Source organism: Symphalangus syndactylus, chromosome X (assembly GCF_028878055.3).
Source record: "Symphalangus syndactylus isolate Jambi chromosome X, NHGRI_mSymSyn1-v2.1_pri, whole genome shotgun sequence".
Lineage (NCBI taxonomy): Eukaryota > Metazoa > Chordata > Mammalia > Primates > Hylobatidae > Symphalangus > Symphalangus syndactylus.
The window spans coordinates 152007513-152078994 of record NC_072447.2 but is presented as its reverse complement, the minus strand read 5'-3'; the positions used below and the strand labels follow the sequence as shown (position 1 = coordinate 152078994).

General features: G+C 45.0%; 1 protein-coding gene and 1 pseudogene across 4 annotated transcripts; one reads left to right on the top strand and one right to left on the bottom strand.

The window, feature by feature from the left end:
• Positions 1–480: 480 nt before the first annotated feature.
• Positions 481–3455, bottom strand: LOC134735988 (iduronate 2-sulfatase-like; annotated as a pseudogene).
• A 17877-nt stretch (positions 3456–21332) lies between these two features.
• Positions 21333–47922, top strand: IDS (iduronate 2-sulfatase). Of its 4 annotated transcripts, XM_055269465.2 has the most exons (9): positions 21340–21666; positions 22404–22540; positions 23211–23388; positions 25510–25598; positions 28222–28422; positions 30001–30171; positions 36237–36363; positions 39582–39755; positions 43460–47922. In XM_055269465.2, exons 1-9 carry the CDS (start codon positions 21564–21566, stop codon positions 43930–43932), a joined length of 1653 nt encoding a protein of 550 aa, XP_055125440.1. In that variant the 5' UTR covers positions 21340–21563; the 3' UTR covers positions 43933–47922. The 4 variants fall into 4 exon arrangements, with proteins under 4 accessions (XP_055125447.1, XP_055125440.1, XP_055125443.1 ...); XM_055269472.2 differs by lacking the exons at positions 39582–39755; positions 43460–47922 and adding an exon at positions 39367–39549 and having other exon boundaries at positions 21333–21666; XM_055269468.2 differs by lacking the exon at positions 39582–39755 and having other exon boundaries at positions 21347–21666.
• Positions 47923–71482: the final 23560 nt, after the last annotated feature.

Here is a 71482-nt window from a genome sequence, read left to right as displayed (position 1 = left end):
GCTAAGGAGAACGCACGCCTGTGTGGGCCCCAAGGATCCATCTTAAGATCAGGAGGAACAAGAGCCCAGTGACCTTGACAGGCAGCTCAGGCAGCCTGTTAAATCCCATGCCCAGAGGTTTCTGGCTCCTGCCCCAGAGGCCCAAGATGAGGATGTGGCAGCACAGGGAGGCCAAGGGAATGATGAACTCAAGGAGAGGTAGCCAGACCACCTGAGACACCTGTTGAAGTGCGCTTTCCTATGCTCAGACCTGCGAGCTCCTGAGACCAGGTGCAGAAACCAGATTACACTCATCTTTCTGACCTAATTCACAGAGTAGATAGCAGCCCCCACCTAAGCACAGCCCCCTCATTGGGCAATAAGTCTGCAACAGCAATGCTGGCCACATGGGAGGCCCTCAGGTGTCCTCACCCCACCCCTAGGTTTACTGACAGGTACCCTGCAGGGAAGAAGCGGGGAGCCCCAAGCTGGACTCCACCCAACACTGCCACCTCCCCAGCCTATGTCCTCCCTACCACCCGAGGAGCTGAAGGACCCAACAGCACACCCTCAGTGGTTTCTGAAAGGAAGCAAAGCTCTTTCTACCCTTTTTCACTTTGGGTGACAACATGTAGCTGGGTTGACAAGTCGGTTTTTTAGAAAGGAAGCACTGAATAGCGAGGGACTCGCTCAGCCAGAAGAGGGCTCTGCAAAGACAGCCCCATCCCCAGGATGGGAATGCTGGATTCAGACACCACAAACCAAGAGAACCCAGACTCTGGACATGGAGCAGTACCAGGGTGAAAGACTTTTCCCACCGACATGGTCACATAGCCATTCTCCTTGAAGTACTGGGGTATGGTGGAGAAGTTTCCAGCGTGCACCTTCCAGTAGAAGTTGAAGTTGTACAGGCGGGTGGTGTCAGGTCTCCTGCCAGTGAGGAAAGAAACGCGGCTCGGGGCGCACACTGCTTGCTGTTAGGGAGCAGAAGCAGAGGTAAGCATCGTCACAGTAAAACATGTCTGCCATCTCTTAGGTAACCAAGCAACCGCCCTCCTGAGGCCCCTAGCAAACAGCTGCATGGTAGCTGAGTCATGGAGAGCTCAAACCAGACACTGGGATTTGGGTGTCACCTAGGCAACAGACTGTTTCCGGGAGAGAAAAGGGAAGCAATCAGCCCCTGAAACCAGCAGATGCTCATCTCCTCCTACACAATGGCCTCCCCAGGCACACAGAGCGGCCAGTGTTGCTGGGGGCAGAGCCATGAGGGGGTTCAGGGAGCAGAGCCACCCTGGCGGGCTCTCATCTGAGGCCCAGTCTGCAGACCTGTGGGTGCCCTTCTGCAGCACCCCTTCCTTCTGAGCACCAGGCAAGTCCCCGTTCTGGGAGAAAGCTGGCCAGGGCTGCTGCGAGCACATTAGGGCCAGGGCGCACCTTCCACCCAAGGAGAAGGCCATCCTTGAAGGTCAAGCTTTCCCGTGAGTGGAAAACCAGATTTTCTCCACTACCATTTTCCAGACTATGCTTCCCTCTAACAAGATGTCCTGCACAATCTGCGCCATCTGACAATAGCTGAAGCTCCCCGCCCCCAACCCTCAGTGCACGAAGAAGCACACACCCACAGCTAGAGGTTCCCAGACATACCTGCGCAAAGGCATTCTGGAAGAGGAGGCTGTGGGATGCCAGTTGGTCAATGGGACCTTCACTAGTTCATCCCTGCAACTTGAAAGGATAGGACATGTGCTCTAGAAAATACCTGTAGCCAGCTACAGTGGCTCACGCCTGTAATCCTAGCACTGGGAGGCTGAGGCAGGTGGATCACTTGAGATCAGGAGTTTGAGACCAGCCTGATCAACATGGAGAAACCCCATCTCTACTAAAAATACAAAATTAGCTGGGTGTGGTGGCGCATGCATGTAATCCCAGCTACTCAGGAGGCTGAGGCAGGAGAACCACTTGAACCCAGGAGGCGGAGGTTGTGGTGAGCTGAGACTGCGCCATTGCACTCCAGCCTGGGCAATAAGAGTGAAACTCCGTTTAAAAAAAAAAAAAAGAAAAACCACCTGTAATAGAGTGAGGGAAGTAGAATTGGGAGGAAAGTGGAGTTGTTCTATGACAGTTGAATCAGACATCTCAGTCAGTCCCTGAGGGAGCTCTATGGTTGGGAAGATTCTACAGAGATGTTGCAAGTAGAGGCTGGAGTCCAGGTGTTGGTACTCTCCACCCTTCATTGACCCCTTGACTGATATTTGGAGAGAGACTTAAGTTATGTGCCATCATGAAGCAACACCTTTGGCAGGCAGTGGAATGATTACCTCCGCCATTAGGCTGGGCTGTGGAACGACCACAGCATCGACTACAGCCCATGCCTTGCAGGCCTCAGATGGGCTTGCTTCACACAGGATGCTCCCCTCATTTGGGAATAACTTCTCCAGGGTTTGGCTTGGCCCTTTTCCTAGGGAGGTGAACATGAGGCAAAGTAGTGGGACGGTGTATGGCCCGCATGACTACAGCTGGCTTTGAAGCCACAACTGATGCTCATGGTCTTCCTCATCTACTATCCATTCTAGAGTACCCTCAGTCTCAGCCACCATGTCTGCTGTTCTCCGTGACCTGGCTGGTCGAGTAACAGACCTTTATCCCTGAGGATTGGTTCTGAGCCCGTGGTCCCCATGCCCTTCTCAGACTGTGGAAATTGCATGTGTCCATTTACCATAAAAATTGGGCAAGGAATTATTAGGAGACATTCAAATGGATCACTTGGGTGCCAAATATATCCTTCCCTGTTCACAGTGTGTAAGAACAACCCTGCCTCCTCCTCATGATCAGAGCCAATACCCCTGACAGAATGGCTACTCTTCTTTACACCTGCTTAGTCCCACAGCCATAGCAGGAGGAATGAACCCAAGGTTCCCATGACTTGTAATTCAATTATCAGCCATGGCTCATAATTCAGTGGGACTCCTACTGTGTCTACTGGTGGAAGCATTTCCATTTGAATAGCCAGGATCCACTGTTCAATAAGGTAGCCACTAGCTGCATGTGCCTACCGAGTACTTGAAATGTACCTGGTGTGTCTGAAGAACTGAATTTTAATCTAAAATTCAGATAAAATAACTAATTTTATCTTAAATTTAAATAAATGAATTTGGCTAGTGGTGACTGTATTGTGGGGACAGGAAGCACAAATTCCCATGTGGATCACTAGGAGAGATAATAAGTGGGGTCATTCCACCCCTTGGTCCCCTGCTTCCAGACCCAAAGAGGCCTACATGGCATTGTGCTTCCTTCTTAGTGGTAGGAGGTGTGAGATACAATCATTTGCCTCTGACTTTGGAGGGGTGGTCCTAGCATGCCCCTGACCAGTAGCCCCTTAAATACTTCATTGATATGGCAGGCCTCTGAATCTTTGTAGGCTTAATCTACCACTCTCTGAAGGGCTTATGTCTTTCAAAGGCCTCTAAAATCTCTGCCATGTCTTGCTCATCCAGTTGTTAGCATGATGTCATTGATACAGTGGACTTTAGAACCTAAGTGGGGAGACACTGGTAAGTGACCAATTACTTCACCTGTGGTGTGCAAGCCAGCTCAGGAAGCCTCTACCATTGCTTTCATGTACTGGGAAAGCTATTTTTAGTGTGTAGACTTCATGCCAGATTTGCCCAGATCAGGGGCGGGATGCCCAGAGCTCCTGGTTATTGGAAGTGCTCTACCTTGAGTACAGAAATCCACAACAACTCACTCCCTTCTCCAAGGGGACCCTCACCCTGAGGAATTTAACTGGGCCTTGCTAACATGCCGGGAGAATGTCCCTGAGAAAAAGAGCAGTGAAGGTGCACATGAATTTCCTGTTGCATACCCACAGTGGGCCAGAAACAAGACCATTGGATTTTTACCTCGTACTTTTGATGTTTGGCAGCCATTGATTCTAGTTTGGGGGTGAAAGAGATGACACATGTATTGGAACCTTTCTTGGGGACTGCTAGTCTCAGGGACAAACTGCCAAAACTAAGCTAGGCAATGGTGGCCACAGCTATGGGATGGAGAGTGAGGGATAGGACATATAAGCTGACAGCTGGAGGCCCAGACACTGCCCATGTTAGGGTGGTTGGGGACAAAATAAGGAACCAGAGTGGGTGGAACAGGAGAAGTTCAGGGACTGTGCAGAAATAACCTATGGTTCCTCAGAGAGCTTACAAGGGAAGCTTCCCTTGAGCACCCAGATGTCAAAGAGATTGGCAGAGGCAGGAAGGACATGTTCCCAAGAAAAAAGTAACAGCACCTAACTTTGATTTCATGGAAGGTGGGAGTCCAGCTGTGAGTCAGAATAGGGAGACAGGCAGTGAACAGAGGACAGAATGATGACCTGCAGTGCTGAGAAACAGGCCTATCCATAACTTGGTCCTCAGTCCCTGACCCAGGGGAACACCAAGGATGCCATGGGGTGCAGGGAGGGCCAGAAGAGCTAAGTACCCACTTTTCTGCAAAAGGGCCCCTGCTCCAGGACAGGGCTGGGAGAAGATATATAGATGATCTCTACCCCCAGTCCTCCAACAAACACATCTGCCTCAAAACTGACATATTCTCAGCTGTTGGAAGCATCCAGGAAAGATAACACATGGCTCCATGTGCAGCTGTGGTGCCTGTGGGGCACTGGGGGTTATACCACCAAACAGAGCTTGGACAGTGTCCGGGGCTCCTATTCTTTTTGAAACTTTGTTAAAATATATATCATATAAAAGTCACCATCTTAACCGTTTTTAAGTGTCCAGTTCGGTGGCATTCAGTACCTTCACATAATTGTACAATTATTGCCCCATCAGCCCCTATTCTTTTTAAAAACATTAAACTTATATTAATATTTTAGATTTAGGAGGTACATGTGTGGGTTTGTTATAAGGGTGTATTGCATGATGCTGAGGTTTGGGGTTTGATTGAACCTGTCACCCAGGTAGTGAGCATAGTACCTAATAGGTAGTTTTTTAACCCACATCTCCCTCCCTCTCCTCTCTTGCGGTTCCCAGTGTCTGTTGTTCCCGTCTTTATGTCCATGTGTACCCAATGTTTAGCTCCCACTTACAAGCAAGAACATGTATCTGATCCTGCGTTAATTTGCTTAGGATAACGGCCTCCAGCTCCATCCTTGTTGCTGCAAAGGACATGATATCATCTTTTTATGGCTGTGAAGTACTGGTGATACAGATGCACCACATTTTCTTTATCCAGTCCACCGGTGATGGAACCTTAGGTTGATTCCATTTCTTTGCTATTGTGAATAGTGCTACAATGAACACACCAGTCCATGTGTCTTTTTGGTAGAACAATTTATTTCCTTTTGGGTATATATCCAGTAATGGGATTGCTGAGTTAAATGGTAGTTCTGTTTTAAGTTCTTTGAGAAATCTCCAACCTGCTTTTCACAGTGGCTGAACTAATTTACACTCCCACCAACAGTATATAAGTGTTTTCTTTTCTCCACAGCCTCACCAGCATCTGCTGTGTTTTGACTTTTTAATAATAGCCATTCTAACTGGTGTGAGATGGTATCTCATTGTGGTTTTGATCTGCGTTTCTCAGGTGTGATGTTGAGCATTTTATCATGTTTGTTGGCTGCTTGTATGTCGTCTTTTGAGAAGCGTCTGTTCATGTCCTTTTCCTGGGTTTTAATGGGGTAGTTTTTAACTTGTTGATTTTAGTTCCTTGTAGATTCTGGATATTAGACATTTTTGGATGCATAGTTTGTAAGTATTTTCTCTTGTTCTGTAGGTTGTCTGTTTACTCTGTTGATCGTTTCTTTTGCTGTGCAGAAACTCTTTAGTTTAACTAGGTCCCACTTGTCAATTTTTGTTTGTGTTGCAATTGCTTTTGAGGACTTAGTCATGAATTCTCTGCCAAGTCCGATGTCCAGAATTTTCTTCTAGGATTTTTGTAGTTTTAGGTCTTACATTTAAATCTTTAATCATCTTGAGTTAATTTTTGTATATGGTGATAGGTAAGGATCTAGTTTCATTCTTCTGCATATGGTTAGCCAGTTTTCCCAGAACCATTTATTGAATAGTAATTCCTTTCACTATTGCTTATTTTTGTTGACTTTGTCGAAGACTTTGTTGTAGGTGTGCTTCATTATTCCTGGGCTCTCTATTCTGTTCCATTGGTGTGTGTGTCTGTTTTTGTACTAGTACTATGCTGTTTTGGTTACTGTAGCCTTGTAGTATAGCGTGAAGTTGGATAATGTGTTGCTTCTGGCTTTATTCTTTTTGCTTAGGATTCTTTTGGCTATTTGGACTTTTTTTTTTTTTTTTTTTGGTTCCATACAAATTTTAGGCTAGTTTTATCTAATTCTGTGAAAAATGGCATTGGTATTTTGATAGGAATAATTTTGAATCGGTAGATTGTGGATATATGCATATTTTAATAATACTGATTCTTCCAATCTATGAGCATGGAATGATTTTTCATTTGTTTAAGTCATCTATAGTTTCTTTCAGCAGTGTTTTGGAGTTCTCCTTGGAGAGATTTTTCACCTCCTTGGTTAGATGTGTTCCTAGGTATTTTAACTTTTTGCGGCTATTATAAATGGGATTGTGTTCGTGATTTGGCTCCCAGCTCGAACATTTTTGGTGGATAAAAATGCTACTGATTTTTGTACATTGATTTTGTATGCTGAAACTTTACTGAAATCATTTTCAGTTCTAGGTGACTTTTGGCTGAGTCTTTAAGGTTTTCTAGGCATAGAATCATCTCATCAACAAAGAGAGACAATTTGACTTCTTTTCCTCTTTTTTTTTTTTTTTTTGAGATGGAGTCTCGCTCTCTCACCCAGGCTAGAGTGCAGTGGTGCGATCTTGGCTCACTGCAACCTCTGCCTCCCAGGTTCAAGCAATTCTCCTGCCTCAGCCTCCAGAGTAGCTGGGATTACAGGTGCCCGCCACCACACCCAGCTGATTTTTTGTATTTTTAGTAGTGATGGGATTTCGCCATGTTGGCTGGGGTAATCACGAACTCCTGATCTCAGGTGATCTGCCCGCCTCGGCATCCCAAAGTGCTGGGATTACAGGCATGAGTCACCGTGCCTGGCCCTTCCGGCCCTTCTTTTCCTAATTAGATGCCTTTTATTTCTTTATCTTGCCTGATCGCTGGCTAGGACTACCAGTACTATGTTGAATAGGAGTGGTGAGAGTGGGCGTCCTTGTCTTGTTCCAGTTCTTAAGGGGAATGCTTTCAGCTTTTGCCCATCATGAAGAGATGTTAGATTTTTATCAAAAGTTTTTTCTGCATCTGGTGAGATGATAATGGTTTTTGCTTTTACTTCTGTTTATGTGGTGAATCACAGTTATTGATTCGTATATGTGGAACCAATCTTGCATCCCAGGAATAACGCCTACTTGATTATGGGCAATTAACTTTTTGAAGTGCTGCTGGATTCAGTTTGCTAGTATTTTTTTTTTTTTTTTTTGAGGATATTTGTGTCTATGTTCATCAGGGATATTGGCTTGTAGTTTTCTTTTTCTTTTCTTTTTTTTTTTTTTTTTTTTTTTTTTTTTTTTTTTGCGACAGAGTCTTACTCTGTCGCCCAGGCTGGAGTGCAGTGGCGCAAGGTGCAATCTTGGCTCACTGCAACCTCTGCATCCTGGTTTCAGGTGATTATCATGCCTCAGCCTCAGCTGGGATTACAGGCATGAGCCATTGTGCCAGGCCTTCTTTTTTTTTCTTGTCATTACTTTGCCAGATTTTGGTATCAGGATGATGCTGGTTTTGTAGAATGAGTTAAAGAGGAATCTCAGTTTTTTGGAATAGTTTTAGTAGGATGAATACCAGCTCTGTTTTATGGATATCTGGTAGAATTTTGCTGTGAATCCATTTGGTCCAGGACTTTTTTTGTTGGTAGGTGTTTTTCTTTTTTGTTTGGTTTGTTTGTTTTGTGACAGGGTCTCGCTTTGTCACGCAGGCTGGAGTACAGTGGTGCAAATTCAGCTTACTGCAACCTCTGACCCACAGGCTCAAGCCATCCTCCCACTTCAGCCTCCCGAGTAGCTGGGACCACAGATGTACACCATAATGCCTGGCTATTTTTTTTTTTTTTTTGTCTATTTAGTAGAGACAGGGTCTCACTATGTTGCCCAGGCTGGTCATGAACTCCTGAGCTCAAGTTATCTGCCCGCCTCGGCCTCCCAAAGTTCTATAAGATTACAGGCGTGAGTCATTGTGCCCAGTCTTGTTGGCAGGTTTTTTTACATTACTAATTCAATTTTAGAACTTGTTATTGGTCTGTGTAGGCTTTTAATTTCTTCCTGATTTAATCTTGTGAGGTTGTGTTTTTCTAGGAATTTATCCATTTCATCTGTTCCTAGGAATTTATCCATTTTCTCTAGATTTTCTAGTTTGTGTTCATCGAGGTGTTCTTAATAATCTCTGAACAGCTGGGCACGGTGGGTCACACCTGTAATCCCAGCACTTTGCAACACTGAGGCAGGTGGATTGCTTGAGTTTGAGACCAGCCTGGGCAACATAGTGAGACCCTGTCTCTATTGAAAAAAAAAAAAGAATAGTCTCTGAGGATCTTTTGTATTTCTGTGGGTTATAATGTCACCTTTGTTATGTCTGATTGTACTTATTTGAATCTTTTCTTTTTTTGTTTGTTAATCTAGCTGGCAGACTATTAATCTTGTTTATCTTTTCAAATAATAAACTTTTTGTTTCATTGATTCTTTGTCTGGATTTTGAGCCTCAATTACATTTAGTTCTGTTCTGATTTTAGTTATTTCTTTTCTTCTAGCTTTGGGGTTAGTTTGTTCTTGTTTTTCTAGTTCCTCTAGCTGCAATATTAGATTGTTAATTTGAGATCTTTCTGTTTTCTTGATGTAAGCATTTAGTGCTATAAACGTTCCTCTTAACACTGCTTTTGCTGCAGCCCAGAGATTTTGGTATGTTGTATCTCTGTTTTCATTTATTTAAAGTAATTTTTTTGATTTCTGCTTTAATTTTGTTTTTTACACAAAAGTCATTCAGGAGCAAGTTTGGTTTCCAGGTAATTGTGTGGTTTTGAGAGTTTCTCTTGGTGTTGATTTCTATTTTTGTTTCACTGTGGTCCAAGAATCTGCTTCATATGATTTCGGCTTTTTTGAATGTATTGAGACTTGCTTTATGGATGATCATGTGATTAATCTTAGAGTATGTACAGATGAAAAAATAGATATTCTATGGTTGTTGGGTAGAGTATTCTGTAGATGTCTATTAGATCCAATTGTTTGTGTCAGATTTAAGTCCAGAATTTCTTTGTTAGTTTTCTGCCTCAATGATCTGTCCAATGCTGTCAGTCAGGTGTCGAACTCCTCCACTATTATTGTGTAGCTGTCTAAATCTTTTTGTAGGTCTAGAAGTACTTGTTTTATGAATCTGTGTGCTCTATGTTGGGTTCATATGTATTTAGGATAGTTAAGTCTTCTTGAATTGAACCATTTATCATTATATAATGCCCTTCTTTGTCCTTTTTTACTGTTGCTGGTTTAAAGTCTGTTTTATCTAATATTAGAATAACAACCCCTGCTGTTTTTTTGTTTTCTGTTTGTGTGATAGATCGTTCTTCATCCCTTTACTTTGAGCCTATGTAGCCCCTATTTTTTAGGATAAAACACCTAAGATAGAAGAGGCCATCTTTTTCTGGAGGTTACAAAGCTGTACTTTTGGGAGGACTGTTGGAGGGTCACACATGAAGACTTGATCTAGTTGTTTTACTGTGTATTCTCCCCCAACATGTTGCTCTTACTTTTATCCTGAATATCATGCATCCAGCCCCGACTATGACAAAAACAAAAATTGAAGGAAACTGCTGACCTCACACCAAAAGTCTCTGATGCCTGCTCTTGAAACTGCTCCTGCAAGAGACTAGATAAGCCCGGACCTCGGGGAAGCAGGGAGAGGTGGGAGAGAAGTGACCTGGCCAGGAGAAAGAAAAGGGTTTAAAGGATAAGGAATCCTTGGAATGGGAAGGAGAACTAGAGCTTGACATGGCATGTATTAGGGGCCAAATGGGATAGACTCCAAGGACAAGCTTCAACACGTCTGCCTGTCCCTAGCTGTCTCATGCCCTGTGGGCACCTGCTGTTTGGACACTTACAAGCCCACCTAAGAAAATGGTGGAGGACTCAGATATCACCCCCTGTTTGAGGGATACATGGGCAAAACAGAATCAGCAGAGTACTTTACCTATGAGGAGGGAAGAGGGGTCCAAGTGTCACTGTTACACTTCCCTGTTCTTGGCTTCCTCCCACCACTTCCCACTTTAGAACCCACAGGGCCAATTCTTGTAGTCAAATGATTATTTGTTTCCACATCTTTCTGCAAAGGGTAAGGCCAGAACCTGGTTAAAGGATATATTTGCTTCATGCTGTGTCTTGCCAAACATCTCTCTTTTATCACCACAGCCTTTATGTGGCTGCAAGAAGAATTTGGCTCCTGTGTCTGAGCCTGTCCTGAGTTGGAAGACATGGGCTCTCAGCACAGCTCTGCTGTGGAAGCTGCCTGGGAGATGTAGGCTCCCAATCTGTTGGGAGTGTGTGTGAGTATAGGTGTATGTGTGTGAGTCTGTGTGGAGGTAGAGGAGGGATGGTCCCTGGGACTGAGTTTCTAGGCTTCTCTAAGTCTTTGTCAGGTTCTTTAGCAACTTGCCTCCTGCCATCTCCATGAAAGGCAGTGGTCACTCTGACAGATGAGATAAAATCATCCGCATGATGGAAAGAAAGTAAATGGAAGAGGGGCTCAGCTTTGATGGAGGTGCCTGCTTTTCTGCTACCCCATGACCCAAACCTGGCACCATCAGTTCAAGTCCACTGAGGGATTGCTGGCAAGGGAGCTTTAGAGATTTTGGTAAACTATGAGATTTCGTCCTATAAAGGGAAGTCGTGTGTGTGTGTATGTGTGTTTGTGTGTGTGTGTGTGTGTATGTGTGTGTGTGTGTGTGTGAGAGAGAGAGAGAGAGAGAGAGGTACCCAGATAAAGATAGGCTCCTGTCCTCCACAGGGGAAGCAGGGCAGGAAGCACAAACTTTGTAGTTATAAACCTGGAATTGACCCCTGGCTCCATCACTCGATGTGTGACTCTGAGAAAGTCACTATACCTCTCTGAGTTATAATTACCTCATCTGGAAGATGGGTACAATATTAACCACCTACCTGCAGGAGTAATGAAACTTCTCAGTCTATCTCCTGGGGGATGAGATTCCTGTGGGAGCGATCTGTAAACTGTAAAGCACAGTATTACTAATAGTGGTGAAGATACATTTCTGTTTTCCCAGGAATGACCTTTTGAATAAGCGTGTGGGGATGCTGGCCTGAGCCTCAAAGCCTGTAGATGGGAAATGGGCAGATAGTGAAAAGCCTCCAGCTTGGGGAGAAGGAAGAAGAGCCGTGAGACCATAGGTTTCCGGTCCTGAAGGTCCTACAGGATATGGCCTGGTTGGGGACTTAGATTCCATCCATGGATTATACCCAAATATGTGTAGTGGCTCTGGGCCAATAGGGAGGCAGTGAGAACTGACTTGGGTAAACCGACAGGTTTGAAAATTGAGGGCTATTTCAGTACCAGGAATCTGTAAGGCGGCAAGCCTCTTTTTTGATCTGTGTGGAAATTGATGCCTAGGGAAATACAGACCCATGATCTGTTATTCACAAAACCCTAATCCATAAAGCTCTGGCAAGCAAAAGATTTTTCATAAGCCTGCTCTAAATTCTCTTGCTAGTAAAACCTAAAATGGATGATATGAAACTGTTTATAAAATACTGAATTTTCTTCATTTATCATATTTTGTATTAATATTCATACATCTCACTGCTTAAATGTCAGTGTATTTCTTAGACTCTGAGAGGTGCTACTGATCTGTACACCTCATCCCCTTTCTGAATTCTGAAAATTATCTGTGCATATGTGATACACCAGTAAGAGCCACCATTTGTTGAGGCCTTACAGAGGGCTAGAGTTCCTGGATATGTGCTTTTTCTCCAGCCTTGACCTCATGAGGACGCCCTTCCCAGGACAGGTAAGACTGAGGCCCTGCCCCAGGTCAACCTGGATGGCTGGATATTCCACCCTCTGACCAAATTGCACCAAGTGGGTGAAATCTCATTTAGTTCCATCCATGGTTTTCCTTGGAGGAATTGAACATAGGGCTAAAAAAATAGGAAGAGCCCTTGGCAAGCATGTGTGTACACCAGTCATTTCAGATAACTGAAATCTGCCTGCAGAGTCTTCTGTCGGGAAATCCTGCACTCTCTGTGGCCTCCCAGTGCAATCACACAGAGCCTGGGTTCACCCACACAATTCTGGGGTGTCACGTGCTTTAAGAGTCTGATTTTGAAATGTGGTCATGACACCCGGTTGCTACTATCATAGCATGTTCCTCACAGGTGCTGAGTGGGAGACAAATTAATTGCAGGAGATGAAGTCACAGGGTGCTGTGTGGCAGCCTTCTCAACATTACTCTGCTGGCAGCTCTCTTTGTCCCTAGGAAGTTTCTGGTTAATTTTTGGCAGGATGGAAAGATGCCTGAAAGCAGCTTTTCAAGGGAAGTCTTGCTTTTGTTCTTGTGGTCTCCATTTTTCTCCCTGACAGGAGTCCGAATGGAGACCTTATCATGACTAGCACCTGACTTGGGTGAACATTAAGGAGGCAAGATGGCTAGGTGATACCAGTTGGCCACAAAGCTGAAATAGCGCAGGATCTGTCTTGTAGCAAGTACATGGCCCAGGGTCTCTTCATGGTGCTTATTATGGTCACACGTTCTATCATTTCCTTCTTCACCAAATCTGTGTAGAGCACAGGGGATAAGTGAGGTGGCTTTTCACTAGCTGAAACTGGGTGTGAGTCCTGCCTTTGTCACTTACTAGCTGTGTGACCTTAGACAGCTTACGTCCACTTTCTCATCACGTAACATGAGGATGGTAGAACCCACATCTCAGCACTGTGGAGCCATAAAGTTCTTTAGACAGTGGTGCTCAGGGCTTACTCACGCAGACTTGGTAGCCAACAGTAATAACTTAGAACTAATCTGGACCCTGAATTGTAAAATGTACTTTTCCCCCATGTAAAATTGGGGTTTTATGACAGCCTATGATCTGGAAACTCTCTTGCCTATCCACCCCTGCTCTCAGCCTTGTGACCTTCCATGTGCCCTGGTTGCCTATGAGAGCAGATCATGGTTACCCTTAAAGCACAGGGCCTAGCAGCCCAGCCCAGAGCCCTGGCCTGTGGCAGTGTTGCATAGTGATTAAGAAGCCGGGGGCTAGGTTCCAGCTCTGCTGGCTATGAGACCTTGGGCCAGCGATGCCCCTCTCCAAGCCTCAGTTTTTGCATTGGTACTCTGGAGAGAAAAGTAGTGCACAGTCCCTCGGGCAGCAGTGAGGATTCAATGAGTTGAAAAGTCTGGGATGAATTTGATCCACAAACATGTTATCGGAAAAGAATACCAAAACACTCCTGGTGTTGGGGTCTTTTGTTTGACTTTGGACCCCACTGTGGACTGACAGTGCTATGAAGAGTGCTAATGTCATCCTGCCTCCAGCCTGCTGTTGTGAGAACTTAATCTTTTTTTATTTTTATTTTTATTTTTTTTGAGACAGGGTCTCACTTGGTAACCCAGACTGGAGTGCAGTGGCGCGATCTTGGCTCACTGCAACCTCTGCCTCCCAGGTTCAAGCGATTCTTCCTTCTCAGCCTCCTGAGTAGCTGGGATTGCAAGCTTGCACCACCATGCCTGGCTAATTTTTGTATTTTTAGTAGAGACAGGGTTTCACCATGTTGCCAGGCTGGTCTCAAAAGAGAACTTATTCTTTAAGCAGCTCATTGTCGATGTTGAAAACAAGTTACACTGCATGATAGTAGCCATAGATGGGGCCTTCAGGAAAATGCTCACAAAGCCCTGGAGCCTAGCCAGATGCATCACCTCAGTGCAGGCTGAAAACCCCCACATGGCACAGGCTGTGGCTTCAGAACTGAAAATATTTCGCTGGCCCTTATGCATCTCTCTGAAGTTCACAAGCCATGATACGAGCCATGTGGGGCTCAGGAGAGCCAGCAATTGTTACAGCTTTGCCCCACCTGGGTTGGAGCTGAAGCAGGCTGAGAAGGCTGGGATCTGGAACTCCACAAGCTAGCCTCTGGCCAGGCAGGCAGAACCTGCTTCACAAAGGCCCAGTTGATTGAGTACTTGAGGCTGGGAGTGGGTCCCTCCACTGGCTGTTTGTGGGATTCACATTTCCTGATGGGGCCCAGGGAAGTTTAGCAGTGGCTCAGGGTCACACAGGAGCTAGGGTTGAAATCAGGCCTGTCGGATTCCAGAGTTCATACTTTTTTTTTTTTTTCTTTTCTTTGAGACAGAGTTTCGCTCTTGTTGCCCAGGCTGGAGTTCAGTGGTGCAATCTCAAGTTCACTGAAACCTCTGCCTCCTGGGTTCAAGCGATTCTCCTGCCTCAGCCTCCTAAGTAGCTGGAATTACAGGCGCCCACCACCATGCCACGCTAATTTTTTTGTGTTTGGTAGAGACGGAGTTTCACCGTGTTGGTCAGGCTGATCTCGAACTCCTGACCTCAGGTGATCCTCCTGCCTCGCCCTCCCATGCCTGCTGGGATTACAGGTGTGAGACAATGTGCCAACAGAGTTTATACTCTTTAGACTGCCCTATCATGTGACTGCTTAGCCACCATCAATCAGAAAGGTGGGAACCAGGCAGCCAGCTGGGGGCAAGCTGGTGGTTTCTGCATTGGGATACAAAGTAAGGGTTAAGACTAGGGGCCTCAAGACTTTGCTCCTGCCCAGGATTTAACTGCAATGCTTAGGCTCCAACATTCGATGGAAAGAAATCCCAGCTGTGGGCTCTGAGGACTTTGAAAACTGTGTTTCATATGTGAATACACTTGCCCTTTAGCAAGAATCTCCGCTAATAAGCCTTCCTCCTCTGAGTGTTTTTATTGGTCCCTTAGAGAGTTTTAGAGAAATTTCCCATTTTGATAGACTTTTTAATGATGTTACAAAAATATCATTTCACACTGATTCCACAGGGGGGACATCTGCTGCTTCCCAAATGCCACATTTCTTCAAATAAAAAGCAGAAGACAGCATGCAGTACATAAGGAACTCATGTCTTGGTAAAGACAAAATTGAAATTCTTTTAATAATTAGTCTCATGTCATAGAAAAGAGGACTGATTTTCCTCACCCACCCAGCAAGGTTGCTCTTCTTGCTGTACTTGTTTGGCATAAACTACTGACTTCTTGTGAGCACTGATCTTAAGAGGGCCATGGTAATGAGTCACGGTAATTTGGCATGTCTTTGAAGATCCTTCCTCCTACACTTCTGTTTGTCCCCTTGAAGGCGTCCTATTTCAGGCTGTGTTTAGCTATTCCTTTTGTTGATGCATCCACTCGTGCCTGAGGTATGTCTCATAACACACCTGTGAGAGGGGACCTTGGAGGGATGTCACCAAAGGCCGAGGAGCAATGTCTTTGCAGTGTTTCCCAGTCCATCTTGTCCTCTGGCTTTTACTTCAGAAGGGACACTCCTGCCTTGCTGGCAAGAGGGGATGGGCTCTGCCTTGAATTCCAGCTGCAGGCTCTGCTTTGCAACATATCTGCTTGTCAGAACCTGAGACTGCAGGTATGCAGGGTCTGGTCTATATGACCATGGGACAGGTCCCAGGTATATGACTGACAGGGCTGAGGGGCCAAAAGCCCTTCTCCTTACCCAAGCCCAGATGGGGAAAACTTCAACTGTGAGAGCCCTCCTTTATTCCCAAACAGCCATCATTGTTTCCTTTCCCTGTGGCTCTTTATAAAGAGATCTGGGGGAGTAAGAATAAATCGTTTCTAGATCAAAGAGAAACAGCGAAAACCAGGAGAAAAGGTGGTAGCCGGTGTACCCGCTCCATTCAGATGAATGCAGTCCAAACAGAAAGACAACCAGTCAGTCATACATCACTCAGTGACAGTGCAATGCAATACTTCCAAAGATCTGATTAGGCACTTCTGTTTTTCTTATTTTAAGCTTATGCTTTATGAAGTAAGTTGGTTTTTTTTTGTTTTGTTTTGTTTTAAACGAATCACCTTTAAAGTAGTGGGGGCAAAACACCAGAGCTTAGGCAACCCCTGGTGGAGGCTTTTATAATTCCTCTACTTTTTGGCTCTGACAGCATGAGGGTTGCCTGCTCTAAGACCTGCCTATCCATCCACCCAGAACTGAAGTGGCTGAATCATTGCCTGGCATGACAGGAAAGTCTTGGGCTTGAGCGAAGAAAAAAAAAGAAGAGAGGGAAGAGGGTGGGACGAGAACTGGAAAGAAGAGGAAGGAAGGGAGAGATTGTTCAGAGGATGATGCAAGATGCCCACAGGCAAACGGGACTGGGACTAACCTCTTCCATTGTGAGAGAATATCTCAGCTCCTAAAGTTCTTGACATAGTATGTGACCCAGGGTAGGAGCCCAGCAAATGTCAGGGCTTCTGTGATGCCCAGCCCCTTGGCTGCCCCCTCATGCTCCATGGGGCTTCACTTCTTCCTGAGAAGTAAAACAGAATCAGATTCTGGCTGTGTTGCCATTCACTTTCACTCCTCTGGAACCCCAGGGAGCCTAGGGCTGCTACTGCTGCACCTTAGTCCTCAGGGTAGCACAGACCTGGCTACAGAACTAGATGCCTATGGATGGCCATCTGTACTCTCCAGAGTTCAGATTGAGAGCAGAGTTCTAGCACATTGCCTCACGCACCTTGAGATAGTCTCTTCTGGGAACAGTGCCCTCCGTGCCCAGCGCATTTGGGTAACATTCACAGCCCACATTAGGCTCCTCCTTGGAACACCATTTCATGTGCCTACAGAGTCCAGGGCCCTGCCTACGACTCTGCAGGGGAGAGAGCCCTCACTGGCATTGGGCTGAGGACAGCCTGGGACACTCCCTTTCCTCATCCAGGTAGTTCTCATCATGGTTCTCATCCCGAGCCCTGGAAACCCCACGAAGGTACTAGCCCCTGGGATACGGTAGTAAATGGACAGGGCAGAGCCTGCCCTTGAGGAGTGCCCATCCAAGGATCCCTGGATCTGGAATGAGAAACAAATCTTGAATTCTGCCCTGAATCCTCATCCTACCATTGTGTGGGACTATATGCCAATTTGCCAGTGTACATTGTCCCCTCCTCCTGGAGTTAGGCTCAAAGGCGGGGGTAGGGTAGAAGTCCAAGAGCAAGGGGACTCCTTTGCTGCATAGTACCCTAGAAGGTCCAGAGTCCTAGAACTCCTCTCACACCAAATTCACATATCTTAGCTGCAGAAGTGTCTGGGGCAGTCCCCTGAGCTTCCTGTGACACTAAAGTGGCATGGGAAAGCAGTTGAATTTTCCTGTGCCTCCAAGGAGGTAAGAGAGGGAGGGAGAGAGAAAGAGGGAAAGAGAAAGAGGGAGGGAGAGAGAAAGAGGGAAAGAGAGGGAGGGAGGCAGAGGGAGAGGGGGGGAGAGAGAGAGAGAGAGCGAGAGGGAGAGCACGTCTCCAAAAAATGTCACATAGAAAATGTCATGGACTGTGCAGCTAGGAACCAGGTTAGAATGATGACACCACATTGGAAGACAGCATGAAGGTATGCCATCTCTGAGCACCGGATGGGATTGTACATTGGAGTGGATGCTGGCATGGACAGGTTGCCATTGACAACAAGCAGATTCTCTTCTCTCTTGCTCTCTCTCTCCGAATTTAAGTCTCACAGAATTTAGGTGATAGGCTGGGGCAGAGGAGACAATACTAAATTGCTTGATAACAATAATTGGTAATTAGTAAGACAATCCTGAAGTAACTTGGAAAATGTGGAATTGACTAGATTAAATTTTCTGTTATCTGTTGGAATTGAGACTCAAGATAGGGCTCTTTTGTGGTAGATGCCATTCTAGATGGCCCCCAAGTTTCCTGCCCCTTAGTGTATGTGACCCCTTGTGTATGGGTAGAATGTACTACAATCAGCCTCCTTATCCATGTGTTCCACATCTGTGGATTCAACCAACTGTTGAATTTGAAAAAGATGGATGGTTGTCTCTGCAGTGAACATGTACAGACTTTTTATCCTTGTGATTATTTCATAAATAATGCAGTATAATAACTATTTACATGGCACTTACATTGTATTAGGAATTATAAGTAATCTAGAGGTAATGTAAAGTATATGGGAGGATGTATGTATGTTATGTATAAATACTGCACCATCTTATATAAAGGACTTGAGCACCTGTGGATTGTGCTATCCACAATCCCGAGCTTTAAGTGAGAATGCAGTCCTTCACTGCAGCCTTTTGAGACCCTGAACTTAAGACCCAGCCAGCTTAGCTGTGCCTGGATTTCTGACCCACAGAAACTAGGAGGTGACAAGTGAGTGGTGTTTACAGCCACTAAGCTTGTGGTCATCTGTTACATAGCATTGATTGGCCCTTATCCCTCATTCACTGAAGACTCAGGTACCAGGCTCATAGGTGGCCTTGGTACCCTGTGTCCTGTCATCATTCTGGGGGACTGCAGTGTATTCATCAGCAGCCTGTGCCACTCACAGACCCTTGACTTCTTCCTCATCTCTAACCTCTAGCAATCTCTTCCTTCCCACCTCAGCCTCCCAGCTTCAAGGCCACATCCTTGACCTTTAAATCACCAGGATCTGTTTTACCTCAGAAATCTTAAATTTAAGGGTCTCATTCTGGGACTAAAACCAGTACTCTCACACCCTTGCTGCCTCTCTACATCCTCACCCATCTCCTAGATCTTTGTTTGTCCCCAGTCCACCAGCCTTCTTACCACTGTCAGCCACCTGAACTGCTCTGTTACTGGCTCTCTCCACTTGCTCCCACTCTTGTCCTTCTGCTGCTATGAGCCCCAGCAAAACCTCGAGCATACACCAGAGCAAACAAACAACAAAAACAAGCACACACAATTGTGCCAAGTGGCAGATATAATTTTCTATCCCAGCTGAGCCCATCAATCTTGTTAAATTTTGAATTGTTTATACGTAGTGTTAGTTTTCTAGGGCTGCTGTAACAAAGTACTACAAATTACGTGGCTTAGAACAAAAGAAATGCATTGTCTTACAGTTTTGGAGGCCAGAAGTCTTAAATCAAGGTGCCAGCAGGACCATGCACCCCCTGAAACCTATAGAAGAATGCTTCCTTGCCTCTTCCTAGCTTCTTGTGGTTTGCTGGCAATCATTGGCATCCACTGGCTTGTAGATCCATCACTTCAATCCATTGTCTTCACATGGATGTCTTCTCTCTATGTGTTTGTGTCTGTGTCCAAATTTTTTCTTTTGATAAGGACCCCAGTCATATTGGATTAGGGCCCAGCCCAATTACCTCCTTTTAACTTGATTACCCTGTTAAAGACTCTGTTTCCAAATAAGATCACATTCTGAGGTACTGGGTGTTAGGACTCCAACACACAATTTTTGGGGGAGGACACTAACACCTAAGTCAAAAAGGACCAAAAGACATATCATACAAAGCAAAGGCCCTCTGCCCTGTACCTTCCTTCTTCTGTTCTCATTTTAAATGTTTCTACTTTCATTTCTTCTAGTAGATTGTCCCTGTCTTTCTAAATACTATGCTATTTCTATATCAACTTTCTAATGTTTTCAACTTTAGACATTGCTGACTTCTTCCTATGATAGATGAGATCACTTATCCATTCCTCTTTTTATGTACATATTTTTAACCTTGGATTTTGGAAATTGATCAAACCTATACAAAATTACAGAAAATAGTATAATAAACCCCAGGTGTTCATCAATGAACTTCATTGGTTATCAACTCATGACAAATTTTGTTTCATCTCTCCCTACCATTTTTCCTTCTCCTTTTACTATATAGATTTATTGCCATTTTTAAGTTTTCTGTTGTTTACTTTTGTATCTTTAAATAATATCCCTAAATCTGTATTTCTTTTTCTATGAACTGGGGACAACAACTATTGATTTTTTTTTTTTTTTTTTTTTTTTTTTTTTTGGTGATAGGCTGGGGCAAAGGAGACAATCCTAAATTGCTAACCCTAAATTAATGTGCCTACATTTCCTGACATCTCCCTTCCTCCTCCCAGCTTTTTGTCAACTGTTGCTGCAGGCCAGTTTCCCAAGGAGGCTGACTAAGATGGAGAGTAATGTGCAGGAAGTTTCTTAGGGAGTACTCTTAGGATCAACACCTGTGGAAGGGGAAGGGAGGGAAGAAATAAAAATTCAACAGACAGAGAAAGTGGGCAGTCTCAAAAAAGGCTTCAGTTAACCCCACAGGGAGCTCTGAAGCTGAGATGGCCTTTCAGAGATGTCCCAAGTTGGGGTAAGGGGCTGGACCTTTATACCTTCAAGTTGAATCATTGATGTGGGCTCCCTGAGAACAGGGGTGACCTTGGCTGAGGTACCTATCTTTTTCTAAGACAATTTCTGATGAGGGCTAACGACAGCTAACAGCTCTCAAGCCAGCTAGGGAAATAAAATTTTTGGTCTTGAAGGGAGATCTGAGCAGTGCACCACAGCACCATCACAGCTGTATTTGTACCTTCCCATTGTCCATTGTTGTTTAGTCATAATTAAGTCATCTGGGCTTTGTTATAGATTGATTCTCAAAGTTGAAAAACTGTGTTTGCAGTATTAGGACGGTATAATAGTATTCAGTATAGTACAGTGTAGAGCTAGAATTCCATCTGCCCACAATTGCTGCTCTCTGTGCTTGGCGCACCCTTCTTGCAGACCTCAATGCGGCTTGCTCCCTCACTTCCTTCAAAATTTTGTTGAAATGCCACTTCACTAGTGAGGCCCTGCCTGGCCACCCCATAGAAAATAACAAGCATGCCCCGCACCCACACTTTATTTTTCTCCAGACCGGGTATGCCCACCGACATTCTATATATTATTTTTTTAAGCTCCACCAAGGCAGGGACATAGAGCCCCAGGGCCACCAACAGCGCCTGGTATACATCCACCAACAGCGCCTGGTATATATATTTGCGATACTTAATAAGAATTAGTTGAAGAAATGAATAGGAAAGAGAGTCCTTTTAGATGGAGGAAGGGACTTTCTCAAAAGGCCTCATGGATGGAGAATGGCATTGAGGCTGGATTACAAGAAGTGTGTCTTTTATAAAGAAGGAAGGGCAGGGCTTCCAGGTGAAAGGCACAGCACGAGCAAAGGCAAAAAGACGGGTCACTGCTAGTTGTTAAGGGCAGTGGTTGAATCGCAATACCCCTAGCAGTTCTACACCTAGGGGCCTGCGGGCCGCTGGGTCTGCGAAGCTTGCAAAGCAGCTGCCCCGCCCCCGCTCTGCGCCTGTCTCTCGGCCACGCCTATTGCCGCAGGATGACGCGCACCTCTAGAACCCGCCCCCGAGGGGAGGGACGCAGGGAAGAGTCGCACAGACGCACTCCCGCTGCGGCCAGCGCCCGGGCCTGCGGGCCCGGGCGGTGGCTGTGTTGCGCAGCCTTCATGGGTTCCTGACCAGGAGGCCTCTGTGGCGGCGGCGGCGGCAGCTGCTGCTAACTGCGCCACCTGCTGCAGCCTGTCCCCGCCGCTCAGGAGCGGCCGCGTCGAAGCCGAAATGTCGCCGCCCCGGATCGGCCAAGGCCTTCTCTGGCTCGGTGTGGTTCTGAGCTCCGTCTGCGTCGCCCTCGGATCCGAAACGCAGGCCAACTCGACCACAGGTGCCGCCCACACCCTGCCTGCCATCTCATCTCTCCTCTCCTCTCCTCTCCTCTCCTCTCCTCTCCTCTCCTCTCCTCTCCTCCCTTCCTTCTTTGTTTATATCCATTCTTTTTACCCTCCCTCTCTCCTACCATTCTTTCTTTCATCCATCCATCATTCATTCCTTCCCTCCATTTTTTACTCCTTCCTACCCTCCCTTCATCCCTTCCCTCCTTCCATCTATCCATCCATCCTCTTCCTATCCCTCCCTGCTTCCCTTCCTCTTCCCCCCCATCTTTCCCATCTCTATCCATCCATCTTCCCCCCTCCTTTCCTCCCTCCGTTAGTCCATCCGTCCCTTTTACCTTCTATCCATTCATATTTTTCTCTCTCCTTCCCTCCTTCTCTCCATCCTTTCTTCCCTTCAGCTATTCATCTTTTCCTCCCTACCTTCCTCCATCCAACCATCTGTCCTTCCCTGCATACATCATTCTCTTTTTTCCCTAAATTCATCTTTCCTTTCCACCATCTTTCACTTACTATCTCGCTTCCTCAGCCAGGTTGGAGACCCTGCCACCCAGGACTCAGGCTTCCTCCTCGAGCCCCACTCCCTCCCTTGCTGAGGCACAGCCCCCTCCCTGGCTGGGCTGTTAAGGTGCAGGGTCCAGCCTTGGGCCTCTTAGTAACCTAGCACCTACCATGAGGGAGGGTTCAGTGTCAGTGCAGGTTACCTCACCAAAGCCTCCCTCCTTTGTAGATGCTCTGAACGTTCTTCTCCTCATCGTGGATGACCTGCGCCCCTCCCTGGGCTGTTATGGGGATAAGCTGGTGAGGTCCCCAAATATTGACCAACTGGCATCCCACAGCCTCCTCTTCCAGAATGCCTTTGCGCAGGTATGTCTGGGAACCTCTAGCTGTGGGTGTGTGCTTCTTCGTGCACTGAGGGTTGGGGGCGGGGAGCTTCAGCTATTGTCAGATGGCGCAGATTGTGCAGGACATCTTGTTAGAGGGAAGCATAGTCTGGAAAATGGTAGTGGAGAAAATCTGGTTTTCCACTCACGGGAAAGCTTGACCTTCAAGGGTGGCCTTCTCCTTGGGTGGAAGGTGCGCCCCAGCCCTGATGTACTCACGGCAGCCCTGGCCAGCTTTCTCTCAGAACGGGGACTTGCCTGGTGCTCAGAAGGAAAGGGTGCTGCAGAAGGGCACCCACAGGTCTGCAGACTGGGCCTCAGATGAGAGCCCGCCAGGGTGGCTCTGCTCCCTGAACCCCCTCATGGCTCTGCCCCCAGCAACACTGGCCGCTCTGTGTGCCTGGGGAGGCCATTGTGTAGGAGGAGATGAGCATCTGCTGGTTTCAGGGGCTGATTGCTTCCCTTTTCTCTCCCGGAAGCAGTCTGTTGCCTAGGTGACACCCAAATCCCAGTGTCTGGTTTGAGCTCTCCATGACTCAGCTACCATGCAGCTGTTTGCTAGGGGCCTCAGGAGGGCGGTTGCTTGGTTACCTAAGAGATGGCAGACATGTTTTGCTGTGACGATGCTTACCTCTGCTTCTGCTCCCTAACAGCAAGCAGTGTGCGCCCCGAGCCGCGTTTCTTTCCTCACTGGCAGGAGACCTGACACCACCCGCCTGTACGACTTCAACTCCTACTGGAGGGTGCATGCTGGAAACTTCTCCACCATCCCCCAGTACTTCAAGGAGAATGGCTATGTGACCATGTCGGTGGGAAAAGTCTTTCACCCTGGTACTGCTCCATGTCCAGAGTCTGGGTTCTCTTGGTTTGTGGTGTCTGAATCCAGCATTCCCATCCTGGGGATGGGGCTGTCTTTGCAGAGCCCTCTTCTGGCTGAGCGAGTCCCTCGCTATTCAGTGCTTCCTTTCTAAAAAACCGACTTGTCAACCCAGCTACATGTTGTCACCCAAAGTGAAAAAGGGTAGAAAGAGCTTTGCTTCCTTTCAGAAACCACTGAGGGTGTGCTGTTGGGTCCTTCAGCTCCTCGGGTGGTAGGGAGGACATAGGCTGGGGAGGTGGCAGTGTTGGGTGGAGTCCAGCTTGGGCCCCCCCCCCAATTCCCTGCAGGGTACCTGTCAGTAAACCTAGGGGTGGGGTGAGGACATCTGAGGGCCTCCCATGTGGCCAGCATTGCTGTTGCGGACTTATTGCCCAGTGAGGGGGCTGCGCTTAGGTGGGGGCTGCTATCTACTCTGTGAATTAGGTCAGAAAGATGAGTGTAATCTGGTACCCAGGACCTACAGGGTCCCAGAGACGGACATTCCTCACTTCAAATGCTGCCTGATAAACTGGCTTTCTTTAATGTCAATATGGGGATGGTGAAAAGCAAACAAACTTTAAAACTTTTTATTTATAGAAGTAATGCATGAGTATTTGAGAAAAAAATGGAGAAAAAAATATTGGAAGACAAGAGCACCATAGGGACAATAATGCTTATCATTTGGGAATGACGAATGTTTTCAGTCTCTTTCCCTTTGCTCAGTGGTTACACCAGCTTGGTGTTCTCATTACCACACCCCTTGCCCAAATGCAGCTGGAGGGAAGTGCTGATTTTGGAGAGAGGAGGAAACAGCAGAGGGAGGAGATTGTGCTTTGGGAGGGGAAACCAGGCAAGGACTGAGTGATGTTGCTTGACCTCCTCCCTCCTGATGATTCGATTTTGGCATCAGGCTCTAAGCACCATGTCCTTCCCAGAGAATAAACCTTTCCCTGCAGCCCTTGTGGGAACACATTTTTCAGCTGAGTCTTTGTTCTCAAGATCTTTTTTTGTTAGCATTGGGCCTGCTTCAAGATGACAGTAGCCACCACTGAGTGCCAGGTATGTACCGTTTACCATGCTGGCCACTCCTTTAATCCTCCCAACAGCAAGCAAGGTGGGTTTTTATCATCATCATCATTTCCCAAGGAAGACATGGAGGCTCATGGGAGTCAAGTAGCTTGCCAGAGGTTGCAAGGATGCTAAGAGGCAGCATCAGGATTTGGACCTGTGGTTGTTGGCCTCCTGTGTGCTCTTTCCACAGTGCTTGCTGTCTTCATAGGCCCTCCACCCGCTGCCCTCTTTCTCTCCATTCCTGCCTCTTCTGGTGCTCCCTGTTGGAGTCCCACTGTGTGACTGCTGCTGATGCTTTCTCGTGAGGTTCTGCCTGTGATCCCCTCCACTCCCGGCTAACCACTATAGGCAGCACTTCCCTTCAGATCCCTCACAGGCCTCACTGGCTCCTAGAAGTCCTCCCTGCCAGTCCTCACCTGACTCACAATAACCTCTGTGCTTGGAGGATCCCCCACTTGGCACTTCGATGCTTTGAAAGCTGGCAGTCCTTCCTTAGTTTCCACTGCTGTTATATTGTCTTCACAAATAAACTATAAACTGCTAAGCTTAAGGGTGGGTTTCTGCTTCATGAATGAGCACTTGAACTTGGAGTTGTAAAACATGGTTTTGAGTCCTGGCTCCCTCATCTAATATCTGGTTAATATCAGGTAAGGCACATACCTTCCCTGAGTCTCCCTCTCCTGCCCTCATCGGCTCCCTGGTGGTGCTGATGCCTCTGCTGCCTCCTTCATAGGGTGAGAGATAGGTTTCCGCATGGGCTCTAAGGAGCTGACTGATCTTGTCCTTGTGGGTCCCTTCCACAGAGCCTAGCACAAATCATCAGGGCTTAGGGACCAGGAAGTCAGATGCTTAGTTCTCAAATAGAAACTAGAGAGTTTGGCTTTAGAGGGGACTTTTGTAGATGAGGAAACTGAGCCCCAAAGAAGGGAGGTTCCGCTTGCCCGTTTGTTGACAGAGTTTCAATTATGGGGAGTGGGGTGTTGAAAGACTCATCATGTTTTAACCACCTTTTTTTTTCCAAGGGATATCTTCTAACCATACCGATGATTCTCCATATAGCTGGTCTTTTCCACCTTATCATCCTTCCTCTGAGAAGTATGAAAACACTAAGGTAAGGCTGTGAAAGGGACATTTCTGAAGAGGAACCACTTTTTCCTTTGTCACATAAACTACTGGGTATACTGCATGTTCTGTGAAGCTGGTTATATACCACGAAGTTGTGGGTTTCATTTGTGATAATGTCTTGACACAAGTAAGTGTTGGGATCTTCAGCATTAGGCCCGACAGGAGCAGTGGCTTCATTCTAGAAGCTGGTGGGTGCTGCTTGTTCTGAAACCTTGGGCTCTAACGTGTCAGACTCATTGAATAGCTCCCCAGTGCTCACTCTGGATGAGACTGAGAGTTGTAGGAGATGCTGAGACATGGGAGGGAGAAAAGAGGCTGAGCTCCGGGAGCCTCAGCCCAGAATGGGAGAAAGGCATGCCGTGTATCTGTCTCAGACCCTAATGTGTATATTCAGCAGCTGAGACCTCTGATAGGGGTTTTAAATTTTTAGAGCATTATGAAAAAAAGCAACTTACAAAGAAAATCTTGGTTTAGAGGAATCCCAAATGCATAAATGAAACTAAAACCCACGTTTAAGAAACTCAGAAAACCAGCTGGGGAACTAAGACATGAAATGTACCTCTGAGGTTTTAGTAAACATCATGTTGGGAAGGGTGAGGATTTGGAAGTGAGGTGGAAGGTATTGTTCTAAATTCTTGACAGCTTTCCATTTCAGAATACAGTGAAAACTGGGAGCTCTGGCCTTTGGCTTGTGGCTGGAATAGGGAAGATCCCATCTTAATTCCCTGAAGCCATCTTGCTCCTTTTTAGTGGCCTCACTTACGAATGCCAGGTCCCTGCCCTAACTGCCCCCCTACCCATTTCTTCTCAAAGTGGCGGGTCTGACAATACTAAATCTCCCTCGAGTGCTGCAAATTGTGTGAACAAGTGGTCTGAGGTGGGTGCTGGGCTGTCCTGCCCAAGGGTGGGGTGAGCAAGGCAGGGCTGTGACAAGGCAACACTCTTTGAGATGGAGCAGCAGCTGACACAGCCCCTCGGTCTTTGTGATGTACAAATCATGGTCAAAACTAACTTTGCTCTCACGGCCAGCATGTCTACTTTAGGAAACAAAGCAGGAGGTTTCATTCTGTGCCTAGTGTAGTTGAAGATCTGGAAATTCCATGGACTGTCACCTTATCAAGTTGATTGGGACCCTGTCACTTACAAGCCTTAGCCTGTCTTTGAAATTTGAAATGGGTTTTTTTTTCTTTTTAACTTTTTAATTAAAATAGAGTTCATATACCATAAAACTCTCCATTTTAAAGTATATAATTTAATGGTTTTTAGTATACTCATAGAGTTGTGCAGCCATCACCCAGATCGATCTTAGACCATTTTTATCACTCTCAAAAGAAACCCTGTACTCATTACCAGTAGTTCCTCATTTTGTCTCAGCACCCAGCCTGGGACAACAACTGAACTATTTTTGGTCTCCATGGATTTGCCTATTTTGTCCATTTGGTATAAATAGAGTCATACGCTATGTAGCCATTTGTTTCTGGCTTCTTTCACTTAGAATAATGTTTTTGAGGTTCAACCACATAACAGTATAAATTGGCACTTCATTCCTTTTTTTTTTTTTTTTTGAGATGGAGTTTCACTCTTGTCACCCAGGCTGGAGTGCAATGGCGCAATCTCAGCTCACTGCAGGCTCCACCTCCCAGGTTCAAGCGATGATTCTCCTGCCTCAGCCTTCCGAGTAGCTGGGATTACAGGTGCCCACCACCACACCCAGCTAATGTTTGTATTTTTAGTAGAGACGGGGTTTCACCATGTTGGCCAGACTGGTCTCTAACTCCTGATCTCAGGCAATCCACTCACCTCCCAAAGTGCTGGGATTAGAGGTGTGAGCCACCGCACCCAGCCTTTCATTCCTTTTTATGGCTGCATAATTGTCTATTGTACCACATTTTGTTTATCAATTCATCACTTGGTGGATATTTGGGTTGTTTCTACTTTTGACTATTAGGAATAATGCTGCTTTCGACATTTTTGTACAAGTGTTCTTATGGGCATATATTTTTAATTTTTTGGGGTATAATAACTATGTTTAACTGAGGAATTGCCAGACTGGCTTTCAAAGTGGCTGCACTATTTTACATTCCCACCAGCAATGTGAGAGGGTTCTAATTTTTCTGCATCCTTGTCAACACTTGTTATTTTCCATCTTAAAAAATTATAACCATCCTATTGGGTGTGAAGTGGTTTTGATTTGCATTTCCCTAATGACTAATGATGTTAGTCACATTTCCGTGTTCAATTGGCCATTTGTATATCATCTTTGGAGAACTATCTATCCAAATCCTTTGCCCATTTTTAATTGGCATTTTTTTAATTGTTGAATTAGAGATGGATTTTTTTATAATTAGTCTACCGGGGTTTCTTTTAATTAGTTATGATCTGGAGAAAGAGTATTAGTAGCAAGAAACCAAGTGCTAGTGGATTTCTGGCCCCTGCCTGGAAAACAAGAAACACTTTTCTGTCTTAGTTCTACTTCTGATGTCTCTGTTCAGTCTGAATGATTAACACATGAAGGGCTGATTATGTGAACATTAAATCTGTGTGTGTAGCCTTCATGGCTTCCATTTCTTGCACTTAAAAAGCTGATGTTATATATTTTGTTTTGAAAGACATGTCGAGGGCCAGATGGAGAACTCCATGCCAACCTGCTTTGCCCTGTGGATGTGCTGGATGTTCCCGAGGGCACCTTGCCTGACAAACAAAGCACTGAGCAAGCCCTACAGTTGTTGGAAAAGATGAAAACGTCAGCCAGTCCTTTCTTCCTGGCCGTTGGGTATCATAAGCCACACATCCCCTTCAGATACCCCAAGGTGAAGAGCTGGTTGAGGGCTGATCCAGCACAGCTGCCACAGCCATGTTGTTTGTTGAGGGAGGGATTTGCATGGGGAAGGTGGCCCCATCCTGCCATCCCCAAGCACCATGGGTGCCTGATGGGCACTAGTGTCCTCAGTGGAGTGAAGATGGGATTTGGAGGTCAAGGCCAAGAACATGTAAGAATCTTGTAAGAAATGCTTGGCTTTCTGCTTCCCTCCACTGGAGGATTTGATTTCCTTTTCTTGAACTTATTGAGCAGATGTTGGGTTGGATGGCGAGATCACCAAAGAGAAGTGAATCAGAGCTGGCTGCCAAAGCCTGTAATAAGGGATGGCCCTTCCAAAACAGCCCCAGGGAATGTGAAGCTCTCTTTAAAAACTGCCTGTTCCCCCTGAGCCTGTCAGGTTAGATCATCTAAACACAAAGCACTGCATTGCTTCTTGGAACCTCAAATCCTGTACTTGCTTGTATGTCATTTAGAGCATGTAGTCTTTTCTGTTTTAGAATCCTTTTCCATTTTCCCCTATCATGTTTTACGAGGGCCTGAGCATCCCATCCTTTTGACTTTGCAGAGAATGCCCCTCACATGTAATGAGAGTAGAGACCAGCAGTATGCTCTTTGATGCTGCAGGTACCTTGCTTTGATTGGCCCAGGGGATCTTGCCTTCCTAGTAGGAGCTGTCAGCCCCCTTGATAGAAGAAGGCTGTGAGGTTCACCTCTCCTGCCTCTTTGCAGAAAACAGTTAACAAAGCTGGCCTGGCTGTGATTCTTTGAAAGGCCTGCTTATAAGTCTAGCCCTTGGCTGGCATCTGGGAACTTTGATTTCCGAAGTGTTCCCACTATTCCCAGAATTGGCTTACTATGCTTAAACTGTTTAGACAAACATGGTTGATAAATCCCTGGGTTTTTTTTTTTCTGGGAGCCTTGAATTTTGATATGTTCCAGACAGATAGTACCTACCTGACCAGCCCCAAATACAAACTGGATAATGAGGCTTTAGTGAGCTTCCCTAGTTAGCAGCATTTCACATGTATTGTCACACGACTCGTTACTGGGAGGAGTGAGTATCCTATGTGACTTCCCTGGAAGAGGACTTGAAGCTCGTGCCTAGTTTCCTCTAGACTTTGCCTCATGTGCCTTTTTTCTTTGCTGAGTGTGTTTCACTGTAATGTCATAGCTGTGAGTGAGACTAAATGCTGAATCCTATGAGTTCCCCTAGTGAATTACTGAACCTGAGGGTGGTTTTGGGAGCCCAACACCTTACCACACTTTTCTAGCCAGGCAGGAGGTGGGGACAGGAACAGAAGGGCATCTGTTTGTATGAAGGAAGAGAGCTGTTGCTGCTCAGTTTGTAGGAAACAGAAGTCGTATGATTTCATTGCTGTTGGCATCTCATGAGAGTAACTTAAGGCTGGACTTCCAGTTCAGGGCCGAGCACATGGGGAATGCTAGTGAGCCATCACTTAAATGCATCACAGGCTTAGAGAAAAGGCAGTATAGATAGTAATAGAGCCACAACCTTGTGCTTTTGCTAAAAGAGTGACAACTTTGTGGCTTTGTGTTTTCCCCCAAGGAATTTCAGAAGTTGTATCCCTTGGAGAACATCACCCTGGCCCCCGATCCCGAGGTCCCTGATGGCCTACCCCCTGTGGCCTACAACCCCTGGATGGACATCAGGCAACGGGAAGACGTCCAAGCCTTAAACATCAGTGTGCCGTATGGCCCAATTCCTGTGGACTTTCAGGTATCAAGGACATAGTTTGGGGATGTATTGGACACTGATGACATAGTGTCATAGGTGAAACCACTTTTCTCAGACACAACTCCACCTATAATGTCTTATTAAGAGCTTTCTTTGTGTGAGTTATCGGGCAAAGTGCTGCGGTGGAGGTGTCCTATAGGTATTTAGGACACAGGCAGTGTTGCATGGATCAGGACTCTCCCAACCAGTGCCTTACCTTCTGAAGAAGGGAATATCCAGAGAGTTGGTGACTTGTTATGTGTGGACACAGAGGTGGGGAACCAGCCTGGGTGACCATTCCTAACCCAGGGGGATACTGTTTCATTTAGGTGACAGCTCATTAATTGTAGAGTGATGAGCAACTCCTGAGCAGCCCAGAATGCTTGGTTTGCTGGTACTTGCAGGTTCCCTCTGTGGGAAAGCCCATCCTGGCTAGCTTCACTCTCAGGGGGTGGCTTGGTGAGCAGGACCTTGGTTCAGAGGGAACTGGGCCACCATCATGGCCAGTGCCATCCAGCTGTGATGTCTGGCATTCCTTTGCCATGATTTAGGGGCAGAGCAGCCACACAATTAGAATCCTCACACTGACTCATCAACCACCCTTTCTCGCTGGAGAGCAGAATACACATCGACTAATGCTCTTTCTGAAATATTCTACACAGAACCCTGCCCTTCTCTTACCACATGAATGCTGTGGCAGGCAAGCTATAGCAGATGGAAGATGGCAGTGTTTTCAAAGTGTGCATCCTGGACTACCTGCCTTAGAATTTCTGGGAGGGCTTGTTGGAAATGCAAAGTCTTGGCCCACTCAGATTTACACAATTGGAAGCTGGAGGTGGAACTTGACTTGACAACCGACATTTCTTAAAAAAAAGCACACCAGGTGATTCCGATTCATCAGAAGTTTGAGAGCCTCTGCTGTAGAGTATTGTTTAAAACAAACACAGAACAAAACCACCACATACAGATATCCCTTGCTGTCCAAACTTACTTGGCCCCTGAGTTTGCACAACAAGAGTTTGGGTGGTGAGAGGTGTACATTCCTCAGATCTATCTGATTCCGGTTTCACTTAGTTTGGAAAGCAATGCATCCATCTGTTTGTTTTCTCATTTTGTGTTTCTGGGCTCCTGATGGTGAAGTGGCTTGAACTGGCTCTGAGGCTACACCTGGATGCTTTATTAGTGATGGTCACTTAAAATGACCCTTCAAAATGGACTGTGTGCCAGGAAGGGCGCTGATTCATGTGTGGTATCGCCTTTAGTCGTCATGGGGACTTAGTGAGGTACCTGCTCTCTGTTGTCTAGGTGAGGAAACTCAAGGCATGAGAGGTGTGCTGACTTGTCTGACAGCACAAAATTAGTGCTGGGTGGAGCTGATTCATCCCCAGGGACTGTAACTCCAAAGCCCCATGGTTGGATCTGTTGGTTCCCAGCAGTGTGGGTTCGAATTCATGTTCTACCTCATACCAGCTGCCTAACCTCTGTCAAGTCATGTTACCTCCCTGAGCCTCCCTGAGTTTTCTTCTCTATAAAACTGAAACAAAGTAGGTAAAGTTTTTCCATGATAACACCTACTTTAGAGATTTTCAGCAAGAACCAAAGAGAGCATATAGAAGTGTCTAGGACCGTGTCGGCTGCACGGAGCAATCTCCTTCAAGTTCTCTTAGTCCCCTCCTTACACACAGTGGACAGCATGACTCAGAGGGCCTCCCTGATGCATGCACGTGCTGGTCCCAGCCCTGTATTCCCCTTGGACTCTGGCCTGCTCACTGTCCTCTTGCAGCTTTGGATGCCTGCATCCAAGCCCATCTCACTGCACCCTTGAGACTCAGCTCTGGGCTCTCTTCAGCTCCAGCCCTCTAACTCAGCTCCACATGAGCCAGTGACCTCAGGGGCCACACTCAGGAGTTTGTTGCCTGCTCCTTCTGAGTCACCACACTGACCACAACCTCTTCTCCTAGCACCTCCCTTGCTCTACCTCATGGGGATTGCTAGAGTATGGATTTCTATCTCCTCCTTGTGTCCAGGTTGTGTTGGCTTTGTTGCTTCCCTAAATAGCTAAGGCCTGGTGGCAGGTGACTTACTGTTCTTCCCAGCCGCTCAGCTCACCATACTTGTCCATTTATCCTTGCCCCTCCTACAGTACCTTTATTGTCAGACAGTCCAGCCACACCCTCTGCTTTCTAGTCCAAGTCCTGAAAGCTGCTGGAGAAAATCCACGCCCCCATGAAGCAGGGAGGCCCTCAGATGCCCCGCCTCCAGCCCCAGCAGCCCAGGCAAGCTCTCTGCTCAGCTCACCTCACTTGTTCTCTGCAGCTGCTCTGTTTGCATGACCTCTTCTCTACTCCCTTTCACTGCTCCCCTCCAGGCCTTTGCCACCCCTGTGCCCCATTTCTCAGTGGATAGCACCTTTCCTCTTGTAGAAATGGAAGCTGGTGGACAGCCAGAGGTAGGGGATTGGACAGAGTGGATGTGGGTGCGCATCCTGGCTGTGCCCCTTATCAGCTGTGTGACTCTGGGCAAGTTAATTAACCTTTCTGAGTCTTGGAGTCCTTAATGTGCCGTTCAGAGGATCAGATGCCACCTAGCGAGTACTTGCTGAATGGGCTCTATTAATAATCTCTGTCACTGAGACCTGGAATTTTGTGTGTGCATGTTCTGGGCTCGAGGCCTCTTCCCTCGACTCCCCACCACTGTCCCTGCTTCCCATGTCTGCAAGCAGAATGAGCAAGATCTTCCTTCTCACCTACCTTCCCTGCAGCCTCTCCATCCACTCTCATCCCTCCCAGCTGCAAAAGTGCCAGGACCCTTGCCCCTGCCTGTTTCTGCTTTCCACTCCTTCACCTGACCTCCAAGGCAGAACTAGTGCACACTGGGCTGTTCTGGCTGTGTCTGTGGCCTCATTGTCCATTTGTTCTTCACCATCCTCTACATAGGCTTCCACCTCCCCAATCCAGTAAACTCTCACCTCAGCATTGACCTTGGTGGCCAGTAAAATCCATCTGTGTAGGTCCTTGAGCTCTGTGTCACTTCCTCACTGTTGGCCAGCTCCACCCCTTCTGGGACTGTTGGCCTCCCAATCCTTTCTGTGTCTGCCACTCAGGTGCCACTTCGCAGGCCCCCCACTATATCCTTTCTGCCTCTTCTTCCCCTGCTGGGCTCAGTTGAGCCTTGGCAGACGACTCCAGAACTACTCCTTCAGCCCAGGCCTCTCCTGATTTTCAGATATGTGTGTTGACCTGCCTGCGAGAGCTATTCCTAGGCAGATGACCCTGGAGACCTCAGCTCCCTAGGCTTCCACGTGGTCAGGCCACCACCCCTGCCCTGCCTTTTCTCATTCCTCCTCCTCCTCTTGTGCCCCCTGCCCCCACATGCCAGCGAATTAATGCCACCAGCTGAATGTGAAACCTGGAGTCACCCTTGGGTTCCTCAACACCTCCTCCTCTGCTCCCTGCCCCCATGTCTACTTGATGCCCCTGAATTCCTCTCACATCCACACAGTCCTCTGGATCCTTCAGCACATTGTTCTGGACTGCTTCAGTGGGCCTTGCTTTGTTTTGTTCATTCAGCAAGTGTGGTGAGCACCTCTTATGTACCCAGCAGTGTCCTAGTACCATTTTGTCTAAAGCCTCTGGAATCTGTGTCTGTGTCCTGTTGCAACAGGACTCTTAATAACTTGCAGCCCAGATCATGTCAATTTCTCGCCTTGAAAGACCTCAGTGACTCCATTGGCCTAAAACTCGGAGTCTCCACTCCCTGGGTAGACCCACCAGGTCCATATTATCTGGCTCGGACCTAACTTTCCAGTCACTCCTCTGCCCTCCCATTTGATTCTCCAGTCACATGGGCCTTTCATTGGCCTGAAATGCAATCTGCTCTGTCACAACTCCACACTGTTCTGTGCCCTGCAGCCCCTGCTTGGAGCATCTGAGCCGCATTTGTCTGACTGCAGGCGCTTCTTGTCAAACTCTAACTCCTCTGTGAAGCCTTCCCTGAATCTCCCAGGCAGATTTGAGGGCTTATTCCCCTGTGTCACCCCTGGGCCTCTGTGGGGGATTGGTCAGAGTGGTGGGAAAAACTACAGGGAAAGGATGCAAACCTTCTGAAAGGTCAGAAGGTTCTGCAGAGCCCCAGGGGAGATCAGCTGTTCTATAACCCTGAAGCAGAGGGCAAGGAGTAGGTACAAGGGAGTGTGGGAGAATTTATCTTAAACAGGCTTGTTTACTTATGTTGACCAGGAACTGACCTTTGATCATCTGTGCATGTGAGGTTCCCTGAAAGGGGAACAATAAATGTTAATTACCTACAGGTTGGCTCCAGGTTTTCGGCATTGTGCCTGCACTGAATAAAAGCCAGCAGCTCCAGCTTCTCGGGGCTGCTCTCTGGCCACTAGAGTCAGGCAGTCACCTAGCTGCTCTTATGCCGCATATCTGTGTCTGAGTACTCGTTTCATCCATAGGCCAGGGTCTGCAGGACAGACCCAGCAGGCCTCACTGATAATTAAGCATTTTCTTGTCTCCATGATTGTGTCCTCACTGGATGGGGTGGCTCATCAAGGGTGAGGACCTTGTCTGCTTATTGCCTTACATCCAGGGGCTAGCATAGGAAGGAGGGAATACCTTTGTATAGGACACAGCCCTCCTGACAGGTGTCTTTCGTCCCCAGGAGGACCAAAGTTCCACAGGTTTCAGACTGAAGACTTCATCTACCAGAAAGTATAAGTAGGCCAGGGTTCAGCATAATCCTGCTAGAAGGCTAGATGTATATCTTTTCTCTTGACTGCAAGTGAGAACGGGTGAGTCTCATGATTGTCCTCACCCTGGCAGTGATGAGAAGAAGCTGGTGGGTCCAGCTGATAAGTCAGGGGCTGGTCTGAGAAGTCACGGCTCTCTTCTCACCCCTCTTTGGGGTGCAGGATTAATCTTTGTCCTTAGCATTTGTGAACCAGGATGGGGATGAGAGTCAGCCCAGGAGGGGCCGGTGGCTCATTTACTTCAGGGCATGATCTGGCTGTTCCCAAAGTCCCTCTTCGGTTCAGGGACTGTGAAGGACGTGCTGCTCTCTGGTATCTCCTTTGCTCTTCTCCTGCCTGCTGACAGTTTGTTAGAAATGAGCTCCACGTAATGGCCATAGTCCATGAAGATATGCAGTTGTAATCTGCTGTTGGGTTAGAAAGTGATCAGAGGGAAAGGCTCAGTCAGGGTTGCTGTTCTGTGTTAAATTATGAATTTTTTTTCCCTGAAAAGGGCTGTTGACATCCTAACCCCCCAGTACCGCAGAATGTAACCATATTTGGAAATAGGTTTATTGCAGATTTAATTAGTTAAGATCAGGTCATATTGGAGTAAGGTGGGCCCCTCCCTAATCCAATATGATCGGTGTCCTTTAAGAAGAGGGGAGAGAGACACAGGAAGAACACATGAAGATGGAGACACAGTGATGCAGCTGCAAGCTGAGGGATGCCAGGGACTGACAGCCACCACCAGCAGCTAGGAAGAGGCAAGATTCTTCTACTTAGAGCCTTCAGGGAGAGAATGGCCCTCCCAACACCTTGATCTCAGACTTCTAGCCTCCAGAGCTAGGAGACAATACATTTCTGTTGTTTTAAGCCACCCAGTTTGTGATATTTTGTTATGGCAGCCACAGGAAATTAACAGAGCTGAATTGTATCTTTGTGACCTTTATCAGAGCATGTGTGGGCCTGTGTTTCAAGGGACTGAAGGATCAGTTTCTGTGTACATGTTCATCTCTTGGAACCCATCAGAATATGTGAGGGAGACAGAAAGGAGCAGTAGGTGACACATTCATCCACTGTGATCTGTGCCCTAAAGTGAAATCTGATTTGCTTAGAAATGTATCTTATTTGTAGACCTACAGATTTTGCTGTGACTCTGTGGGTGAAGTGATGCAGATGGTAGGAAAAGGAGTGTTACATTTTGGCTGAGAAAATCATTAAGGGCATCAACTAAGGGTTTGGGATTGGGAGAGATGCTCAGGCAAGCATTATCTCTGTATGCCATGGCAATTTAAATTGCAGTCACTCTCATTTTTTTTTTTTTAATTTGCAGCGGAAAATCCGCCAGAGCTACTTTGCCTCTGTGTCATATTTGGATACACAGGTCGGCCGCCTCTTGAGTGCTTTGGATGATCTTCAGCTGGCCAACAGCACCATCATTGCATTTACCTCGGATCATGGTAAGCATTTTGAAATTCCCTGGTGAGTCAAAACATCTGAACTTTCCTGTGAAACATGCTTTGCAAAATTGCCATTGACATAAACATGGGTGTGTTCTCTTTTGTGAACCAGTGGTTCACAAGAAAAGTGGGATCCTGGGGCATTTTTATGATCAACTTGTTAGTCCTGAGGCCTCTATCTTAGATGCTTGACGGATAGGTGTGGGTGGGTTGGGGAGGGTCTTGTAGCAAGTTTTTTTTTTTTTCTTGGTGAATGCAGCAGGAACCCTCCATTTGTGTGGCAGAGCTCTTGTAACCCCCATTTTTAACCTAGAGGGTTGGAGCACTTTTAGTTTGGGTGGAGAGGATCCAGAACAATCCTGGCAGAGCCCAGCAAGCTCTTCACGCCTGGCTCCAGCCCTCCCACCCCTATCCCCGCTGTCTTCTCTCCCGAGAGCCTGGGCTTTTCAAGTCTTTATCTCCTCCTAAGGCTGTTTCCTACTTTTCCAAAAATGAAACTATCTTTTTAAAAGCATTTTTTTAATTCTTCAACGTTCCAAGAGCAGGGAATAAAACAGCAGCTCCCCCCGTTTCCCACTCACATAGTCTTGTTCCTCTCATCCTCACCCACTCCCCCATCTCTGAATTGTTCTGAAGCAAATCCCAGATGGTTCCATTTTCCGATCACTATCTCTGAAAAATATTGCCTCTTTTGAAGTATAACCATAATACTGTTATACTTAGAAAAAGGAAAATAATTCTTTCATATCATCAAATATGAAATAGGATAATAGTAAATCATAACATGTGCTTATCGTAAAAAGAAAAAAGGATACAGAGCATATAATTCAGGGCCAGAACATCCTGCCCTTTTCTCCCACCTGCTCAGGGCTAACAGGTGCCAACAGATTAGGGATCCATCTGCCAGCCATCAGTTATGCACATTTGCACACAGGGATATATGTTATACATATGTATGTTTATAACATGTATGTCACAAGATGTGATTGCTTGTTCTGTGTGTACTGTTAACGTTCCCTGGTTTTGTACACTTAATGTCGTAGACAATCTCTGTGTCATTTCTCAGAAGCCTACCTTTTCCCTTAGAAATGTCTGTAATATTTTATTATATATGGAGGTGCCATAATTTTTCACATATTCCTGATGATCTGCCATCTGCTTCTGACCCCTCAGTGCCCAGTTTCCTCTTCTCCACGAACACACTCTTTGTTGTGAGGCAGCTGCCGTAGATTACAAATAGCCCATCTCAGAGCCCCCTCCTGGGACATCCTCCATCAGAACCGCCTGGGAGCTAGGAAAACATGCTGGTTTCTGCAACTGGTCTCAGGAGCTCGCAGTTCTGGGCGTGGGAAAGTGCACTTTAACACGTGTCTCAGGTGGTCTGGCCACTTCTCCCTGAGCTCATCATTCCCTGGGCCTCCCTGTGTTGCCACGTCCTCATCTTGGGCCTCTGGGGCAGGAGCCAGAAACCTCCTGAGCTGCCTGTCCAGGTCATTGGGCTTGTTCCTCCTGATCTCGAGATAGATCCTTGGGGCCCACACAGGCATGCGTTCTCCTTAGCCAGACTTCCCCGTATTTGCTCCTGGCTGCAGCAGCACAGGCTGAGGCCTGGCACCAGATGTTCAATGCGATCTTGCAGTCAGGCGGTCCACAGCTATTTCTGTAGCATGTGCCATGTGCCAGGCCCTGTGCCTGGCCTGGGGGCCACCTCTGCCTGGTGCAGGGCAGCTCACAATGGCTCTCAGAGGCCGAAGGCTGTGTGCCGGTATTCAGAATACCACAGACCGCCTGGCTGCTGTACCTTCAGGGCCTCTATGGGCAGCCCAGTCAGAGTTGCGGGAGTGGATTCCTGAGGTCTCACTGCCGGGGTCCCTCACTTTGCCATCCTGCAGGCTTCTCGATCCTCGACCTTTTAGATTCCCGCCACACTGAATCTAAAAGGGACAATGTGACCTCTAAGCTGGTGGCCTAGGAGCCTGCCGATAACCTACCCATTCATCAGCCCTCATGGGTCAATGCTGCCTCGTCCTCCCCGAGAGAGTGGAGAGGTCGAGCAGTGGGGATACCCCTCAGGCCACGGGGCTTACTGACTGGGGCAGGTGTCGGAGGAACTCCCTCTCTTTCTGAGCTCCAGTGAGCTATCTGAAAGTCCCCACCATACTCCCCAGTACTGACAGCCAGAGGGAGGAAGGGCTCACCAGAATCATTGGGCATCTCTGATGGGCACCAAGTCTGCTTTGATTATTGATGAGTGGGTAAGAGGGTCCTCTCAACTTGGGTGTTCTTAGGAAAGCAATGTCAACTCAGAACAGGTTTCAGCCCTGTTCTGGAGACCACAGGCCCTGGAAGGCTGGGACACCGTTTGCAGCCCCAGCGTCATCTATTAGACGCAGCCAGCAAGGTCTCATGCTGTGCGGTATATTTCAACACTTTCTCAAATTTACCCGTGGCAGCTTTTGGTGTGTTTGGTGATTTTTATAACACTACTCACTGTACAATTTCTGTCATGCACATTTTTTGTATCAAAAAGGGTGCTGTAACTGAAAAAGACTGGGTATTTCCAACTTGGAATATTCAAACCATCTTTTGCAAGGGATGTTTTAAATCAACATGAAGGGTTGTTTTTAATTGAGGTTAAGGATCTGAAATGAGGGGTTTTGGTTTGCCCTATCTATGGTATGTCTTAAAAATCAATGAAGATGTCCTTGTCTTTTTTGAATTTGGCGAGTGTGCTGCAGTTCCACAGCTCAGTTTTAGGTGGCACATACCCCAAACTGAAAACCTGACCTCGTAGGGCATGAGTCAAAAGATAGGTAGGTACAGGACAGGGCAGTGGTAACACTACAGCTTTCAGGGTTCCCACCCTGTCAAGAATGAGCGTGTCTTAACAGGGGAGGAATGCATGTGTGGGAACCACCACAGAGCCCTACGTTAGGTATATGTTGCTAGTAGTTTGTTAAGATATTTGAGTTTGGGAATTTAATTATGTTTTCTTTTTTAAAGGTTTCCTCATGAGGACAAATACCTGATTTTGAGTAAAGCAGCATTCAGTTGAAATAACCCTTTCTGTGGTAATTCCAAGTGAATATTTTTCTTCTAGGTGATGAGTTTCTACTTCCTCTGGTTTTTACAACAGGAAATGAAATGGTATCTAAAATAAACAAGCTGTGGTATGATGATTATTCATTTTCTGTCATTCTGTGCTTTTTATGAACTAGGGTGGGCTCTAGGTGAACATGGAGAATGGGCCAAATACAGCAATTTTGATGTTGCTACCCATGTTCCCCTGATGTTCTATGTTCCTGGAAGGACGGCTTCACTTCCGGAGGCAGGCGAGAAGCTTTTCCCTTACCTCGACCCTTTTGATTCCGCCTCAGAGTTGATGGAGCCAGGTATAAAATATGCTGAAATGATATTGCTTGACAGTAAGATCACCTTTAGTTTATACGTGAACCACTTTATTGACTCATAGGCTTTGGGGGTTCCACAGACTCCCCCCTTCCTGCCTTGTGTTGGAATTTCTCCTCAACATTTTGTGGTCAGCACACGCTTCCTGAGCATCTCCCATACTCTGGGCGGGAAAAGAGTGACAGAACCAGAATTGACAAGTATGGCCCCTGTCCACAAGGAGCCTTGTGGGATGATGATGGACAAAGGAACAGGTGCATCCCCAAGATGGGGAGGGCTGTGGTACAGTCTACAAGAGCCTGCTCCAGAGCTTAGACTAAGGGGCTGCCCCCATAACAGATGAGTAGAATCCTTTCCCTCGATGCACCCTTTTGGTAGGGACTCAGCCTTCTTTGTGGGGGGTACATTTTCCATTTTGACAGCTCATCAATCTAGTGAACCACTAGATCTGTAAAATCTACCAGGTGATTCTACTCTGCCCTCCGCAGCAGTGAAGGGCAAGTTTACTTTGACTTCCATGTGCCAGTCCTTCAAAGCTTTGAAAACAGCACTGATGCCGCCGACCCTGTCCCTGCATCAATATCTTCTCTTCTCTAGGCTGAAATCCCCAGTCCTTCAACCATTCGTCACAAGATAGTGTTTAGACCCGTGGTTGTCCTGGTCCCTGTCTTCCAAAAAGTTTCAGTTTGAGAAAGCACTTCCAGAATACCAGTTGGACCAGATACCCCTCCTGGATGTGTGGGCAACCTGTGTGGGTTCTTGTGAGTTCTATCCTGACTCTATCTGCCCAGTGCATTTCAGAGACAGGTTGTACACTGTCTCTGAAATGACGTATGATGTTTGCTCTTTTTGGAGTGCCTCTTCTATGAACTATGCTAAACCAGATTGCCCCCTTTCTGGACTTAAGCATTTAATCCATCCTTAACATCTAAGTCTTGTACTGTATATTGATTCCTGTTTAAATTTGTCTTGGTTCTGGACCATCATTCGGGCCTTTCTGGATCTTTCTGAGCTTGCTTTATACTACCCAATTTTATTTTTTGCACATTTGATTTTTGTGCACTGCATGCCCTGTCTTCTTTCATGTCATTGATAGAAAGGTTAAACAGTTTCAAGGCATGATTTTAGCCCTTTGTTTGCTGGGAAAGATCTTCTGATTGGTTGAGCATCTTTTCTGAAACTTTTGTTGGGAAGTGTTCAGCAATTTAGAAATTGATGTAACTGCACTGCCTTTCAGTTTATTTCCAGATTTTATCTCTTGCTGTGTCTTTTCCCTGAACTTCAGACTTTTGTTTCCAATAGTCTTTCCCACTTAGCCAGCCTAACATATCCAAAGCTGGACTTCACATCTTTCGTCTTCAGCTTTTCCTTCAACACTCTTCTTGTCCTCAAGAAATGAGAATAGTCACTCATGCCAAAAAATCATGGAATAATCTCAACCCCTGTTTTTCTCTTACTCCATATGCAATATTCAGTCTATGAGAAAGCCTGTCACACTCCATTCAGACTCTGTGTACCACTTCCCACCACTTCGCCTGCCACTGTCTTGGACCAGACTGCCGCTGTCTTGTGCTGAAGTACTGCAACAGCTTGCTAAATGGTCTCCATGCTTGTGCCCCGGATCCCTTGGAGGTTTTCCTCCTCAGGGCAGCCACAGTGATTCCATTAAAACCTAAGTCAAGTCATGTCACAGCCCGGCACGGGAGCCTCCTATGTACCCTTCTTGATCTGAGTAAAAGTCATCACAGTGGCCTTACATGTTCTGGCCCCATTATCTCCCTGACCTCATCTTTTTATAAGTATCCAGGCCAGTTGTCCTATACAGTGTCCCACAGCCTGGATTTGTCGGATTGTTTCCACATGACTACATTCAGGGTAACATTTTTGACACATGTGCTACATGGGCTGTCGTATTCTCCCATTGTGTCACATGGTGGGGGCACTTCATGGCCAGTGTTACTAGTATTGTAAGTTTGATCACTCGGTTAAAGAGCCAGCATCAGCCAGATCTTGCCATTGTAAAGGTACCTTTTTCAACTTTCTTTACTTGTTTTCTTTTTATTTTACTTAAAAATCAAGTGTCTAGAAAATGAAATCAAGCACGATAAAGCACTGTCTTAAAGATCCAGAAGGGCCAGAATGATAGTGCAAATCCAATTTCAATTTTAACAGGAATCAATATAAAGTACAGTATTTAGACTTTAAATATGGATGAACCACAATGAAATACTACTTCATACCCACTAGGATGGCTATTAATAAAAAACAACAACAAAAAAAGCTATGAAAGGCTGGGTGTGGTGGCTCACACCAGTAATCCAAGCACTTTGGGAGGCCAAGGTGGGCGGATCACGAGGTCAGGAGATCAAGACCATCCTGGCCAACAAGGAGAAACCCCATCTCTACTAAAAATACAAAAATTAGCTGGGCGTGGCGGTGCATGCCTGTAATCCCAGCTACTCGGGAGGCTGAGGCAGGAGAATCACTTGAACCTGGGAGACGGAGGTTGCAGTGAGCCGAGATTGTGCCACTGAACTCCATCCTGGAGACAGAGCTAGACTCTGTCTTAAAAAAAAAAAAAAAAAGAAACAAGTGTTAAGAGTGTTAGTGATTACATGGAAAAATTGGAACACTTGTGCATTGCTGGTAAGAATGTAAAATGATGCAGCCACTGTGGAAAATAATTTGGTGGATCCTCAGAGTTAAACATAGAATTACTCTATGGCCCAGAAGTTCCACTCCTAGGTATATATATCCACAGAGCTGAAAACAGGTATTCAATCAAAGGTTGTACATTAATGTTCATAGCAGCACTATTCACAGTAACCAGAAAGTGGAAGCAATTCAGATGTCTCTTGACAGAAGAATAGACAAAATGTGGTCTGTCCATACAATGGAATATTATTCAGTCTTAAAAAGGAAGGAAACTGACACATGCTACGTCATGGATGAACCTTGAGGATATTACGCTAAGTGAAATAAGCCAGTCACAAAAGGACAAATACTGTATGATCCGACTCCTATGAGGTATCTAGAGTAGTCAGTTCATAGACATAGAAAGTAGAATGGTGGTTTCCAGTTGCTGGGTGAAGATGGAGAAAGGGGAGTTGTTACTTAATGGGGACAGGGTTTCAGTTGTGGAAATTAAGAGGAGTTCTGGAGATGGATGGTGGTAATGATGGCACAACAGTGTAAATGTACTTAATTCCACTGAACTGTATACTAAAAAGTGGTTACGATGGTAAATGTTATGGTGTGTGTATTTGACCGTAATAAAATGCAAAGATAACTCTAATGCAGACATCCAGAAGGGAGTAATGTGTGGGGTGATCCTGTGGGACTCAGAATATCCTGTTCCTCAACGGACTTTTTTACCTAGTGGTTTTAGCCTTAACTGATGATCCTTGTCTGAGTCAGTTATTACATTGGTGGTTCCAAAATTCAGGTTGTTTTAAAAAGTGCCAACAGCCTCGTGGGACCCTAATTTTGCATCCTGCTGTTCGATTGGAGAGTAATTAATGCAGAGTGAGGTGCTGAGGTGGTGTTTCTAAACGTCTGTTGCTAAAGATAAATGTTGTGAATTTAAAAAAGAAAACATGGAGCCCAGACAGGTTCCTTTACTGCTCCTGCCTGGCCGTGGCAGGCTTTTATAATGTAACCCGTTCTGCTCTGTCGCTTCCTGTTTCAGGCAGGCAATCCATGGACCTTGTGGAACTTGTGTCTCTTTTTCCCACGCTGGCTGGACTTGCAGGACTGCAGGTTCCACCTCGCTGCCCCGTTCCTTCATTTCACGTTGAGCTGTGCAGAGAAGGCAAGAACCTTCTGAAGCATTTTCGATTCCGTGACTTGGAAGAGGATCCGTACCTCCCTGGTAATCCCCGTGAACTGATTGCCTATAGTCAGTATCCCCGGCCTGCAGACACCCCTCAGTGGAATTCTGACAAGCCGAGTTTAAAAGATATAAAGATCATGGGCTATTCCATACGCACCATAGACTATAGGTATACTGTGTGGGTTGGCTTCAGTCCTGATGAATTTCTGGCTAACTTTTCTGACATCCATGCAGGGGAACTGTATTTTGTCGATTCTGACCCCTTGCAGGATCACAATATGTACAATGATTCCCAAGGTGGAGATCTTTTCCAGTTGTTGATGCCTTGAGTTTTGCCAACCATGGATGGCAAATGTAATGTGCTCCCTTCCAGCTGGTGAGAGGAGGAGTTAGAGCTGGTTGTTTTGTGATTACCCATAATATTGGAAGCAGCCTGAGGGCTAGTTAATCCAAACATGCATCAACAATTTGGCCTGAGAATATGTAACAGCCAAACCCTTTCGTTTAGTCTTTATTAATTTATAATTGGTAATTGGACCAGTTTTTTTTTAATTTCCCTCTTTTTGAAACAGTTACAGCTTATTTACTGAATAAATACAAAGCAAACAAACTGAAATTATGTCATACCTTTGGATACGAAGACCATACATAATAACCAAACATAACATTATACACAAGGAATACTTTCGTTATTTGTGGAATTTAGTGCATTTCAAAAAGTAACCACATATCAAACTAGGCACCACACTAAGTTCCTGATTATTTTGTTTATAATTTAATAATATATCTTATGTGGCCCTATATATTCAAAATATTATGTTAACATGTAATCGATGTTTCTTTTTCAAATCTAAAGTTAAAAAAAAAGCAGAAACCAGTGTCTTAAAGTCTATCATCTTTTATTTTTGTTTCTAAGACCATGGGATTTCAAAATCTCAAGATAAAATATGTATGAAGTAATTAATGTCGAATTTTTACATCAAATAATAAATAATGCTCAATAAACTAGAGATATGAGATGTGTAGGAAATTTGATTAAACTTTTTTCAGATACTTTCTGGCCCAAATATAATTTGTTAGCAAATAATATGACCCTTGAACTCAATGGCCATCTATTAAAAGACTGTTGTTCACACTGGAAAACATTTAAAGATGTAACTCTATCCATGGGTGGATTGAATCACTCAAAATATATTAGTATCCTTCTTTGGGAATGGTTGGTTGCAGACATATGTTTATTCAGGAGGCAGAAAATATTCCATTTTAATTGCTAATTAAAGAAAACATTAAATTCTAAATTGTTTTGAGGACTGTGAAGACTTTTCATTAGTATAATATTAGGTCATTGTCAATCTCCCAGAATGTAGTTCTATATTCTCTAAATATGAAAGTATCCAGAAAGGCCAGTGGTAGTAAAAAGCTTAGTGTATATAATCTCAAAAGGGATGGAATATTTACAACTCATATTTATAACATGTTGAATCTTATTAGTTATCAGTAGTCATCAGAAGTGTCAATAGCTTTCTAAATAAATATTAAATGTCTAGTGTCCAGTAGTGAAGGAGTAATTTTTAGGAATTTTCTCTTTACAAAGTCTCCAGCGTTTCAAGGTAAATGTTTGTGAAACAAAATACAGCAAACTACATTAAGTTACTGCAGTGTATTGTTACCAAAAATGACAAGATATTATATTAAAATCAGTAAATTTTGGACATTTTTAAAATTAATTAGCCTACAATAGAGGTATATATGGTAACATGGTGATCTTCTAAGCAGTTAAGTGACTGACTGTTCTGGCAACAACGACTTCTCTGTGACTGAAGGGCCCTGTTCATCTCCTGATCCTGAAGCTCATCTCTCTTTTGAGCCTCGGCTTTCTTTGGTCGATGGTTTCCCTCAGCTTTTTCTTCGCTGTTCTTCATCCTCGTTGTTGCTGTCATCATGTTCACTGTGGCTTTTACAATACAGCCTGTAAATTCCTTATGACTTAGTTCAGTGCATTTGGCTTTATCGCCTACCCCACAGTTCTTTACCTTGACTTGGCTTAGAGAAACCATATCTTTGTTGCTTCATACAACCCTTCCCCAACCGCACTAAGCTGGACATAACTTATTAGTGGTCCTCCAGGCACTTTATTTGTAGAAATCTCTGTTTCACTTGAGCAGGGGTTCTTTCATATGGTTTAGCTGACAGCAGAACTAGTGATTCTAGACATTTTGAATGGCCCTCATTCAGTGGCTCACAAACATGAGGGAGCATCAGAACTACTTGAGGGGCTTGTTAAAACCCAGTGTGTTAGAGGCTGGATGTGGTGGTTCACGCCTGTAATCCCAGCACTTTGGGAGGCCAAGGCAGGCGGGTCACTTGCGGTTAGGAGTTCAAGACCAGCCTGGCCAACGTGGTGAAACCCCGTCTCTACTAAAAATACAAAAGTTAGCCAGGTGTGGGGGTGCATGCCTGTAATCCCAGCTTCTTGGGAGGCCAAGGCACAAGAATCGCTTGAACCAGGAGACGGAGGTTTCAGTGAACGAAGATCATGCCATTGTACTCCAGCCTCGGCGACACAGCGAGACTGTGATTTTCTTTGGAGACTCCTAGATTTTCTGTGGTTTTGAACTGAATTTGTTGGATGTTGGCAAGTTCCTCTTATGAGCTGTTTCTTTATCCTGCATTTGCCCCACAAAGACTTACCTGGAGGTGAGCAAAGTATGTTTGGTAGTGAGGTCACAAAGGCAATCAGCCCCTTCCTCCCCACTCCCATTGCCATCTTCTCAGTCCTTCTCCCTTTCTTTCCAAGTAGATCACCCACCCCTCCTCTTTCCTCCCCTGTCCCTAAAATAATCCACGTGTCTTCCTAAAATCTCTCTTTGATCCTGTCCTTTGATAACACCGTCAGTGCCTACTACTGGGTCTAGACAGACCTCTGTTGAGCAGTCAGAGTCTTCCCTGACTCCACAATGCCCCTTTCCTTGGCTGACCAGTGTGACTACTGGTCCCCACCTTTCCCTTGCCTATCCCTACCTCCCTCCTACTAGGTTGTCCCCTCCCTCTCTCCACCCATTCATTCATGACCATTTTTCACTACCAAGCTCCCCCCACTCCTGAAGGAGGCTGACGTTTTTGTGACTCTCTAGACTCTATTGTGGAATGGAATGAACATTGCTAAAGAATCTTGTGTTCGCTTTACTTTAAAGAGGTATTTTTTTCCTAATTATAAAATTGATGTGTCAGTTATGGAAAAATTAGAAATGCACAAATACATGAATATTTTACCACAAAATTGCCATATAATATCTTGTCTTTTTGGGGGTGTGAATTTTTTGCATTGTTCTGATCATATCGTGTTCTTTATCATGCAATTTATGTTCTTTTTTACTAAGTATTATATGTGGTTATTATAGATTTTCACAAAGATACTTTATATTGCTGGTAATATATTTTATTGTGTAGTCTTATAATTTACTTAACCTTCTTTCAATTGTTAGAAATTTAGGTTATTTCCAGATTTTCAGTATTGTAAATAATGCTGTGATGACCAATTTTGTGAATAAAATGTTTTTATGTATTTCAGATTATTCCCTTAGGATAGTCTCTCAGTGCCGAGTTGTCAAAAACATCTCTATTTTGCTTCTCTTCCTGCTCTCTTGCTGCCTTAGGGGGTAGTAAACTGAAACATAAAGTAAACATGCATACAAATAAAAAACGTAAAACAAAAATAAGCAACCTGATGGTAATAGGTGAAAGTGGTAACCTGTTTTAACTTTGAATTCTTGCCGGGCGCGGTGGCTCACGCCTGTAATCCCAGCACTTTGGGAGGCCGAGGTGGGTGGATCACGAGGTCAGGAGTTCAAGACCAGCCTGGCCAAGATGGTGAAATCCCGTCTCTACTAAAAATACAAAAATTAGCCGGGCGTGGTGGTGGGCGCCTGTAATCCCAGCTACTTGGGAGGTTGAGGCAGAGAATTGCTTGAACCCGGGAGGTGGAGGTTGCAGTGAGCCAAGATCGCGGCCACTGCACTCCAGCCTGGGTGACAGAGCAAGACTCCATCTCAAAAGAAAAAACAAAACAAAACAAAAAAAACTTAAAATTCTTTGCTTGTTAGTGACCTTGATCATGGTTCTCTTTGTACGATAGTTGGGCATTTGTATTTCCACTTGTGTGAATTTGCCTTTAAATTTTGGTTATGGGTTTCACCTTTTAAAATAATCAAACATATTTATCTTTTCATGTGTGATAGTTTTTTTCTGTATCTTTTCCTGTTAAACACACAGACCCCTCCCCAATCTGGAGATTGAATAAATATTCACTTTCCTTTGCATTGTTCGTGGTTTGGTTTTATGCTTACTGTGTCTCTCCACCCCATTATCAGAGTAATATATGCTCATTGCATAAAATCTGGAGCATGTGAAAACTGGAGATGAAAAGAAGCCCACCATTTGAGACATACCCACTGCTGACATTTGTATATTTCCCTTCACTCTTTTACCTGCCTAAAGACATATGCAGGTGTGGACATATTTAGCTTTACATAGATGCAGTCTACCACATATAATCTATATCTTGTTTTTTGGATCTAACACAATGTTAGCTTGGTTTTTTATGTCATTGACAGTTCTTGGTTAACAGCTGTAATGGCTCCACAGCCCTGCTTCATTTTTTTTTTTTTTTGGACTGAAATGTATGTACCACATTCTGCTTATGCATTCATCCACCAATGACTACTTGGGTCATTTCTACCTTTCGGCTATTGCAATAATGTTGCTGTCAACAAGGATGTACAGATATCTGTTTGAGTCCCTGCTCTTAATTGTTTTGGGTATACATCCAGCCTACATTAATCACTGAAGATGTTGGGGTTTGTGCTGGGAAGTAACCAAGTGACTCTGGAGCAGCCTCACCCTAGCTACAGAGGGAAACTGACTCTTCCCTCTCTGCCCAATCTTTTGCCGCCTGTCAGGTTCCCAAGCTGTCCATACCTCACTGTGTGAAGGGCTTTGGGTATAAACTCCCAAATAGAGGCTCAGCCCCTTTTCCTTTCCCAAGTCCATCCTGCAGGTTATAGCTCTTCAGAGGAATCTCTTGAATTCTGGCCTGGGATCTGGGATTAAAGTAGAAGCCGGGGTGTCCCTTGGGGCCTTAGGGATGGCCCGTTGTGGTGGAACCTGCCATCAGCCCCACTGCACTCAGTGGTCCCCTGGTACTCCAGGACAGTTTCTCTCTTCTGCACATGACAACTTCAAGCAGAGAGGACTGTCATTAATTGGTGCCTTCACATCACCCATCGTTTGGCCATAATGGCCAAGAGCCCTCACTGCTCTTGGGCCTTGCCTTTCCACATGTTACTGAAAGCTCCTGTTGGTGTCCCTGTCTACTAACTCACCTGATGGGACAGATGCCACCTTCCTCTGAGTGTCTGATAAAACACAGTCTGTTGTGGGGAGCCCACACTCAAGGGTTTTCTTTGGGATCAGAGTTTCCCGGCTATTACTCCATGCCCTGCCTGAGATCACTGTCATGTATGGTGCTAATCACCAAAGGATGCCCTTGTTTGATTCTGGATTCTAGGTGATAGTCCTTATCCTCTGATGGGGGAAGGGTTTGGGTGGGAGAGAACAAATCTGACAAGTTGGTTCCAGATGAGGCGGCTGGGAGCCAACCCTCAGGTACTTGGCTCCAAGTAATGTGACGGCCCAGGCAAGAGGGCTCCCGCTGCCAATAAGGAACAAAAGCTCGAGGTCTAGTAGTGTATTCAGCACATGCTAGGAAACAGGAGTTGGGACGTGGACAAGGAGAGGAACAAAGGCCAGGGGTTAACTGCTTTTGGTTTTTCCTCTATAAAAGTCAGGGACTATGATTTATGTGGGTAAGAAGGTTTGGAGTAGGACTGAAGCTGCCATTTACAAAACCCTTGCCCTAATTTATTGTAGTTTTGGGTGTGTTTCTGAAAGAACCTTTTGGGGTGATTTTTATTCAGTACTCACTAACTTACAGGTTTTATGAATTCACATCTTCTACACTATTGAAAAACATACTTTTGTATTTGTGATAAGTGCAGCATGAGTTATTATATGAATAAATCACGTTAAATTTGCCATTATCGTGTGTGCAATTCTTGCTGCTGTTTTGGGACCGCTTGGTGCTGCCTTAAAATAAAAGGAGCCATTTAACAGATCTTGGTACCGTGGTACAGGTTTGCCCCCTTAAAGTATCCAACCTGTTCCTCCCCATGTGAGGCCAAGGCAGCTGTGGCGTGGGTTTTGTTAAGGAGTTGAATTCTTGAGGGTAGATGGTGAGTTGCACTTGACCGTAGACACAGTTTTCTGGGCAGTGGTATGTCTCTCAGCTTGCCCTGCAGTTACAGTACAGAGACTCCCCAGAAAGAAAGAGGAAGTGGGCTGACCAGTTAGGTGGGCTTAGGGAAACCATATATGCAATAGCAACAAGGTAAAGGAAGTAAATTAGTAGGTTCTTGGGGTCCCAACTGGAAATTTGCCTGTTTAGTGGTCTTGGCTCAGTGTCTTCATGAGCCTTAGTTTATCTTTTTCTACCTATCCTACTGGTTCTGACTAAAAATTTGGAAGGCAGTGCTTCTTTTATTGGGGAGGACATTGGAAGACATACATTTCCAAATAGATAAAGGCAGGCTGGAAGGATTGAGTAAATCTCAGCAGGTGTAGTAACTTCAATGTATTCATTTACTGGCTTGTTTAGTATGTATGGTGCGAAGTTTAAAAGGCACAAATATGAGGGAGGATTGCTTGAGGCCAGAAGCTCAAGACTAGCCAGGGCAACATAACAAGACACCCATCTTTACACAAATTTTTTAAAAAATTAGCTGGATGTGGTGGCATGACACCTCTAGTCCCAGCTACTCGGGAGGCAGAGGCAGGAGGATCACTTAAACCTGGGAGTTCAAGACTGCAGTGAGCTCTGATCATGTCACTGCACTCTGGCCTGAGTGACAGAGCGGGACCCTGTCTCAAACAAAAAAAGGCACAAACATGTATACAATGAAGAGTCATTTCCTCTTCCATCCTGTTCCCCGGCTACCCTATTATCCTCAGAGGCAAGCATGGTTACCAGTTCTCGGAAACTGCTGAAGTTTGAGAAGGATAAATGGAGACCTCACAGGAAGGCCCCAGAACCAAGGTGCTAGTGAGGGGTGACCCAGGGGAGCAGTATTGCACATGCAACCCTTTCACATTGTGGCCAACAGCTCAGAATGGGGCTGTGGTGTGATGTGGCTGCCAGGAAGTGAAAGGCACCTCAGGCTACATAAACGGATATCCAGGAGGAAGGAGGAGGTAAGCTGCTCTGCCTATGTGCCATGGTCAGCCAGCACCTGGAAAATTGTGTTTAGTGGCGAACACGGAGCTGTCATGGAAATGTGGACAAACGGGAGGCTGTTCAGAGGACAGCCCTAAGATGGGTGAGACCCAGCATGTCATGTGAGCAACAGTTGAAGAAGTGTTCGAATGGGGAGAGAAAAGACTCTGGGGTGGGTAAAGGTGGGGGGTTGTGGGGAGAGCATGGCACTATCTTGAAATTTCTGAAGAACCATCAGAGGCAAGAGAGATTAAACACACTATCTAGAGCCCCAAGGGAAGATCCAGCACTGGACCCTGCAGGGAGACAGATGGCCATCCAGAGGTTGAACTTTCGGCCGGGCGTGGTGGCCCACGCCTGTAATCCTAGCACTTTGGGAGGCCAAGGCTGGTGGATTGCCTGAGCTCAGGAGTTCGAGACCAGCCTGGGCAGCATGGTGAAACCCTGTCTCTACTAAAATACAAAAATAATAATAATAATAATAATTAGCCAGGCTTGGTGGTGTGCCCCAGCTACTTGGGTGGCTGAGGCAGGAGAATTGCTTGAATCCAGGAGGCGGAGGGTGCAGTGAGCTGAGATCGTGCCACTGCACTCCAGCCTGGTGACAGAGTGAGACTCCTACAAAAAAAAAAAGAAAAAAAGAAAAAAACAACAGAGGCTGAACTAACATAGCAGCTTACCATTGAAGGAGCCTGCTCCTAGGTGTGCTGAGCTGTCATCTGAGGTATGTAAGCATCACGTAGGCAAGAGGTTCTCAATAGAGAGCAGTTCTCCTCTTGGGACATTTGTCAGTGTCTAGGGTCATATTTGGTTATCACAACTGGGGAAAGGCTGCTACTAGCATCTAGTGTGTAGAGGCCAGGGATGATAGCAATCACACACAGACAGCACCCCCTCCCCCAGAACAATAAAGAACTATCTGGCCCAAATGGCAATAGTTCCAAGGCCGAGAAACTCTAACATAGGCAAACATTTGCTACGGAAAGAAAAACTACTAAAATCCCTTCTTTCTCTGAGACTTCTATGATTGGAGAATGCATGTTCAATTATTAAAATAGAATGCTGACTATATCAGGTGATTGGCCCTCTGCATATAGCCTTGAAAACGTTTTTAAAGATTGCAAGGAACTTTCAAATCAAGATAAAGATTTAAAAACAAACCATTTCATGTAGTAGTAGTAGATTGGATTTCTCTTTCTTCCTGTTCAGTGGAGAGACCCTTCCATCTGAGTTTCCTCACCCATAGAAAAGATGTTAAATAGGTGATTTCTTTTAAAAAATAATATTGCATTTTTCCTCAGTCGAAAAAGTATTACATATTCATCGCAGAAAAATTAGAAAAATATACAAAAGCAAAGAAAATAATCTAACACCACTGTTTACTTGGCATAGTCCTTCCCCTGAATAACATACATATAAAAAGTGGTTCATACTCTATCTCCTATTGGTTTTTCTACATCCTGTTTTACAACCTGGGTGTGTGGCATGGCACCTCTAGTCTGCTTTTCACACTGCGTGATTTCTAAGGGCTTCCCCAATTCCAAATTTCTACGACACACAAATTGGAAGAATGTCCATATAAACATGTGAGGCCATTTCCTGGAGGACAAAACTAGAAACCTCTGAATTTCCTTCCTCTCCCATGACATCTAATAAATGTGAGTGTTTCCACAAGAGATAATACTGAGGATGCTGCTTTTCCTGGCCTTGAGTTTCATGACTCTGTTTGCTTAGAGTGCTCTGGATAGCCCAGAAACTCTATGGGATAGAGACATCCATCACCAGGCCTTGTGGATTTTACCTCTTTGTGTATCCATGTATCCATCTGATACGTGCATCCACTGATACTTTGAGTATCGGTGTATCCATCCAGGTTTCTACCTCCACCGGGTACCATTCTGAAGCCATCTCCTATCACTTGGACATGCAACCACTTCCTAACTGGTCTCCTACTCTTGCTACACTGCAAACAAGTTCACACAGTTCTGAATATGATCTTTGCAAAATGCAAACCTGATTGCATCTCTGCCTACCACTTGTACCTCCCTGCTCTCCCTCCCTCCCAATGGCTTCCCGTTACTATGAGGACAAGCAGAAAACACCTGAACCTGCCCTTTGTGTAGACCATTCATGGTTTGGCCCCTGCTGACCTGCCACACCTCCTTGTTTTAACTCCTACTCCATCTTCATGGCCAACTTAACCCTTCCTTTCCAAGGGCATCCTTTCCTGATGCCTTTGACTAGGTTGCATAGCAGCTTGCATCACACACATACCACTTCTTCATAGCCCTCAGCTTGGTTGTACTTTTACACCGGTTTGCGTAATTGTTTCAATTGTATCTGTTTCCCCAGCAAGCTCCATGGGGGTAGAGAGTGTCTATTTTTGCATCATTGCCTCCTAGTGCCCAGTACACAGTAACACCCACAACAAATGTTTGTGGAATGAATGAGTACAGCGTTCATAATGGCCGCATTGTTTTCTGTCATTTCCCTAAGCTCCTATTGCTGAGTCTTTAGGTTGTTTCCAGTGTCATTTCTATTACAAACTATGATGCAGAGAACATCACCATGCAGCCATCTTTGTGCACTTGTGTATTAATGTATCTCTAAAGGATAAAATTGTAGAAATAGAATTCTTGGGTCAAAAGCATGTGTAGAGGACATTTGACAGGATGTTGGACACCAGCATCGTAAGTGCCTTTCTCTACTTGGGAAATTCTGCACTCAATTATTTTGAGTGGCAGGCAGGGAGAGCCCTCTTGCCAGTGCAGAGGTGCAAAGTGCCAGAAGCTCATTTTCCCATGACTCCCTTGTGGCTAGAGAGCAGGCATATGACTTTGACTCACCTCAGCAAGCTGCTTTCCTCCTTGAGTTGGTAAAGCAGGAACCAGTGTGAATTCATCTTCCCCCAGAGGAAGGCTCTGCGGTGATGTTAACCACCAGTGTCCAGCACTGGCAGTGTCTCTGTGGTTATCAGACTGTTTTTGTGTGGTTATGGCAGCTTGCCTGGTCACCTTTGTCCTTACCTGTTTTTTAGGTTTGAGACCTTGGCCTTCCCTGGGATTCTATGAGCTACTCAAGCCTTTCAAAAACAAACAGACAAAAAACAAAAAGCCTTTTTTCTGCTTACATTAATTAGTCAGTAAAACAACCAGGACTCCTGACTGATGAAGTGTCTGCATTTGAAAATCTGGAAGCTAGTGCCAAATTTCCTCCAGAGAGGTAGCACAAATTCACCCTCCCATCAGCAGAGTGCACAGAACCTGAGTTCCTATCTTCCCTCTAGTACTTCTTACGTTGCTTTGCAATGACCTATTTCTAGGGGACATTTCTTATTCATTTTTCTAGACGAAGCCTCTAACCTAGGGCCTGGCAAATTTAGGCACTTACATGTATGCTAAATGAATGAATGAAAACAATTGTCTTTAAAGAGTTTGAGAAAGACCAAAGGTACCGTAGCTTGAATCAGAGACTGGGAGTTGGAAGGACACTCATCCACCTCCTTATTTGTTTATTTTCCTTTTGTTTTTTTAGAGACAGAATCTCCCTATGTTGCCCAGGCTAGCCTCGATTTCCTGGGCTCAAGCGATTCTCCTACCTCAGCCTCCCAGGTAGCTGGGACTACAGGCATGCACCACTGCAGCTCCTTATTCTGAGGTGGGAGCTAAAAGCCCAGAGGAGGCAAGCAGCTCCACCAAGGAGACACAGCTAGCCAAGTGGAAGCAGCCTCAGATCCAAGTCCACCAAGTCTATTTTCAACCCACCTCCAAGTCCAGTCCTCTGCAAGGACTGCTGCTTCCACAACCTTTCTCTTCTTGGGTCTCCCGATCCAGGGAGTAGATTTCAGCTGAAATGATGTGCAAAGGAGCCACCTCAAAGCTATGAAACCGCCAGAAAATCACTTTGTGAAAGGAAGAAGGCTGGCGACCACCCGTTTGGAAAATTGCCTTTGTAGTAACTGGAGGGCACACATGTGTGTGGAAGGATCAAGCGTCAGCCTTGCTTTGGCCACAGTTTTGATTTTCCTTTATTCTTTGTATTGCTTTCAAATCAAAGGGAAGCCGTAGCAGAGAACCTCTTGCCCTGAGCTACACATATGAAAATGAACAAGGTTATGGGAGTCGCGTGTTTTCAATAATGGATCGCTGGTGCCGCCCTTTCTAGGAAATGAAGCGAGGCTGTTGCTAGGTTGGCGGTAAGAGGCACTGGGCAGGGGTAGGGGGTCCTAATTCCAGTGGTTTTACCTTTCCCACTATTCATTCCAGTCCAACCGATTGGTAGAATAAGAATCAATTCTGAGCAGAACAGTGTCTCATTCTATTTCAAGCCCCCCCCCACCCGCTTTTTGACATTTCTATCACCACAGCTTGATAGAGAAAAATATTCACAAAGCCGAGTCCGTTTTGAAGAGAACATCTGTAAAATTGGGTCAGCAGATACGTTACATGTTGGCGTGGAAGATGAAATAGAACCCTGTCTGGTCTGAGCTTCACAGCAACAGGGAAGGGCTTTGTTTCCACGGCGGCGCGCACTTGGATTTGTGCCTTACAGCTCTGATCCGGCCACACAGCCCAGGCCCCTGGGCAGCCACAGGGCGCCGCCGCCTTCCGCCCTGGCTTTAGGGACAAGCTGGAGCCTGGCGGTGGAGACAGCGTGTGGTTCCTCAGAGAACCACTGGAGGCCGCTGTGGCACCAAGAACTCACAGAAGGGCTCCCGGCTGGCGGAGTGGGTGTGTCCAAGGAGTAATGACTGTCGCACACACTGACTGTTCTCAAATTCTAGTCCAGGATTTTAAAGACACTGTTATGAATTAACGAGAATAAAATACTCGGCAGACGAAGCTCGGGTCTCAGATCCCCTGGGGTTGTTTTCTAACTGCTTTCTCATTCCCACCCCCCTCTGGAACTGGGTCTCATTTGCAATCCACGAGGCACAGGCTTTATATATGATGGAAACGTCTTCCAAAAACGACACAAATGCACAAATGTTACCCTTGCAGCCTATAGTATTCATCTCCAAACACTATTGCAAAATATTATGCTATTTTCTCCATCAAGCAGTATTGGCGGCAGGTGCCAACCACCACGTGGGCCGCAGGAATACAGCTGCTGGATAAAATGCAGGATGCCCAGTTAAATATGAATTTCAGATGAACAATAAATAATTGCTTAATATAAGTATGTCCCACGTAGTACATGGATCATATTTATACGACATAATTATTCATCGTTTATCTCAAATTCAAATTTAATTGGGAGTCCTGCGTTTTTATCGGTAAAATCTGGCCTTCCTTCACAGAAAGGGTGACTCAGTGAGGTAGCAAGGAGGTACCCTGGTGCCCTGAGGGCACTCAGAGCTGGGAGGTGGTCAGAACTGAAGCTGAGCACAGAGTTCTATTCCAATGTGGGTGGTAATATGTGTCACATGTTCTCACAGAGAACAAATAGGCTCTTAGACCTGCCTGTTGGGAAGGGGTCTCAGAGGAAGAGATTTGTACAGTAACTGGGGGTAATGTTCCATTTTTCACTTCTTGGTTATTGCCTTCACCCTAATACCTACATAGGCACACGAGCTTCGAGTAGCATTAGTCCAAGCTTCACTGAAAGGCAGAGTTCAGTTCCATTGAGTTCAACCAAGGGCCATCACGGCCTGGTTCTGGAAGTTCGAGCACACACACGCTGCGCTGATGTAGGCCTTGCCCCTGGTGTGATCACCCCAGGTCCCAGAGTGAAGCTGGGTCTGCAGGTAGACTTCATAGACTACTGGGCCAGCAGTAGACTTCATTCTGGGCAGCCAGAGAAGGAAGCGGAAGGCAGCAGAGGGGAATTTTCATTGTATTATAGGTGGCACATCGAGCATTTCGGACCTGGGGCTCCTTAAGTTCACGAGGTCCCAACATATTACTGTTCATCTCCCCCAACTCCTCACGAGACTCTCCCCTCTGGGTGGAGATCTCCATGAGTCAGTGGTGACATACATCCCTGGAATTTCTATTTTATGGCTTGGTGGATAAACAAGAGCAACTGAAGAGCCTCCAATCTCTGGCTCCCCTTTGGGGGTCTGCTTGGCGATTCAGGCAGCCCAGAAAAAAATGCTGGGGGATGTCAAGAGCAACAGCAAGGGAAGGGCCCTCGTGGCCCCAGATTGATCCTGTTCTGCCACTTGAGAGCTGGACAACCTTGTGCAAGCCACTTCCCTTCTCTGGGCCTGTTTGCTCAGTGGCTTGGGGAAAGTAGCTGCTCCTCTTGAATGGGTTTTTGAGCCCTCAGTGAGTGGATATTGAGCAGTGTCTGGCATCTGTTCCATGAGGGTGCCTTCTCCTCTTTCGCCTTGTTCATGAGCCGTGGAGAAGGGTGGGATCCACCTGACAGTGACCCTGATCCTGACCCTGCCGTGTGGGTGACCCTGGATAAGTCTCCTTTCTGGGCTTGGGTCTTCCCATCTAGGGGGCCATCCTTCCCAGCTGTCATACTCTACAGTCCTGTAAGAAGCCAGCTGTTCTGGACATAGGAGCTGTGTTCATTGTGAGCGGCAATATACATCTTATGCATTTACTTTCCTTCTTTTTGTAGACACTAGGCTTTGAAGGCTCTTCCACCTCCAACCTCATACACATATACATTCCCTAACATCCTCAGGGGCAGAGAATCCCAGACTTACGTGGTACCAGGGCAGCCTGTAGCTTGACAGCCACTTCCAGGGTGATGAGGATCAGGCCTGGGGAACACTTCCTGGCAGAAGGTATGGAGATGTGGGATCACCCCACAGGTTATCACCTTCAGCGGCCAGACCTTGATCTGGACAGCTGGACCTGCCCTTACACTCACACAAACACAGCCTAGGGGAGAAGGATTTCCTCCAAAGATGCTGGGTTGTAGAAAGCACCATCTGCCTCATTCCCTGGCCATCAAGTCTTTAGACCTGCCACATCTCCTTCTGATTACCTTGCTTCATTTCCTTCATAGCATCCACAGTTTTCTGAACTTGAGTTCTGTTCTTGTTAACGGGTCACTGTACACTTCCCTGCTAGAATGTCAAGTCCAGAGAGCAAGGACCTTGTGGCATCTTATTTACCACTGTATTCTCAACACTTAGAATAGGTCCTGACAAATGTGCGAAAATATGTATTTCATCACTTTTTAATGTTTATTTCAAAGCTTGTAAGAGAAACGGTGGCATATGAGAATGTGCCCTGAATTTGGAGTGTGAATTCTGACTCCATCCCTGACTGGCTGTGTGGCTTTGGATAAGTGCATGAACCTCTCTGAGCCATAATTAGTTTCCTCATGTATAAAAGGGCATGATAGTACTATCTATCTCACTGAGTTGTTGTTAGGATACGATCAGACTATGTGAACTGTTCAGACTAAACCCAAGGTGTTAGAACGGTTATGCTACTGCAATATTGTCATGCATCTGGACAGTCCTTGACCTTGGGTGAGACACTTAGGGATCAGTGGTGATGCTGACACTAGGAATCCAGTCCCCCCATCCCTGGCCCAGATGACTTTTGATTCACAGTTAATGACCCCATCTGAGTGACCTTGGCAAACTGTCTGTACTCATGTAGCAGAAAAACTGGACTCAGATTTCCTAGTTCCCAGCATCCTTGCTTCCCCAGCTGGCCCTGAGCCACTCTTCTCACAGGATGATGGGTCAAAGGTGGGGGTGGGGGAGCAGAGGCCAAGACTCGTTTGCTAAAATGTTTCCACTGTCTCTGTCATCATTTCCCATTTAACGTGCAGCCCAGGCCCCTTTGGTTTTCATCCTTCTTTTGATGGGCTGCAGCTGTGTATGCTGCAGAGCTGCAGCATTCATGGGGATAGGGGTCCACTTTTGCTAAGGCTAAATGCAGACCCTGTCCAAGGCTCTCTCTTCTAGGAGCGGCCCAGACCAATTTAGACAGCTTTGTCCCAGGAGACAGTCCAAAGAAACCTAACTGGGCCAGAGGTCCCTGCACCAGCTAGTTTTGCTGCTACTAACCTGCTAGGGTTTGCCATCTTTGCCAAGTTTATCTTGCCAATCCACTTTCCTAAATCAATGGCTTTAGTTAGATTCTGTAACAAGAGAAGTTGCAGCATCTGTAAGCACTTTGGCAAATATTTGAATGAGCTCAGAGCTCACGTGTGAGGACTCAGGAATAACCAGTATTGTGATTTTTTTGTTCTTTTCTTGGCCAGTTCCCCTAAAGGCCACTGGAATAAGAGACTTCAGAATAATTCACTTTACCTAAAGGTGTACATTCATTCATTTGCTCATTTTCTTAATCCATCAACGCAGAGTACCACCTACTCTTGGCCACGTACACACTAGGCTGAAAGGCTTCAAAGGAGCCTGGGGCAAGATCCTCAGCTGTGAATGGATCATCAGATCTGGGCTCTAGGAGTGATACTTAATTTCAAGCTCCAGTCCCTTTGGTATGTGTGGGTTTTATTTATTTTTTTTTGATGGGGCTAGGGAGGGGACCTCTATCAGGAAATGGAATAGGCTTCAATCAGCATGTAAGTATGTGTGGGGTAGGATAAGGTGGAGCAGGCTTGGAAAGCATAATTGAATTCAGTCTGGACTGGAATACAGTCCAGAAGAGGGATGGCAAATAGATTTCTTCTTGCATGCCAAGCCCTGCTGACTGCAAAAGACTGCTGAGAGTGTATTCAGAGGATGCAACTGGGCCCAGAGGAAAAGGCCAACCCACAAAGGCTGTCATGGACCCGGGTGGGGATCAGTAGGCAAGTGTTGGCCTGATCTTCATAGGTGGAAGCAGTGCAGGTCAAGAGATAGGGTTTCTAGTCTGAAGTTTACATCTAAGTAGTCTTGTGACCTCAGCAAGTCACCTACCTGTTCTCTGCTGTGGAATCTGAATCTTCGTCTATAAGATGATGTCTTAGTTCAGCTCCCCTAGCAGCAGACCCTGACAAGGATTCAGACATGAGTAGTTTATTTGGGAGGTTTTATTAGTCAGGATTCTCCAGAGAAACAGAACCAACAGGAAAATACACACACACACACACACACACACACATAGATACGTGTATATATATTTGACCTTTGAACAATGATGCAGTTAGGGGCACTGACCCTGCATACAGTCAGAAATCCATGTATAACTTTTGACTCCTCAACAACTTCACTACCAATAGCCTACTGTTGACTGGAAGCTTAATGGATAACATTAACAGTCAATTAACACATGCTTTATATATGTATTATATACTGTATTCTTATAACAAACTAAGCTAGAGAAAAGAAAATGTTATTAAGGAAATCATATGGAAGATAAAATTAATTTACTATTCATTAAGTGGAAGTGGATTGTCATAAAGATTTTCATCCTTATTGTCTTCATGTTGAGTAGGCTGAGAAGGAGGAGGAAGAGGAGGAGTTGACTTTGCTGTCTCAGGGGTAAAAGAGGTAGAAAAGATGGAGGAGGTGGAAAGGGAGGCAGGCACACTTGGTGTAAATTTTATTGATGTAAATTTTATTGGTGTCAATTTATCCTTATATAAGTGGGCCTGTGCACTCGAAACCTGTGTTATTCAAGGGTAAACTGTGTGTGTGCATCTATATATGCACACACAAACATATACACCACATGGTATATATACAACTATATATATACACACACATACACACATACGTATATGTGTATATATATGTGTGTGTGTGTATATGTATACGTATATGTATATACATGTGTGTATATGTGAGAGAGAGAGAGAGAGTGAGATTTATTTTAAGGAATTAACTTATGCAAGGCCTTGGGGGCTGGAAAGTCAAAAATCTGAAGTGCCGGTCAGCCGGAAACCCAGAGAAGAAATGATGTTGCAGCTCAAGTCCAAAGGCAGCTAGGAGGCAGAATTCCTACTTTCTTGGGGGACCTCAGTCTTTTTCTCTTAAGGCCTTCGACTGATTGGATGAGGCTCACCCATATTATGGAGGGGAATCTGCTTTACTCAAAGAAAGCCTACTGATTTAAATGTTAATTGCATTCAAAATAAACTTTCACAGCAACATCTAGACTGGTGTTTGACCAAAGCATCTATACTGGTGTTTGCCTAGCCAAGTTGAAACATAAAAACAACTCTTACAGAGGTGACCTCAGGAAACACTGGTAGAAGAACGAAGAAATGATAAAGGGAAGGGAAAGTAGACAATAAAGGGTGTGTTGTCAAGTGAGTTACCACTGTGGACAACTAGAGCTGAATCCTTGTGGAGACCTCTGGGTACCTGATATAGTTTGGCTGTTTCTCCACCCAAATCTCATCTTGAATTGTAATTCCCACAGTTCCCACATGTCATGGGAGGAACCCAGTGGGAGGTGATTGAATTACGGGGGAGGGTCTTTCCTGCCCTGTTCTCATGATAGTGAATGAGTCTCATGAGATCTGATGGTTTTAAAAAGGGGAGTTTCCCTGCACAAGCTCTCTTTTCTTCTCTTGTCTGCCATCATGTGAGACATGCCTTTCACCTTCTGCCATGATTGTGAGACCTCCCCAGCCACATGGAACTGTAAGTCCAATAAACCTCTTTCTTTTGTAAGTTGTTTAGTCTCGGGTATGTCTTTATCAGCAGCATGAAAATGGACGAATACAGTACCAGAGTAGAATACATCCCTCAGAGTCACCCCGCCCACAGTAGGAAGGAATTGGGCCATTAATATACTAATTTCCATCAGTCAATGTTCCAGAGCTGCTTACAGTGTGGAGGTCAATTCCTCATCCTACAGGGATGCTATGTGGGTGGGTGAAGCTGACACTAGTGGTCAGAGACAGTGTCTAGGCAGAGACTCACATACTGACAGTCAGAAATTGGGCCAATGTATATGGAAATGGCAAGGGCTAAAGGACATGGGTGGGACACAGAAAGTGTCTACAAAATAGAGAAAAACATGCATTCTCAAACTTCTTTATTGTTTCATTTCTAATGGTAAGATGAGAAAAATAGACATGAAAATATTGGAATTTTAGTTTTTATAAATGAGATATTAACCATTTAAATAAAAAAGACTATTTCAAAAGCTATAATTTCAAATTAACATAAATACCCTATTTCATGAATATTCCATTTAATCAAGATCTTGCTGACAAATGCCATGTGAGGCTAATTTCTATTCATCTTTCCAATCTTAGTGAGGATGTCATATTTTCCAGGAAGCTTTCTCTGTCACCTCTAGCCATGTCAGGTTCTATGTTATATACTCTCAAAGCCCCCCGTTCTTTTATTTTCCTTCAGAACATTTCCCAGCTCCCTGAAGGAAAGGACCATATATTTCTTGTTTATTAATAATTCCCCAACATCTAGCAGAGTACCTAGAACATACAGAACACTTAGTAGGTGCTCAATAAATATTTGAGTAAAAAATTGAAGACATATGGCAGAAAACCTTTCTTGAAATCCATAATGAATTACTGGATACTGTAAACTAAATTCATACTATGACTCATACTACAATGAGAAAGTATCTTTAGGAACCTAAATGCCTTAATGAAGAGAAAAGAATGATTTTTTATCAATATGGCAATTATTCATAAGTAAATAGGTGCTTTTAAAGCACGTGAGGAAAAGTACTTTCTTAAGTAGATTGACCCCTGAAATTATGTTTACACTACTAATTTCAGTGGGAAACTCTTTCATCATAGTCTATTAGTCGGTATCAGTTACATTATGCTGTGGTAACAAACAACCCCACACACCTTAGTGGTGTAACATGACAAAGTTCTACTTCTTATTCACATGATTTCTCCAAAGCAGATCAGCAGGGGGCTTCATTCCTCACACTCATTCAGGAATTCAGGCTGGTAGAGGCCCTCTTGTCAAAATTTGCTTTCACAGTCACCATGGTGGGAACAAAGAACATGGAGAATTATGTGCTGCCTTTTCAATTTTCTGCCAGAGAGTGACATGGTTATGTGGTTATCCATACTTAACTTCTGGAGATCAGGTTCCCAGAAGGAGTACCAGAAATATTTAGTAAATAGCCTTAATGGCATAGACTCCAGAGGTAAATTCCAGGCTAGGCTGTATCTTATATCACAAGTTCCAAAATCATAGAATATACACAAATGAGGTTTGGCTGATTTCATCAGTATGTCAGAGTCTCCCAATCAGAGATAAGATCTCTTTCTGTAAGTAGAGCTCATGAGAATCAATGCATGTTGGAGGAAATGAGCCATCTGCAGAAGTGTCCCATCCTCTCACAGGACCTGTAAACGTGCTGCTGATAAAGGCTTCAGAAAGCACTGGGTATAATGAGGGTGACAAGAGTTTTTCCTCAGTGCCACATTATATTAAAAAAAAACTATTTTATAAATGGAACAAGTGAAACAACTTCTGCATTTCATCCCCTTACAGGTAATTAAGAAGAGAGAATAATACACTCTACCAGAGGTGTGGTAGAGTGTATTATTCTCTCTTCTTAATTACCTGTAAGAGGATGAAACATCATCTATGATTGTCATGTTACCTGCAGTAAACTCCTCCCCACATGGAAGGACCATAGACTCCTGTCCCGTGGAGGTTTAACCTGCCATGTCCATTCCTTTAGCTAAAGAATGAGTGGATATAACCGACTACATCCCAGTAGAAGCTTTAAGAGCCATTGTGGATTTCTGCCAGCATTCCTTCTCTTTCCCTCTGCCAGAAATAAGAACATCATCTCCCAAAGGGAGATTGCATCATTCAGGCTGGGTCCTGGAATGAGAAGACACATGGAGCAGAATTGACCCAAACCAGTGACCTATACTGTAGATGAGAAATAAATGTTTGCTTTGTAAGCCACCGAGATTTTGGGGTTGTTTGTTACTGCAGAAAAGCTGACCAACACACTAAGGAATGATGGCACCTCAATGAAAAATAAAAGGATCTTTGGTCTGGGAAAGCTTTTTATACTCCCCTGTAGTACGCACAGGGAGGCCCCAGAAGGAAGAACATAATGAGAGGAGTTGAGATAAAGAAGAGTTCAATCACTACGTGTAATAAAGGAACTGAAGAACTTGAGGAGAATTTTCAATTTTCAATTTTCAATTTTCTCCTGGAGCACGGGATGGTAAACTATGGCCCAAGGGCCAAATGTAGCCCACCACTTGCTTTTGTAAATGAGGCTTTATTGGAACACAGCCATGTCGATTCATTTATGCATTATCTTTGGTTGCTTTTGCTCCATAAAAGCAGAGTTCAGCAGTGATGACAAAGATCTTATGGTGTACAAAACATAAAATATTTACTCTTTTGCCCTTAACAGAACAAGTTTGCTGACAAATGTCATAGAGAGTGGATGAGATGGGGCTCTGAAATTTGTACAAGAGGAGAGGTAGGAAAATGATTTCTATAGAGAGAACAGACACAAGCAACAACAGAGGAGATTGGAGTCTAAGAAGAAAGATACCCGAAGACAAATATTGTGGTAGGGAAACCAAGGAACTTTGAGATGTCTAATCTTCAATTCTGCATTGTTCCCTTTTCTGTTCTGTGCAGGAATTCCCCTCCACCATCCCCAAGCCTTAAGTAAGTCTGTTACATAGAGTATTCCAGTGCATGGGGTGTCTGGAGGAAGGAAGGAGAGAGGGACTGTTACAGACATTGCAAAGCAGGAGAAACTAGGATAATAACTGCCCCTTCTCACCTCTTGACGATTCCTTAACCCTCAGTTTCATCTCCTTGACAGACTGAGTTACTTGTCGCCGTTTCTTACTCCTTCTTATTCCCTGTTAATCCTTCCTGGCTTTTGCTGTCTTAACAAGTTTGTGTTATTGTTGAGGTCGTCTGAGGTGCAGCTGTCCTCCTCAGTCAGGAGGGGCAGATTAGTAGTCTCTCAGCAGTCCTGAGCTCACACTCCCCCAATACCAACCATTGGTCCTTTGAGTAACCTCCTAGGATTCTTGGGGAGCAATGTAGATTTTTGCTTTCAGAAGGCTCTAGAATGGGTCAGAACAATAGGCAAATTAACTTCACTTCAAGACTGCCGGATAGTCAAGGATGAAAATTAACTCCCTATTTTCCATTACAAATTATGTTCATTCATCTTATCTAGGAGAGCTCTTTAGAGATTCTTTATTGGTGTCAAATGGCAAAGTAAAGATTCTCTAACAATGAAGTGCTGGCAACATTGAGATGTCCTGAATTTGGATGTAATCCTCCTCCCCCATGATCTAATTCATGGAGGGAAATTAAAGCTCACAATTAAATCTTCTTATTTTTTAGAGTTAAGACCTAAAGAAGTTAAGGTTCAAAACTGAAATATCTTCTCCTTGTAAGTGAAAGTCAAAAGCTTAGAATTTCTATGTCCAAAGAAATTAAAGTCCAAAATGTATTATAATGCTGTATTCTGCTCCGTCTTAGCCACAAGGATTCTCAGTGTCTGGGTAGAGTGTGGCCTTCTTCAGCAGCAACTGCCTGGGTTGTCTTATTCCTCAGGAGCTGAATGAGTCTCTCATATAGCTATGCTGGTCTTTTACTTCCCCATAGCTGAGACTCAGCCTTCGGACCATTGCCATCAACTCCCATTACTGCACTCTGCTCCACTCCAAATGACCTTGTCACAACATACAATGGACACTTCTCAGCCCTTATTTAAGTAAATGACATCAGCATCGCACAGATGAAGAGGATGGTTCCCTGCCCTGTCAACAACTGTTCACCCCTCAGGCCCACCTCCACCCCACACACAGATATCAGATTCCAGAACAACCACAGAAACAGAACCTGAAAAACAGACCCCAAATTGTATTACACATTTGGAAACATTAGTTAGTTTACTTCTTGTGAGAGGGGAGACTTGGCACTGACGACTCAGTTATTCCAAGTCTTCACTAAAATCACATAGATAGAAGGGATATCAGTGCTCACCCAGTGAGAGCCTGCCTTCAGGTGGCTGACTCTCTAAAAGAGATGGCCAGTGATTCCCTTTTTAAGGACGAAGGAATAATAATATTTCTAGATGATCCATTCCTCCCATTCAATATGTTTTATTATCCTGTTTCTGCTAAATACACCTTTGCCTTGTCTTGTTCAGCCAGACTCCCATTTTAAATGACTAAAGTGGTAACTTAATGCTATTGTTTCTATGTTAGTGCAATGGGAAGAAAGCCACTGGATTGGCAGCCACTGACTTGTGCAATGATCCTGAACAAGTCATTCCACCTCATTGGCCATCATTTGCCATATGTAAAATGGAGAAGGGGTTGCACTAGCTGATCTTGGAAAGTCTCTGTAGTCCTAGTGTTCTAGGGGTTGGCCTGATATTTACAAAAACAAACAAACAAACCAACAAACAAAAAAACCCTTGCTAGCCAGACTTTGCTCATGGAGACACTACAAATTCTGCCTGGTCTAGAGAACTTTTAGGATAGGTGAATCTTCAAAGTCCATTTTGCTTAGGATTCAAATACAACAAAGACTTCAGCCTTAGATGATATGCCTTTGTACAGATCCCATTATGGAGAGCTATCTGCTGGAGTTTTTCAATTATGGCTGGAGTTTATCGATTTTTCCCATCCTGAAGAATAGGGAGAAGATTCTAAGATTATGCTCATCTTTTCGGTTCAGGTGACTAGGTAGGTGGTGGGGCCAATCTCTGAGACAGAGGAAAAAGAAGGAGGAGGTTTAGTGGGAAGATGATGTTTTGGATACATTGAGTTTGAGGTGCCTATGGGATATATTTGTGGAGATATTCCACATCCATTAGAAAATTTTGTAAAGAAAATCATGTTCATTTTTATAATCTTACTTTATTTTCATACCAATTCTATAACATTCCTCCCATATGACAGATAATTTGTAAGTATTATTTCCATTTGAGAGATAAACAGGCCAAAGAGGCTAATTTAAAGGAAACGAAATGATGGATGGAATAGTGACTTACAAACATGGAAGTGCTGTGCACATGAGGAGGCTGATAATTCCCTCCAGGTCCACCAGAAAGGGATCACTGAGCTCAGATTAGATCCTGGCATTTTCTGACATTTGTTCCTCCGTTTCTCCAGGAATTACATCATGCATCTATATGTTAATTCATTCCTCAAATCAGCTAACTAATCAACATTTGTTGAGCAGCTATGTGTATTAAGCAATATGCTCAATGCTGGGTTAATGAAGAAGATAATTTTTGTTCTTGAAGGACTTTCATCTGAGAGAGGAAGGCAGACCTATAAATGATGACAAGATAGTGTGGCAAGTGCTATTATGGGGGTACAACGGTGAGGCCTGACATAGTCTTGGGGTTTAGGGAGGGCTTCCCTGAAATAATATGAGGACCTAGAAGAAAAAGTCAGACAAATGGTAGAGGACAACGGTGGTTATGTGGCAGTGAGACATTGTGTGTGCAAAGCCTTGAGACAGAAGATATCATGGATAATCAGTATGGGTGGATGCGGAGTGAGGGAATAATGGCATGCAACAAGTCTAGGGAAAAAGAACAGGGGCTGGGTCATGTGTGATCTTTTAAGACGTTTGTTCTAGTTATCTATCACTGCATAACAAACTACCCCCCAAACTTACTGGCTTAAATCAGCCATTTTATTTTGCTCATTTTATGAGTTGGAAATCTGGGAAGGGTGGCTGGTTGGTTTGCCTGTGATCCACATGGCATCGTCTTGTGGGGGATAGGGCTGGAGAAACCACTTTTCAGTTGGCTTCTTTGCTTACATATCTGAAATTTCAGGATTCTTTGACCTCTCTCTCCACACTGCATTTTACCCTGTGGTATGGCCATCTCAGGACATTTGGCCTTTTTATATGACAGCTGGCTTTCTCCACAGTGAGCTCTCTAAGAAAGCTGGGCAGATGGTGACACAGCTTCAGAAGTCCCAGAACATCACTTCTGCCACATTCTATTAATTCAGCAGGTCAATAAGTCCAGACCAGATAAAAGGGGAGGGAAAGTAGATTCCACCTCTCAATGAGGTTGGGTGGGGGTGGGGTTGCAAAGAATTTGCACCATCTATATTCTGTCACACCATGATAAAGAGTTTTGTATTTGTCCCAAGTGCAATGGACTTATTGTGGTGTTTTAAGAATGAGGGTGACAGGATGATCAGATAAATTTTAAATATATCTCTTTAGCTTCAGAGTGGAGCATAAATTGGAAGGAGAATTGAGATAGGTGGAAGAGAGACCAGTTAAGAAATTTTTGAAGAGGCCAGGCTAGACTTGATGATAGGATGGTGGCAGTGATGTTAGAGAAAAGTGGAAGAATGTCTTTTAAAATTTCAGGAGGTAAAATCAACAGCATTGATTCAATAAGGGGGATGAATGTTCTTTTCATGTTATGCTGATGCAGTGTTTTTTCTTTTATTCATTTATTTATTCTTTCTTTTCAATCCGTGTATTCACTGAAATACATTCACTGAACAGTGACTATATTAATGCGATCTTTCAGGAACTGTGCTCTGTACTGTAGGAGATACCAAGAGGTTTCTGCTCTCAGGGGGCGCAGTGCAGTGTTACAACTTGTTCACAGTTTCAATCGGCTATTCAATAATAGCCATATCAATCAACCATGTGTTGACTCTTTATACTGTGCCAGCCACTTTACATATTCAGTAGCCCTTTGTTCTTTGCATATGTATTTATTTAATATGTGGTTTCAGTGACTGTTTAATAACACGTAGCCATTTGTAACTGATGGAGGCCCTGGAGGTTGGTGTGTGGGAAGAAGTCTATAGCCCAATACCCAGTATCTGCAGATTCACGTGGTTTTGATCTTCTCCATCCATCACTGCCACAGAAGAAGTTCTAATTTGGGATCCAAAAGTGCCCATGAAATTTTCCATAAATACTTAGTTTCATGGGGAGATCTGTATTATGTATAGCCTTCTTTAATCCCTAATTCTATCGTTACGAATAGGTTCCCATCATTACCTCTAACTCTCCACTCTCCACTCTGCTCCCAGAGACCAGACCTCTGAATAGACTCTTGCGCAGGGTGTGACTGTGATTCACTGGGTAGGAGGAGGTGACTTTTCCTCCTTCTTTATCCCAAGAACACGCTGCAGATATTTCACAGCTTAAAAAAAGAATAAAGAGTGTTAATTCCCACAAGCTTCTAGTGGATTTGGGACAATAATTCTGGGCATCCCAGCAATAATGGACCTCTTTCTTTGGAATCTAGAACCCAACTGGCCTAGCCGCTGAGAGTTCTGGTCAACCCATTCTCCCCTCTGTCTCCATTCAGTGCCTCAGTACCACTTTCTCCCCTCTTCTCTCGATGCCCTGAAACTTTCGTATTTAGAAATTAAACCTTAGTAATGCGGTTTGGTAACAACCAGACTGAAGTGGATTCAACCCAGTGACCTCAAGAGGAAAGAATTTTTGAAATGATTTTTTTTTTCAGGTTTTCAAAGAAGCTGGTACTGTACTTTTCATTTCACACATCACAAATTTACATCTTCAAAAGCTAGAAAATATCAACAACTCAGAAAAATAGGGTGTAAAATACATGGACATCTGCTCGCCTGAAGCAGCAGTAATCACAGAGAAAATTGTAATCCCCTGGACTAGACCAGCATTAGGCTTTAGTGCCTAGGACCTGACTCAGTGCCATCCTCAACTTTCTTAGTTCTATATAACATAAAAGTCCAGCCAGCACATTCCCCGAACTAGGCTGCTGGTAAAACCAGAGAGTTGTTTCAACAGAAAGTCAACAATGAAGCCCTTGTGTTTCACTGGAGTGAGACAGGATTGGAGGAGCTAAGCTTCCCGCTGTGGTTTAACACCTTCAATGGGGCCTTCCTCTCCAGCCCAGCCCTGTTGGGGTAGGAGTCAGCATTCGACAGGTATTTCCTGAGGGCCCTTTTCACTGTTCCCTCTCAACGTGTGCATTCACGGCCAGGTCGTTTATCCTGCCTGCCACCTTGGGCTGATGAAAATGTTGCTTTGACTTATGACATGAGCACTTCCTCAGAAAGTTGGGGACCCCAAGTGAGTTCTATCCCTAACTTTTCTCTATGGAAAGCTTTTTTTTTTTTTTTTTAATTGTTTATAGTCTGTGAATTTTGGATGGCAGCCAATGCTGAAGCCAAGAGGAAGGCTGTCTCTGTGGGATGTTGCTTGCATCCACCACCGTGGTAAGCACGTGATGTTGCCATTAGTATATTTGGCTCTAATGAAATGCTTTCTTTGTCTAAGAAGACATCTGTTTGCATGTTTATACATTGTCCTATGCTGTTAATTGGCAATCGTGTTTTTATTTAATTTTATGAGATTAATGTAACCTCTTTTTGAGCCCTAATACATCATATGGCAAATAAAACTCAGACATTTTTGGGTTGAACAGAACTAGCCTGCCACCAGACCTCTCTTCCAATTCCTGAAATATCAGCCAATTATACCAAGACTTAGCAGTACAAAAACCACAAACTCAACTGTAAGGCGAGGAATTGGTAGCACATAAAAGGATAATTATTTGACTTTAAGGAAGAATAACTGAGGAAAGTGGTAAAATCTTTTATGCCAATGTTTAGACATAATAGAAATTATCATGACTGGCTTGGTTTAGGTATTGCATTGTTGCAATTTGGGGGATGCAATTATGATGCCATTTAGGCACATAGGTGCCATCTAAGGGTTATGGTTGATGGTAAGAAAGGTTTCTTAAGAGCAGCTTCTTGGTTAGATCACCACATTCTAGAGAATGTGGGTTTAACCTTTCTTGAGTAACCTTCTTGGTTAGGTCACCACATTCTAGAGAAGTGGGTTTAATCTTTCTTGAGTCTTGGACCAATTTGGAAATTTGAGAGAACCTATGGTTTGCCCCACACTCCCACACGCTTATATGCTCATCTACACACATTTATACATATAGTTTAAGGTGGGGTCCACTGAGCTTCCCAAGACTTGTCCTAAAGGACCATGGATTCCAGGTTAAAAACTCCAGTCCTCGGGCCTGGTTCTTAAACTGTCTTGGGGTGCCAGAAATGAGGATAGACTCATGCTAACTGAAATACCAGACAGTGATGAATAAGGCAAAATAATTTATAACAGGGCTTCCCTCTTTCCAATAACCAGAATGCTTTTGTGTTCACTTCTCAATATCCAGAGATATGGGAAATAGAATCATTTAGCCAAATATTACTTGGAGAGGTGAGTGGCCTGAGGGTGAACTTTTTACTCCATCAATGAGGGAACTCAGTGATCTGTCCCTGTCCTAGAGTAAAGATCCTCTCCTCAGTGGCCGCCAGATCCAGGATCTCTCTCCCTTAGACAGTGCTGGATATACACATGACAACTTGTGCTTCTTTGAATTCAGTTTTCCATGCTGGTTAGCCTGCTCGATTGATACGTTCTTTCTTTAGACAGTACCTGTTCCCTTAAGCCCTAGAGCCATGTGTGTTTCTTCTAATTTTAAGATGCTGCAATCTTAGCTCCACAGGTATGGAGGATTCATGACAGCAGAGATGGACCCAATCTGTGCTTTTCATTGACTGTAGTTGTTCCAGGAACTCACAACAAAAGTTGAAGGAGTTCCTGTAAATTTGATGTGGTTTGTGGCAGTCATGTTTTGTTTGTGTCTACCCCAGCCCTGAGCTAGAACTTGGATGGGAGAAGACAGCAGTGG

What these genes read in the sequence shown, in the direction of transcription:
- IDS (XM_055269465.2), top strand. Translation starts at nt 21,564, where the DNA reads ATGTCGCCGCCCCGGATCGGCCAAGGCCTTCTCTGGCTCGGTGTGGTT. An exon ending in TCCAGAATGCCTTTGCGCAG is followed by an intron (nt 22,541 to 23,210) that starts GTATGTCTGGGA and finishes GCTCCCTAACAG; the next exon opens with CAAGCAGTGTGCGCCCCGAG. An exon ending in TGCATTTACCTCGGATCATG is followed by an intron (nt 36,364 to 39,581) that starts GTAAGCATTTTG and finishes TTTATGAACTAG; the next exon opens with GGTGGGCTCTAGGTGAACAT.